At 40.6% G+C, this 68,611-nt stretch overlaps 3 protein-coding genes across 7 annotated transcripts; 1 reads left to right on the forward strand and 2 right to left on the reverse strand.

Moving 5' to 3' along the window:
- Positions 1 to 7,688: 7,688 nt before the first annotated feature.
- Positions 7,689 to 20,178, reverse strand: asb1 (ankyrin repeat and SOCS box containing 1). The gene is made up of 5 exons (XM_034694489.1): positions 19,917 to 20,178; positions 18,955 to 19,093; positions 15,083 to 15,385; positions 12,658 to 13,040; positions 7,689 to 8,935 (listed from the first exon to the last, which is right to left on the reverse strand). The coding sequence occupies exons 1-5, from the start codon at positions 20,011 to 20,013 to the stop codon at positions 8,805 to 8,807; spliced, it is 1,053 nt and encodes a 350-aa protein (XP_034550380.1). The 5' UTR covers positions 20,014 to 20,178; the 3' UTR covers positions 7,689 to 8,804.
- A 6,376-nt stretch (positions 20,179 to 26,554) lies between these two features.
- On the reverse strand, positions 26,555 to 49,184 carry traf3ip1 (TNF receptor-associated factor 3 interacting protein 1). 4 transcript variants are annotated; one of them, XM_034693758.1, is made up of 16 exons: positions 48,922 to 49,183; positions 45,813 to 45,881; positions 43,332 to 43,493; positions 41,056 to 41,184; positions 40,426 to 40,860; positions 40,274 to 40,345; positions 39,821 to 39,844; positions 38,629 to 38,704; positions 38,419 to 38,439; positions 37,453 to 37,534; positions 36,436 to 36,522; positions 36,097 to 36,232; positions 35,972 to 36,008; positions 35,274 to 35,350; positions 28,179 to 28,396; positions 26,555 to 27,504 (listed from the first exon to the last, which is right to left on the reverse strand). In XM_034693758.1, exons 1-16 carry the CDS (start codon positions 49,042 to 49,044, stop codon positions 27,339 to 27,341), a joined length of 1,914 nt encoding a protein of 637 aa, XP_034549649.1. In that variant the 5' UTR covers positions 49,045 to 49,183; the 3' UTR covers positions 26,555 to 27,338. The 4 variants fall into 4 exon arrangements, with proteins under 4 accessions (XP_034549649.1, XP_034549651.1, XP_034549652.1 ...); XM_034693760.1 differs by lacking the exons at positions 26,555 to 27,504; positions 28,179 to 28,396 and adding an exon at positions 30,405 to 30,537 and having other exon boundaries at positions 48,922 to 49,184; XM_034693761.1 differs by lacking the exons at positions 26,555 to 27,504; positions 28,179 to 28,396 and adding an exon at positions 30,574 to 30,640 and having other exon boundaries at positions 48,922 to 49,184.
- Positions 49,185 to 51,329: 2,145 nt separating this feature from the next.
- agr1 (anterior gradient 1) lies at positions 51,330 to 55,236 on the forward strand. Of its 2 annotated transcripts, none has more exons than XM_034694315.1 (8): positions 51,330 to 51,530; positions 52,095 to 52,225; positions 52,364 to 52,427; positions 52,884 to 52,936; positions 53,640 to 53,716; positions 54,162 to 54,225; positions 54,637 to 54,720; positions 55,059 to 55,236. In XM_034694315.1, the coding sequence occupies exons 2-8, from the start codon at positions 52,129 to 52,131 to the stop codon at positions 55,112 to 55,114; spliced, it is 495 nt and encodes a 164-aa protein (XP_034550206.1). In that variant the 5' UTR covers positions 51,330 to 51,530; positions 52,095 to 52,128; the 3' UTR covers positions 55,115 to 55,236. The 2 variants fall into 2 exon arrangements, with proteins under 2 accessions (XP_034550206.1, XP_034550207.1); XM_034694316.1 differs by lacking the exon at positions 51,330 to 51,530 and adding an exon at positions 51,852 to 51,967.
- Positions 55,237 to 68,611: the final 13,375 nt, after the last annotated feature.

A 68,611-nucleotide genomic window follows, 5' to 3' on the forward strand; every position in this document is an offset into this window, starting at 1 on the left:
GAATCACTCCTGGGCTGACCGTTACTGTAGACGCTTGTGTTGCTTGAAAAAAAAGATGGAATGTCCAGACGATGCGGTCCAAAAATAAAGAATGGAGTTTTATTTGTGATTTGATTTCCAACTGATCAAAGAAAAGAAACTGCCACACCACTAGGCTGCAGCCCCTTGCTCTTAAGCCCTCAGACCTGCAGGATCAGAATCATTAGTGAACACCACACACCGCCTTTAGATATTACCAAAATATATTTCAACATATAGATATAGATATAAACTAAGGAATTTGCTCCTACAGTCACTACTGGGAACATTATTTGATAGATGACATTGGTATCTAACAGAACATTGAAAGAGGTTCATTGTACTCTGACAATGCAAATGTATGAAGTGATTCTATATTGGAAGCACTATATGATAGGAGATATTAGTCTTTGAGATACAGTCATTTTTTCAGCCGTGCTGTCGGGCTGTAATTGTATGTAATAGTACATCAGATCTACTTTCAACATGTACGTGTTTAAGGTACAATGCTAAGTAGCCTTGTCTAAGAGGTCTAACTTCTGGAATGTTGACCATATTAGTTTGACCATAGACATACTGTATATATGTAGATGCCACATTGACTGGCTGAGCTTTCCAAATATACGCAACACATGTTTAGTAGAAGTCTCCACAGCCTGGACATTAACTTTTAAAAACTCCTTCACTGCTTAAACAGTGATAAACACCAGGACACCTGTTAAACATACTGAGACTCATCCTTCTAAAAGTCCTGTGTTTTAATTTCACATACAGCAGCTGTCTCATAAAAAGGTCAGTATAAATAAAGTCATCTTAGATGTGAATCACTTTGATGTGTTTAGTGTTAATTCTAACAGTCCATTCATCCTGTATTTGAAAGAGTGGGCATTTAAAGGTCACAGATCAGCGATATGAAAAAGAGAGAGGGGAAACAGAAACAGAACGCATGAACAGGCTGATAATATGCAATTAGAATGATGAAGTATTTGGAGCAGGTGATGGATACAGGTGATCAAACTAACAAGAGTCAATAGATCTGTATGGAAGTAGACTAACACTGGGTGAGTAATGTGATCAGAATGAGTAAAGTGATTAGACAGTAATATGTTTAGCATATAGCAGTAAAATACTGCACGTTTCTTGTACATTAAATGATATTTAATACAATTAAAAAATGTCTATAATTTCAGTAATGTAGTTTATCATTCCACTGCTAAAAGCAGACTCACTTCCAGCTGCAGTATTTTATTCATTTGATAAACAGACTTTGTACCTTCTTTTTCTCTAAACAATCGTAATGTTTAGTCTTTTCATTCATTTGAATTCTTAATTGTAAAAAGGGTTGATCAAAATGAGTTAAATGTAATGGAACATTTATGTTTTGTCATAATACTCAGTCTTCACATCTACTTTTATTTGTTTACACGGCAGACCCAACACATTCAATATGGTGAACACGCTGACGTATCGGAGCAGCGGGAAAGCACAGCCAATGCAGCTTCTACATATATTTGTCTATGAGTTTGACATATTAGCATGCTAACTGTTGCTAATCGCTACTAACTACAGCTAAAGCTGCAAGGAAAAGCATTGCTATTGAACAAATTGAATGTCAAACAAAGGTGTTGGAAAGGGAGAAACATGTAGTGGGTAAAAGTTCTTGATGAAAGTCAGGGGATGTTTTATCAAGGTAACGTGTAGCTGCTCCTTGTTTCACTGCCATCAAGTCAAAAATCTAGAGTCTGCTCCACAGCTAGGGTTGCCACCTTGGATTTGTGAAAGAAAGGGACACTTGACCAATTGTTAGGGGCAGAGGGCTCAGCCACTATAACCAGTTCAGACTGACTAAATGAACTTCAAATTCAGACACAGGACACTGGTAAGCTCTGCTGCTGCAATCTTGACTTCTTCTGGTGAACGTTTTTTTGGTCATAAAAGTTCAATGGCTGCCTGTTTTTGTTTGTTTGATACCACAGCTTGATGTTTCTTTATTTTTGCGTGGATTTCCGATGTGTTTTTCCCTTCAGATTTTACAGAGATTTTCGCCGGACACAAAATGCATGTGGTGGAAGAATAGTCTCCCTGGATCGACCGTACCCATTCAGACTCTGACCTTGTCGACCAGTCAGGTTTCTAACAAGTATATGTTTTTTTCCGTGCTGGTGACTTGCATGTATTTGCTACATCTCCTTCCTCGTCAGTCGTCTCTCCTCCCATTTCAAACGGAGACGCCAAAAGTTGGTGAAAATTATTTTATTTTCCCTGGACAGCTGGTGAAAAAAGAGAACAATTCTGGGACGGGTGGCAAGTCTATCCACAGCAGAGGTGGGGGACTAATTACCAGAACAACCCTGAAATCCTGTACGCCATCCAGCTAGCATGGCTATCATGTAAACGGCAAGAACAGACTGTTTTCAAACAGCAAATATCTTAGCGTTATGTTACACTTACCAGCTGCTTGATTAGGTGTTGAACCAGCACATTTTTCATCAAACTCTCATTGCACACTTGAGGTGCTGATGATGCCTCAGAAAGCCAAGTAGGTACGTTAAGTAAAGTTTAAAGCAGGTCACCAAGAAAACATAGCAGTATAATCATAACAGGTCTGTTTTCAACACCAGGCTCATAGCTCATTCCCCATCAGCACTGTTAATGAGTGAACATGGAGAATATTTGTTTCATGCAATACGCCATTTTTCTGTCAGAGAAAACGTTACTGACTAAATTCTTCTTACAAATTTCAACAGCTTCATTGTTCTGGAAAGGCAGACCATGCAGGAGAAGCTGTAGCACACACACGAAACATCTCTCAAATGAGAGGGAACTAATTAAGCGTGCTGTGAGAGCCAAGTTACAGACTGTGACAGTAATTACAGAAGCAATCACTTCACATCCTTCCTGCCTCTTTGCCACATTTCATGACTACCGGCTCCTTTGGAAAACAGTCAAATTACGACTCATTAAGCCCCTCTGAGGTTTTCAATTAAAACACACTTTATAAGTGAACATTCTTCCAATATTTTCAACCATGTACTACTTAATTATGTCAGTAAAGGGAAGGAATTCCCTCCGTGTGTGTGCTTCAAACAAGGATTCAGACGTTTATAGAGCAAGCACTACCTTACTGGAGGCTTCCGGACATGCAGTTGTGAGCTACATGTTCTGGGTTACATGTTCTGGGTTACAGTATGACACTAAAGTGAAAAATGATCAGTATTTCTTGAAACCTTCATCAGCACACCCAGGCCTTCCTGTTCAATTGATCTGGCATGAGCAAACGGAAAAGGCTGCTTTTCTGGGACGGCTAAATGACAAACTGACTTTCATGTATTTCTGTGAGTCACATTAGACTCTGTTCTGTTTTATAATTCCAATGCTTGCTCTGTGTGGTATAAAAAAGAAGAAGTTTGAGCGGGGTTAATCTGGTATTGGACTGGGTCAGACTACCTGAATGTGTGCGTGTGTGTGGGTGTGTGTGGGTGTGTGTGTGTGTGGCAGCAGTAAACACATAGCGATGTGGTCATTGGAGGAAACTTAGAGTTCCGGAGTGCCTGAGGAATGAGATCATTGAAATTAAAGTGCGCAGCAATTATCAAATGGTGCAAGTGCAGGAGAGCCGGCCGCCTGATAAAGAGTCAGACACAAAGTGAATGTGGTAGAACTACTTAACAACTTGCAGGTGACTCTTCACATAAACAAACATGAATTGGACTCTCTTTAACACAAACAGGGTCTACTAACCCTGTATCCCTGTGCACGCACACTCCTGTGGTGCTTTATATAAAAACACCAAATCCATGGAAACAACCTTTAATCCACGTCTAAAAGCTGCGGTCTCCTCATGAAGTGAGCTGCGCTTTATTTTACATCCCTTTGCACGCTTGTCCCGGGTTGAAGCGGAACACTGTGGTGATATTAGCAAAGGCTGCTGAGATTTTGATTGCAGCTTGCGGTGCAAATAAACTCGGGAATGAACAACACCATTCAGCTTTTCCAGACTCCCAGTGACTTTCAGAAGAAATAAACCTTTTACCATCTCTGTTTCTCTTTTGTTGCAAAGAAAACCACATTTAAATACTGCTAATGCTGATCATGATTTGAGGTTTTTATGGGTAAAGCTGTGACCAATAAAATTGAATTTCCTGTTTCGCTTATACAAAAGAGGAGTGCGTGTGTTGTGTCCTCATTATCATTTTTCCTCTCTGCAGTGGTATCTTCTTTAAGAATAAAACTTGTTAAATAAAATATATATAATAACTCTTTCATAGATGTACCCATGGTGAACGTAGCGGGGTTCTTTCTTGAATAAATTGTCAAATAAAATAAGTTTGACTTGAAAGAGAAGTCTTTCGCAATGGAAACTCCCCACAGGAAGATAGTGGTTCACCAAACTGTCCAAGCCCTGCTTCCCTCTGCACTGATGCAAACGGGCCTGTTCTCTGTCTGTGTGTGAGCTCTGTTAATGAAAGACTGGCCTTAATGAGTTCTGAAAGGATGAGGCTCTCGGGGACACATGCCGAGGGCCGCAGCTGAAGCATCTGTGGCAAACTCAAAAGAGGCCGACGGAGGATAAATGGAGGAACGTCAAAAAAAGGGAACTGTGAGGAAAAGGATGATAAAAGATAGACAAAGGAAAAGATGGCAAAGAAGTAGAGAAAGAGTGGAAGGGAGGGAGAGATAAGTGATGATAGCAACATGTCTGCCATGCTTGAAAGGAAGACAGTGCCATCTAGGGACCTTCTGTGACATTTGTGCACAAGCATGCACACAAAGCAGTCACTGTCAAGCTTTTGTTGTTACATAATCATCATATATTTTCAAGCGGTGAATAAAAAGGCGTCAGTAATTAGTTCAGCAAGGAACTTAACAGTCCAATACTAACACCAATCATTTTCCAGAGCCTTCTATGGTCTAAAAAGAGAAGAATTATTTGAAACATGTTTGCAGGATATCTTTAAACACTCCTACGATCGTGTCAGTAAGAAACACAATCCATCTGATCAAGTGTTTGCCAGAGTTTCTTGGACTGAGAGTCCTCCTCTCCCTTGGCCCTCATGCTCCCTGCTGCTTCCACTTCGGGGTTCCCAGGCTCTACATTTTCCACGGGGCCACTTGGATTTCTATCAAACTGTGGGTTTCTCAAAAATCATGACATCTTGACATATTTGTCTGCTTCACAACAATAATAAATTACCCGGCCCGGAGTTACATCCCTATTGTATTAAACTGAACTCCCTCTGGATGTTAGCACAAGTTACAAGACAACAAGGAGAGCCGGACAACAAGAGGAGATATGAAGGCAAAAAATAAATGTGTGATCGGTTTGTTGTGCAACACATAACAAATTTACAAGGGCTGTTTTCAAACCGCCTACTATACTATCACTACGTACTGATTTGGCCAAAAATCACTATGAAGAATGTGAACAAGAGCAAAATATGCAGTATGCCAAAACTCCCCGGGTGTCTACTGATCCGGGAAAATGTCACAGTATGCATCGGTCTCCCTCGCGTGCGGTTTCCCACAATGCACAGCACTCATTACACTTTTTATTTTTTCTTCTTTTTTGACGAGGGGAACTCAGTTTTCTATGTGCTGTGAAAATTATTGAATTCCATATAAACCACTTCTTAACTTTTTAAATCATAAGTGATGCTTAAGAAGCAGTTTATCTATCAGCTTGGTCGTTGTTTACTTCTGCTTTCTGAAACTGGAAATCCAGTGACGTCTGGCTCAGCATACTGCAGAACAGATCCAACAGAACAGTCATACTACAGACTAAATTCAAACGTAGTATGTAGTAGGCTGTACCTACTGTCTACTACATTAGTAGGTAGTGTGTAGCAGGCCGTTTGGAAAACAGCCAAGGTGTCATATCAAGTGGACTCCACTGGGTTTGGGGTTCCGACCGCAAGGTTGAGGATCAGTGATTTGGAGAAACTGGTCCTCTTTTAAATAATTTCCTGGAAGGTTCCTGATCTCAGGATCCATGAACTCTTCTTGAATAGTGTTCAGTGGTTGAGTGGAGTCTGCTCTTCTTCTCCTCTGGACTCAGATCTAAATTTCCACAGCCACATCAAACTACATCAATAACTGCTTCTGCTTTTTACCATTTAAGACACACAAAGTCAAAGCATGGCCTTGAAAGGCTTAAACATGCCTCCACTTCCAGCAGATTGGATTTCTGCAGTGGTCTGCTCATGCAGGGCTCACTCGGACAACTCAAAGTTTAAACTTACAACATGCCTTTAAGACTATCTATTTCAAAACTCTATTTCTATTTTTTTTAAATGATTATAAATGTCCTTAAAGCTGCTGTTTGTAGTCACAGAGTAAATATCTGTTCAGAGAGAGGGACTTTGAATGTCAACACTATCCCTCCCAACCAGATTTCCTGTTCGCCCCCCTACACAGATCGAGGTGTGCAGTCATGATAGTGCCAGACTCATAACAAATCGGAGGACGTAGTAGGGGCCACCCCTTAACCAATCAGGACAGGGGATTGGAGATTAGCTATGAGAGCTATGATTGGTCCGTCATAACGGGAACAAGGGGAATGATAACATTGATTGATACAAAGGCATTGGAAAACGCAGAGATTTCACCATAACCTCAAATTAGTCCACTTACCGATGAGTACAGATGGGCATTATGACCTTTTCTCCAAACCCAGCAGAGAAAAAGTAACTTTTTTTTACACCATTCCTACCAACAGCAGCTTTAAGCTCTATCGTTATTATTTTCAACCACACAGCTCATCTGCACTTTTGTTTTGAATGAATTTGAATGAACTATTGACTGAATTTAGATATTTTACTCCTGCTCTTTTTAACTCTACCTCTGGGTTTTTAATTGGTTTTATTACTCTTGCCTCTGTGTATGAAAAGTGCTATACATACAGTATAGAGCTGCCTTTCTTGCCTTGCCTTCACTGTAGCTCATTTATTAAGACATTTCAAAACTCATTTTGGAAACAGAAAAAAGCTCTGTTGGTATTTCACCATAACTCAGGAATAAACTATTTTCAGCTTTACTGGCAAAAAGAAGTGAATAATCCCAGGCTGTCAACTTGTTAGATCATACTGACAACACCTGGCATCTCCTCCCTGAGTTATTGTTTCATGAAATGTCTCATCAAAACCCTGAAATATTGTTCTAGGCAGATGATCAAAACTGGAATATCTGTTTAGATTATGTTGAAGCTTGCTAATCTTAAAAGTGTATAATGTGTTTTAATTTCTTCTTCTGTTCTCTGACATTGAATAGACTTGACACGCTCTGACCCCTGGGCTGTATGAATTCATGGTGTCATGTAAGCCCATACTAGAACTTCCCTTTAGAGGTTTTAACTTGGAGTGTGCTGAAACGTTGCTGGATCAAAATCTCACATCATTGCCTTGATACTGAGAGAGTGGTGATTTTCTTTCATTATCCTTAACCAAACCTTAACTGCAGAGATTCTGTCAGTGATACTGCCTCAGGTCATCTGGACAAGAACCAATCTTGGAAGGAGCTGTGAGGACAGGAAAAGAAATAACGCTCTTGTGGTCACTCTAACAGAACAGGAAGCGTGGAGAGAGATCTTACTTTTATAGAATTGCTCTGCTTCCTTGGAGATTGAAAGCCTTCCTGTGTAGTTTTAGATGATAAAAAACAGACAGCAGAGAAAGTAGAAGTATTGCATGTTTACTGTATGCACAGACGATGACATATGCAAATCCAAATTCACTGACATTTCATGTCACCAATAGAAATGTAGAGAAATGAAACAAAGCTCTGCAACAAACATGCACAGTAGACTTAGGTGCAGCCTATTCTAAATAAATGAATATACCTCACATATCATCATCACTATAAATATGTTTCCATGACAGAAAGAGCTTTCTTAAATACGCTTGGGCAGCACATGTTTCTTACAAAGTCTTCTCTACGGGTTTTGATGGTTACACTTACACAGGCCATAATAATAAGATCCAGAATGTAAACCTGTTCTGCTGTATGTGTTTCAGAAAGTATCCAGGACCTTAAGGTGCTCAATTCAAGGTTTGCTATATATTTTTTTACTCTAACTGAATTGTATTTATTTATCAGGTCTGATTCTTCTCTGAGGCTAGTTTAAATCCAATATTAAGGCATACGGCTCAAAATAATCAACCACCATCCCGGCACGAAACGTGAACAAGGAACACCCGTCTTGGTAGCTTGCGAACACACATTATGGCATTTCAGTGCCGGTCAGTTTAAAGTGCTTAATGCTTTAAATGAAGCAGAAATAGGAAGCTAATACATTTTCATTTAGGCCATCCAGTCTTTTTTATCCTAAACTTCAGAACACAGGGTTCCTGCACATTTTACCAGTCACACTGATTAAAGTTGGTGAAAGGCTTACAATCCAAGTTTACAGAAACCAGACCAGTGAGTGAGTAAATGAGCTAGTTCTAAGTCCTTGTATTACTCAGTATCATAACAGGATATACTGGACATCAAATGTTTGAGTCATTGCTTCAAACTAAATGATATTATGGCTTTTAAGCTGAAGGTGCTACATGAAGCAGGACCAGGACATTAACCAGGCAAACATCTACAAGCACACAAAGTTTCTATGGGTAATGACTTTCTAAGGAGACCCTGATGACACAGCTGTTCAAAATGTTTGGAAAATAATATCAATCATCTCTATTTCAAGAAAATTATTATTAAAATAAGAATAAAAAAAGTTCTATCCTGGGTGGTTTTGAAGGTTTGGATCAGAGGGGCTCAGTAGACGAAGAAAAGGTGGATGGTTGTCAGTTCTGGTGGAGTAGGAAGTTCTTGATGGGTTGTGGGAGTGGTAATGAGGTTATGTGGTTTAAACGGCTTTTGCCCAGCGTTCTGCGGATCCTGATGCGACACAGGTGTGTGAGCCTTCGTGGGTTTTCTGAGAAGGAAGCAGAGGTGGACCTGATTAGTAAAGCAGAAGCCTTCTACAGACTCAGGTCAATCAAACATGATTACATGGTACGATCCAGGTAACACTTTGTCTTGTGAGTCATGTTTTTAGTCATGGCAGCCTCCTCATTTTTACTTTATCAACTCAACTCAAACTTTATTTATAGAGCACGTTCAAAACAACCGGAGTTGACCAAAGTGCTGTACAGATCAGAAGCAGCACAAATGAGAAAAAAAAAAAACAATGCCAAAGATACAATACTAAGATACATAAACACAGTGCAAATATATAATAAAATAAGATAGAATAATTTATTTTTTATTTTTTTTCTATTACACAAAATTATAATACAACAACACAACTCTGACTGGACAAGGTCTAAACAAACAAACAAATATACGTACAAACAAATAAACTTGATAACCTACAACAGGACAAGACATGGGAGCAAGGGGTGGAGCGTAAATATTGTTCAGTGTATAGATAAAGAAAATTGAAAAATAAATAAATAAATAAAATGTGTACATTCATGTTCATTCAAGAATTCATGGGGTTTAAAACTCAGGTCAAGTATTAATAGGAGCCATCAAGGTCTTTTATCCATCACTGATAAAATAAAATTCAAAGAGCCTCTGTGGCCACTGCCTGGATCTACAAGTGCTGATGCTGCTTGCTCCATAGATATCAGTTCTAAATAATCTTTAACCAGCTGTCTGTATCAAAACATTTTGCCTTTCTTACCTTCCAATTCATTCAAATTGTCCGTTTTACAGATTGAAATGCTAACGTGATCAAGTGTTGTAATTCTCTGGATGTTATTCCATCTATCGTGTTTCCCAGTAGGGCCACTGTAGGACATAATGATATATTGACATCAAATATTTTGCACAAAAAAATCTTTAACATCAATCCAGAACCTTTGGATCTCTGGGCAATGCCAAAGTTGATGCATTAGTGTTCCCGTCATCCCACAGCCATGCCAGCACAGATCTGAAACATGACAATTCATTTTCTTCAGTTTTTGTGGGGTGATGTATGACCTCCACAGAATCTTCATTTGGATTAACTTGTATCTAACACATTTTGACAAATAGTTTGAACGTCTCAGAATTGCTTCCCATTGCTCTGCTTTGAGGGGAACGCCCAGATCTTTCTCCCATTGAGATAACACAGGTGCATGACAGCCAAAACGAATGTGGCACTTTAATTTATATAGTTTAGAAACAGTTCCTTTGCCAGTGGCTGCATCTCTTCATTGATTATCAGTAGTTTTATTATTACCTAGGGTAATGTTTTTAAATTTGTATTTATGTAAAATAGATTGAAGCTGCAAGTACTGAAAAAGGTCTGAATTATTTAAACCATTATCTGTCTGAAATTCATGAAAGTCTATTATATTTCCATCTTTTAATAACTGACCTAGTTGTCCATATAGGACCTAGTTGTCCATATAGGACAAGAGGGCAAGGACAGACCACTAGTTCTGAGATGTTTGTGTAACAGTTTAATGACTTCTATTGAGAAGAGAATTAAGGGATTTTTAATTTCATTGTCATGTTTCAGATAGTACCATAAGGAGGCAAGAGAAACATGCTTAGCCTTTTTCAATACAATCTTTTGCTCCAGCCATCTCCAGCTGCCTGTAGAATAGAAAAGATAGAATAAAATTAATTAAAATCTAATTAAGATTTTTCCAGATGTCCACTCAACCTTGATTAAAAGCCAGGGAGAAGAGGTGAGTCTTTAGAGATGATTTAAAAACCTCAATTGATTCCTCAGAGCAGATCTGCCAGGGCAGGTTGTTCCAGAGCCGAGGGCAGCCGCCACAAAGGCTTGTTCACCTTTGGTTTTAACCTTCGTTTTGGGAGTGACCAATAACAACTGACCAGACGATCTCAATGTCCTGGCAGGGTCATGATACTGGAGAAGCTCAGTCAGGTACTGGGGGGCTAGGCCATTAAGAGCTTTAAAGACAAACAATACAATTTTAAACTCTATTCTAAAAGCAACCGGGAGCCAGTGCAGCAAAGCTAGGACAGGGGATATGTGGTCACGCTTGCGTTTGCCAGTGAGGAGACGGGCAGCTGCAGGCGGTGCAGGAGTGAGTGGTCCAGGCCAAAATATACTGAGTTGTAGTCATCCAGTCGTGTGTTAATAAAAGCATGGATTACAGTCTCAAGATCTCTATATGGCAGGTACCCCTTTACTTTCCATAAAATCCTCAAATGATAAAAGCTGTGAGATGTAAGAAAATAATCTAGAAGCATGAACAGAGTGGAGGACCCAAAAGAAGACTCCAGCAAAGGAGCAGGTCAGTTTGCAGAGTTTACAGAAAAAAACTGTACAAAACAAAACCTCTCTTGTAGCTCAGTGAAGCACAAACTCTATGACTGAGAGTCTAAACCTGTACTAAAACTATTGCTGGTAAAGACAGCCTGCTTCTAGCCTATATAACGTCCTGATCAGTGATCTGCCTCAGCTTTAAACTCAGTGGGAGTCTGATGATGTCTGAGCACACAGGTGTGCTGCTCCTGTGTCCTCTGGGAGGGGGGAGAAGACAAAACTAAAATACAGCAGGCAATTTAATCTCATAAGAAATCAACATAAATGAGATTAACAGAGTCAAACACTCCCGGAGGAGGGATTGTGATTTTTGTGTTTTAGTGTTGAGAATTGAGTCAGTTGCAAAAATGCAATCAGAAAAACAAAATAAAAACCTGTTAAAGGTGACATTTTATGCTCTTTTTCATCAAAATATATTGGTCTAAGAGGTCCCCAAAACATGTCTTTGAAGTTTATTGCTCAAAAAAACACTTTGAAATCAGATTCTGGTCTGCCTGTATACCTCTCTTTTTCAGCCCTGCTCAGAACAGGCTGTTTTGTGTGTCTGTGCCTTTAAATGAGAATGAGCTCTCTGACCACGCCCCCTCAGGAGTGGGTGTGGCCTCGGCTCTCCAGAGTTGATCTAATGTTTACATGTTGGCTGAATATACACGGCTGCTCACAGACCCGCGTTACTTCAACCCTCTGAATCTGATCCAGAATCTGATCCTGATGGAGAGGCGCCTGCAGCAGGACCTTTCTGAACCATTGGTCACAGATTTAGTGTTTCTTGTTGTTTTATTTATCAGTATGTTGACGTGTGTCTTGGTACACAGCTACTAACATGTAGCTATGTAGCTATGCTAACTAGCGCTAGCACTTATCCATGATAAATAAAAATCATCCACTAGATCTTCAAATCTGTAGACGTGGGGAGTCAAACCGACCTTTGTGTTTATTAAGGCAGCCTACAACTAGCATGCCTCCCTCCTAAGCTCCTTGTTAGCACACATGTGTGCAGGGAATGAAAAACAGAGGAGGGGTTGAGTTGTATTTTATACAGTCTATGGGCTGAACAAGCTCCGAACTCTGACTCCGTGACAGACCGGATATTGTTGTGACGTAACAAAAACACTGAAACACTGAAAACTGAAACGGCTCGTTTCACACACATTTAGGTAGAAAACCATTAAAAAGTTGATTTTGCATGATATGTCACCTTTAAGAAACATCACAAGTGTCTTTATTTGTGAACTGTTCTCAGTCTTTGAATGTGTACTACTTTCTTCCTCTCTAATAGTTAACTGTGGGGAAACGTCCTTGAACAATGAGTGATCAGTAAAACCTTGGTTCTCATTAATGCCTGCATATTTGCAGGTATTACTCACTCCTCGCTTCCAGGAAGACCTGTAGTGCCTCTGGATCCACCTTCCTCCGATTAGGAGCCTCCAGCTCTGACTCATCCCAGGGCACCAGTGCCGGATTGGCCCCGTGGTCCAGCAGCAGGTGGATGAAGGCCACCTCACACCCATGTCTCAACACAGCATCCAGCAGGCAGGAGGCCAGGCCGCGGGTCAGAGCCTCGTGGCACACTGGCCCCGTGTAGTTGAAGTCGGGTTGAGCTCCAGCCTGGAGCAGCAGCCGGAAACCAGGGAGGTGATGATAGGCAGCACTGATGTAGAGAGGACACACCACGAGGGTGTTGAGGGTGCGGGCGCTTAAGAGGAGCCGGGGACCCAGCTGGTGGTCCATGTCTACATCAGCGTGGAACCTGGAAGGACACATGGATACACATACGGCTGTTTGAGCGACATTGATGCTCTTAATAAATAAATATATTTATTTACAGCACAGACAGAAACAAACAAGGTATGTGTTTAGTTATAACTGCTGCATTCTGAATCTTTTTAAATATATAGATTTTGTTCTCTTGTCAAGTTCCTCTTTAATATGAATGGAGGTCTCTGGGCTGCTGTTGGTCACCGGTGGGGAGCCTGGGACAAAAGATTTGTTTTTTGTAGCATTAGAAAAACAAACAAAGAAGCTGTTTGTGTAAAAACATCCAAACTGTTCCCTAGAGTGATAATACATTAAGTTTCACTAATGCAAACCCAGGGAGGATACACTGCCAAAACAAAAACAAAAACAAAATGCTGCAAAGTGCTCCGCTCATGGTGGATTAAGACCAGTTAATACAGTCCTGCCTGTAAACTGGGTCTTTGTTAATAATATAACATGGAAGGTCTAGACCTGCTCTGTTTGTAAAAGCTTCTTAAAATAACATTGGTTGTGATTTGGCACAATATAAAGAAAGATTGATTGATTGATTGATTGATTGATTGATTGATTGATTGATTGATTGATTGATTGATTGATTGATTGAATACCCAAATTGTTAAACAAAACAAAGACATGGGCTGATTTGACAAGGGGAGAACTCAACACATCAGCACTTGAGACTGAACCTCTCCTGACCTTTGCTTCCCTCCACTGGCTTCCAATTCGCTTCAGAATTGATTTTAAGGTTTTGCTTTTTGTTTTTAAAGCTCTGGATGGTCTGGCCCCTCCCCATATAACTGACCTTCTGAGCCCCTACAAAACCTCTAGGCCTCTGAGGTCCTCTAAAACGGGTCTCCTGGCAGTTCTCTGGTCAAAATATAAACTGAAGGGCGACCACGCTTTTTGTGTAAAGGCCCTGCATCTTTGGAACAGCCTGCCCCCCTCAATCAGGGCCGGCCCCTCTGTTGACTCTTTTAAAGGTGACATATCATGCAAAATTGACTTTTTAATGGTTCTCTACCTGAAATATGTTTCCCTGGCATGTCTACAAACCCCCCGAGAATGAAAAAAATCCATTCTGCCCCTGTTCTGATTTCTCCACCTTTCTGTAAATGTGTGTGAAACGAGCCGTTTCAGACTTCCTTGTTTTTGTTACGTAACAACAATATCCAGTCTGTCACGGAGTCAGAGCTCATGAAATAATACTGAATCCCCCCTCCGTTTTTCATTCCCTGCACCAATGTGTGCTAACAAGGAGCTTAGGAGGGAGGCATGCTAGTTGTAGGCTGTCTTAATAAACACAAAGGTCGGTTTTACTCCCCACGTCTGCAGATTTGAAGATCTAGTGGATGATTTTTATTTTTCATGGAAAAGTGCTAGCGCTAATTAGCATAGCCACATAGCTACATGTTCATAGCTGTAGCTGTAGCTGTGTACCAAGACACACGTCGACATACTGATAAATAAAACAACAAGAAACACAGAATCTGTGACCAATGGTTCAGAAAGGTCCTGCTGCAGGCACCTCTCCGTCAGGATCAGATTCTGGATCAGATTCAGAGGGTTGAAGTAATGCTATCTGTGAGCAGCCGTATATATTCAGCCAACATGTAAACATTAGATCAATGTGCTGGACAGCCGAGGCACATCCACTTCCTGAGGGGGCGTGGTCAGAGAGAAAACAGAGTGTTCTGAGGAGGGCTGAAGAAGAGGGTTTTTCAGACATGCCAAAATCTGATTTCAAAGTGTTTTTTTGAGCATAAACTTTAAAACATGTTTTGGGGACCTCTTAGACCAATATATATTGATGAAAAAAGCGTGATATGTCCCCTTTAAGACTTGAATAGGTTTCAATTCCCAATGCTGTGCTTTCCTTGTTGTTTGTTTGTCTCTTTTTCAAAGACTTGTTTGGTTTGGTCTCCCATTGTGTTTTTTATTTTATTTATTGATTTAATCTTTTTGATGTATTGTACAGCACTTTGGTCAGCTTGTGCTGTGTTTTTAAATGTGCTTTATAAATAAGTTTGACCTCACCTTATAAGTTCCTGCAGTATGTCCAGCCGCCCCACCCGTGAGGCATGGTACAGTGGAGTGCTGCGGTGGTGGCGACTTCCATTGGGATCAGCTCCTGCTTCGAGGAGGATCCTGACACAGTCCAGGTGACCGTTAACCACGGCTACGTAGAGGGCCGTTTGACCTTTCACATCAACCAGGTCCACCTCCGCTCCCTGTGCGATCAGGTAAGCAACGCAGGCTGCGTGTCCGGCCGTGGCTGCGATCCGCAGAGGGGTACAGGGCAGACAGCCACAGCACCATACAGACTTCTCATTGATGCGCCTAGAGGGAGAGAGGAGAGTGGTTATTAATTCCAACATTAGAGCCAACACTTCAGACTTCCCTATGATGTGCTTATGAAGTGCAATATAGTAAAACTCCAAAAAAAGACAAGTGCAGCCTGCCCACAGAGAAGGGTCAGCATGGAAAGAGCTGGCTGACAAGAGGAGAGACTCTGCTTCCAATGAGTCACACACAGGAGAGAGTCAGAGCTGCACTTCATTATATCAAGCCCCTGAAACCAGGCTCAAAGAGAGGAGTTCTTCTCCTGAAACATAAATACACAACCTGAATCTGAATACATGACAGACAGAACTCTCATATTTACTAAAAGAAACACCCACATGTGAGATTATGACAGAAAAATGATCACTGCCGATATGAATAGCCGACAACCTACAGAGCCTTGAAGACACATGCTCACACCTACAGGTATGCATACACAAATAGCAACAACATAAGCAGATATTGGCACAGAGAACATCACCAACTATGAACCCACAGTCAATACACACAAAAACACACACTAAAAAAAACATTCAACAGTCTTTCATATACACAAGCATAAAACAATGACTTATACCTTTTCCTTCGTATGTTTATTCATTATTGTCTCAACTCAACTCAACTCAACTTTATTTATAAAGCACTTTAAAACGACCACAGCCGGAACAAAGTGCTGTACATAAATAGACGAACAACGCAGGCATAAAAACAATTAAAACACAGGATAATAAAACAATAAAAACAATAAAACAATAAATAAAAACAAGCCATAAAACACGAAAACAGGAGCACAGTCTCATGCAGGGTTGAAAGCCAAGGAATAAAAATTGGTTTTAAGATGAGTTTATCTTTTTTTTCATTTTTGCATTTACTTAAAGCTTCTGTGAGGAATCTCTGTTCGTGTTAATTTTGGCGCCCCCTGTGGACAAAGTGATACCTCAAATCCTGTGCTGATTTTGTCCCGTCATGTAAGTGGTGCTTTCTGATTATAAATCTCCTTCTGCTGCGTTTTAACCATAGACTGTATATGGACGTAGTATCAGTGACGTCCCCCATCTGTTTCTGAAGCGCTTTTTTGAGGCCAATCGTCGGCAAGAGCCATATTGCTGCTGTCGAGTGATTGTGACGTAAAGAGGCGGGCTTTGAGCCTCCTAGCCAACAGCTACAGTGTTCCCGCCTGTCAATCAAGTCAGCTGTGCCTCTCATTGGAAGACTCATTATCTTGGTATCTTAGAAATTGCCGTGTTAGAAAAAGAATCGACCCTACATACAGTGTGTGCTGATCAAGAAATGAGCTATCCTGACTACACTCGTTTTTTGAACCAGGCTGTAAACATGTTTATTTCTGCTGTAAAGATCGTCTTCTTTGAATTGGTGTGTATGTGGTTTCTGGTACTTCCAGAGCCAGCCTCAAGTGGATCCTCGATGAACTGCAGTTTTTAGCACTTCTGCATTGGACTCATATTTTTAGACCGGAGGTTGCCGCTTGGTTTTAACTGTCAAATGTATTATTTGGGATGTTCCAAAGTGACTAAGTTGCTGTTCGTTTAAACAGAAATTGAAATTAAAATCCTGACTAGTCTAAAGGTCTGTCAAGTCAACATTGAGCACAATTTACTTAACACGGCGTGACACAGGATCACAGAGTCTGCAGGTAAATGATGTCAACAGATTTGCTAAATGTTGCTTATGTTAGCAGAGCTAGCAGCAACAGCCTTCGGTCCTCCCTGCACATTAACATGTTTTTGCTCTGGTGGAGTTAACCAGTCACAGCTAAATCAAATGTGTAGTTGACTAAACGTGCACATCCCTAGGTATTACTGCATTATAAGTCTCCGTACCTGTATGCTCAAAACCCAACATGAAGTGGAGTGTGTTACTACCACTGCGGCCACTGACTGTAAACCAGGAAGCACACATTTATAAAAGGACGGTGGTAAAGGCACTGTGAGGCAATGAGGATGAAGTATCCAGCATGTGGAGTGTGTTAAATACTACAGGACTGTTTTGCGGTGGAGAAGTGGAAGGACATATTCTGTACAACATGTCTCTCTCTCAGGCTGTCACTCAGCAAACCCACCACACATACCCCCTTAGCACTGAAACCACAAACCACTTACTGCCACACAAGAACACTCTGGACACAAGCTTCCAGTTCTGGAGTAACATGAAGGATAGAGTGACCAAGAAAGAACAAAGAATATTGTATAGGCCAGTAACAACTAAACAGAATACTTCATTAAAAAAAGTCTTTGTCAGAAGTATGGTTATACTGCTGACAGTGTCTTTGAGCAGAACAAATACATTTCTTTCCAAGATAGTTCAATAGTAAACAGTACATGGACTGTAATCATATGGCCCTTTTCCAGTTTTGTTACCACTCAAAGTGCTTTTACTCTGCATGTCACATTCACATCACACTCACACACTGATGGCAGAGGCAGCTATGTAAAGTGCCCATCAGTATTAACCAATCCCACTCACATGCATTCACACACTGATACTGATGATACCACAGGGAGTTTAACATCCAGCCCAGGGACACTTCAGCATGTGGATCACACCACAACCTCCCAACTGAGAGACAACTGACTCTACCACTGAGCCACAGATACCACCTCAATATGTGATAAGCCCCACACATACACCTGGCTGCAGTTGTTATCATATGTGCAAAAGAAATAGAATTATGATATATACAGTAAACTTCAAATACAACTCTGAGTCCTGCCACATCCAGAAATACTCAGAAGATACTGCGATTGTGGCGTGTATCCGGAATGGACAGGAATCTGAATACAGGGATCTGACAAAAGCCTTCAGTGACTGGGGTCACAAAAACTGCCTCCTACTGAACACCTCAAAGACAAAGGAAATGATAGATTTCTGAAGATCCAGGCTCTGCAACATTCAAGGGGAGGACATCGAGGTGTTGCCAACCTACAAATATCTAGGTGTACACCTGGACAACAAGTTTGACTGGTCCCTTAACAAAGATGCACTCTACAGGAAGGGGCAGAGCCACCTCTTTTTCTTAAGGAGGCTCAGATGCTTAGATATCTGCAGTAAGATGCTGCAGATGTTTTATCAGTCTGTGGTGGAAAGTGTGTTCTTCTATGCTGCAGTCTGCTGGGGAAGCAGTATAAAACACAAGGATGCGAGGCGACTGGACAAACTAGTGAGAAGAGCTGGCACTGTGATTGGAACCAGGTTGGACTCACTGGAGGCTGTGGTGGAGAGATGCACACAGAAGAAGCTAGAGGTCTAAATGACACAGATCATCCACTTCACAACTTCTCTGTGGACCAGAGAAACAGTGGCAGTGGACGGCTCATCTCTCTTCGCTGCAGGACTGAGAGATACAGAAAATCATTCATCCCTGCAGACATTAGGCTTCATAACTCTCTAGCCAATAGGAGATGAGCTGACAGACACCTGGATTACTAACTTTTATGTGATTTTATAATTTTATCTGCAAGACACCTGAATTTCCCCCTTTGGGGATTAATAAAGTACATTCTTTTCTATTCTATTCTATTATTATTAGTATCATCATTTCCTCCCACCGCATGAAGCCGTCCTCCTGCAGCAGGTTCCTCAGGGTATCCAGGTCTCCAACATAGGCAGCGTTGTGGAGCCGCATGTCATCCTGCTCCAGGGGTTTGTCGCAGAACTGCTCCTGGAGCCATTCCTTCAGGTTACGGCCTGGTGAGGACATACAGATACTTAACTGTAGTAGGTTGGCTTATTATAGAAGTGAAAAATCATTGTACTTGGAGTAGTTGTGCAGTCTAGAGAGAAACATTATAGTATGTTTTTAATAAACCAATTGATGCATAATTGATCATTTCAGCTCTCTCAGCTCAGATCTTGAAATGATTTGGTGATTTACTGTACAGATGGAATATGAGAATCCAGCAGTAGAGAGTTGCTTCTCTGTCAGTATATTATTATCTTACATATCTGGGGTCCCTGAATGTTGGATGAAACTGAAATACTTGTTATTAAATGACCCCTTCTGTTTCTGATGAGCCATATTGAGACTCACAAAGTTAGTTCACAGTAACAAAAGCACCATGAAGTTAATAAGAGACTGCTCTAAAACTGTTTAATATGACATCAAACACTACTTACTCTAATGCGATGATTGCAAGGCAGTGTTTTAATTACATTTCATTGGAGAAGTGCATGTTATGCAACTTTTACAAGAGTAAAACGGAATATGGGTTCTTATGGTGGACTCCTATACATTATCTTATGATTCATAGGCTATGGCAAAAAGAATACGCAGTGTGAGTCATTATTTTACACATCTGTAATTCTAGACACACTGTACTCATTAACTATAACCAGCCACACCTTATAGAATCACCCTCAATAACACTTCTATTATTGTCATACTTGCCCCTGGTACTCTGCTTGTTATTGTATCCACTGTTCTCTTATACACAGAGAACATAGAAGCTCTATGTTCCCCTGACAGGTCTGATGAATCATTGTTGTCCTCTGTTCATTCAGCCCTGGTTACCTGCAGCAGTGGCACTTGGCAGATCAGACACAGTGATGAGCGGAGGGACACTGACACTGGGCGGCTCGTCGACTTCAGCCTCTTGACCGTCGGCCATGATCCTGAAATGTCACACGGTCAAACCAAAAGCAGCACTGTGGAGGTAGGAATACTCTGTTCTCTCAAACGTGCTGTAAAAGAGGCATCAAAATAAACCAACGTGACTGTGTTGATGACTCTGCTCAGTCCTCTGCGCTACTTCCTGCCTACGCTCAGCTGGACGGATTTAAAGGGGAAGCGTCCCTTTAAACGCCTGACAAGTGGAACATCTGACTGTGGCAAAGGACACATACATTAAACATAAATGTTTCATAAATTGATCAACATAAAAATGGAAAGCTCTCTATTTCAATGTAGTAAAATAAATACATTCATAAAGAACAGTTATTGAAGTAAATGTCAAAACTGAAGCTTGGGTTGGTCGTCAGATTCAGATCCACTTTTTGTTATACTGGTTAAAATGATCTTTATGTCCCGATGGTAATCAATACATAATGTGTTCTTAAAAAAGAGGTAAAAAAAAAGCTGCTATCTACAGCCGGAGTAAACCTGGGAAAACACCAACCAATCCCTGCCATCAGGAGCCAAATGATGAAACCAATCAAATCCCGTCCTGCCGTTCTGCCCGCCTCCTGCAGAGCGTACATTTCATGTTTGTTTGTGTTTTTAACTTTCACTATGAGAATGTTTTGGTGTTTTCTCACCGCTGACTGAGACATGAGTTGATGTAGTGCAAAACACAAACCATGTGCTGAGGACCGGTTTTGAACTACCAACCCTAGCTTTTAATTCTTCAGAAACCAAAACTAAACTTATGCAAGCTCATGACTAAAATAGTTAAAGCTAATTTAAATCCAGGCTTTACACTTGATTTTTTACAGCAGCTATATAATGAATTCAATACATAGATATATTTCAATCTCTGGCACTTTTCAGCTTACTTACTTTTAGATAATATTTACGTTTCAATGTCTTTTTAGATGTATTGTCATGCTCCTGTTGAGCAATTCAAATTGCATTGAGTCTGAAAGGTAGCCTGCTTTTACCTGTCTTGCTTTGCATTTACTGTATTAGAGTACTGTGGTTGTTGAGAAGTATTGTAGCCTACAGAACCTGTAAGTGGGCATGCAGCCACACTTTGTTTCCCTGTGATCAGGGGCGTCGTAGTGGGGGAAAAGTGGTCCTGAAATAAAATGTGTTTTCTACTACACTTTTCCTTTGTTTTGGTATAACTGCAATAAGATAACTAAAATTATCTGAATAAATAAACAAACATTCAGAATTCCTTTCTGGAAAAAAGGGGAGTCTCTTCCTGTCGACTAGACTGATCGGCTCCGTGAGATGTGCGTCTCATGCCTAAAGTTGGGAATTGTCATATTTTCATATAGCATCAGGTGTGGCTGAATCTGATTGAAAGTAAGCTGTATGTTTTTAGAGTTTTATTGTACTTCATGAGGTTAGATTATACCAAATAATGCCCCCTTGTTATTATTCAACAAGTCACTTGGCTTCAACTAATCTTGTTTAAAGAGGTGGACAGTCTGAAGATTCAATATTGTGCAGTGACATTTAGAGAAATTGTAAAAAATAAAAAAATATATTGATATGTAGCTTATATTTTAGTCAGTTAACCAGGATAGTTTTAAGCATATATTTGTGTTTAAAGGTGACATATTACGCTCTTTTTCTGCAAAATATATTGGTGTAAGACAGGGGTGTCCAAACGTTTTTCAAAGAGGGCCACATATGTTGTTGTCAGAATACCTCAGGGTTAGTGACTCCTACTGAGACTTTGGAATCCTAAAATTTATAGATGAAATCTCTATTATATAACAATACTTATTTTTTTTCTCAATAAATCAGTAGCTAGGTAGTCCTCAGTTCTCAACAAGCCATGTAAACATTAGCAAACGTTATCTTCTTCTGGAGGAAAATGCGTTTCATTAGGGTCGGGCAATGCAGGGAAAAAATATTGTATCATTATTTTCCTATGGCAGGATCACGATCTGGATTTCATCACACTTCTTTTTCATGTTGTTATCAAGACTTTTCTGACCAGCAGATGACATTTTGAGAACAAAATAATTATTTTCCTGAGTTCTGAACTATTTTTATGCACCAAATTTTGCCTTTTCTGTACAATTTCATAATTTTGATTTTGTCTTGTGTCCTCTTTTGTGTCTTCTGAACTTTTAGAGTTTATCAAGAACATTTATCAGATTTCACATCATGATAAAAACATTCATTTGAAAACCTGTCAGCTTTAAGAGTTCTTGTGTTTCTTCTTTATTGCCATCTTGCAGAATCCCCTGTGCTTTGGCTTTTATACAAGTAGTCCATATGAAGTTTTTTGAGAAGTTTCTGGATTGACTTTAGTTTTGATTCAGCGCTTGAAAGAAACTGCCAATGTTCAGATGATTCAGAAAGTGGTTAATTTCTTTGCTATAAATAACACAATTTAAGATGGAAGCTTGGGCCATAAATAAATGGACCTTGGGCCGCAATTGGCCCCCAGGCCGTACTTTGGACATGACTGGTCTAAGAGGTCCCCAAAACATGTCTTTAAAGTTTATGCTCAAAAAAACACTTTGAAATCAGGTTTTGGTCTGCCTGAAAAGCCCTCTTCTTCAGCCCTGCTCAGAACACTCTGTTTTCTCTCTGACCACGCCCCCTCAGGAAGTGGATGTGGCCTCGGCTCTCCAGCACGTTGATCTAATGTTTACATGTTGGCTGAATATACACGGCTGCTCAGAGATCGCGTTACTTCAACCCTCTGAATCTGATCCAGAATCTGATCCTGACGGAGAGGCGCCTGCAGCAGGACCTTTCTGAGGGATTGGTCACAGATTTAGTGTTTCTTATTGTTTTATTTGTCAGCATGTCGACGTGTGTCTTGGTACACAGCTACGAACATGTAGCTATGTGGCTATGCTAACTAGTGCTAGCACTTATCCATGAAAAATAAAAATCATCCACTGGATCTTCAAATCTGCAGACGTGGGGAGTAAAACCGACCTTTGTGTTTATTAAGACAGCCTACAACTAGCATGCCTCCCTCCTAAGCTCCTTGTTAGCACACGTGTGCAGGGAATGAAAAACAGAGGAAGGGTTCAGTATTATTTTATACAGTCTATGGGCTGAACAAGGTCCGAGCTCTGATTTCCGTTAAAGACCGGATATTGTTGTGACGTAACAAAAACACTGAAAACTGAAACGGCTTGTTTCAGCACACATTTACAGAAAGGTGTAGAAATCAGAACAGGGGCAGAATGGATTTTTTTCATTCTCGGGGGGTTTGTAGACATGCCAGGGACACATATTTCAGGTAGAGAACCATTAAAAAGTCGATTTTGCATGATATGTCACCTTTAATGAAAATACACCAGTATTATAGCAGCAATGTTATGTTTTGTAGGGTTGGCTGTGGTGATGGGGCCAACTGAGATATATTTTCAGGGGGCCCAGAATTCCTGGCAACGCCCCTGCCTGTGAAAACTGGGTTTAAAAGCCTCAGCCAAGTGACACAGATTGGATGTTTCTGCACAACCTACACAAGGCCTAAATATTACTTTCAGCAGCTGGTCACATGTGCAATATGTAGTCTGAGAAACTACAAAATGTGTACCCTAAAACAAAGTCAACATTTTTTTTTCTCACTTTGAATACTTTGTAACCAACACCAGGGAGGCATGCAGCCACAGCTCTGTGCTGTCTGATTACTGATATACCTTTTGACACTGAGGCCCTGGTGCTGCTCTAAAAATAAATGGACCAGCCAACAGTTCCTTGTGTCCCCATAAGTAGACTATACTCTGAAAAGAAAAGTCTGTTAGGGGCTTCTCTGAGATTCTCAGGAATGCTACTGTTTATTAAAAAGGATCCAGTTAACATAAATTAGTTATCATTTTGAGTTATAGACTATAATTTGTAGCCCAATGATGTAGCCAAACTCAAAGTCAAACTCTTGGGACACATAGGCAGCACAGTTAGCTGATTACAACACTTAACCAACCATTAAATGGGGTTTTAATGAGAGCAGATTGAATTCAAGTGAGATCAGAGAGGGTTTTTGACCACTCAGAAGCCAGCCTGTATAAGATTAAAGTTACTGAAAGCCATTGGGCTCCCTGTTCGGCCCAGCACAAGGGGGGTAGGGACAAAATGTTGGACAAAAAGTAAAAAGTTCTGTCTCTCATTAGTAGCATGATTCATTGTAAAATTTAAAGGGCCAAATCAGCACAGGCTTTTTAGAGTCAGTCATGGCTTAAGTCACTTTAGCTTTGAGGCACCTTGGAGTTAGAAGAGAAAAGGTGTACAATGCAGCTGTCCTTCATGTGGAGCAGTTTGAGCAGTTTTTAATCCACCTGTTGAGCATGGGGCCAGTTCTTTGCTGAAGCAGGTGTCCATGCCTTCTGAAAGGGGCTTCAGCTGGATCATTCACCTGCATCACAAGTTCTCTGTCCAAATCTTGCTTTACAATGGTTAAAGCAGCTTCCTAATGTGCTTTGTGTGTGGTTACAGCTGCTTGCAAAGAGACATTTTGCTGCTAATTTTATTCAAGGGTCTCATGAATTAAGTTAAATGTTTCATTCTGTCATGTCTGGGTGGCTTTAGACGAGTGAGACTCCTTGGGGTTGTGACTTTGCTGTACCAGATGCCACAAAAGTTCTTAAAAACTCCTCAATAAGAAAAGCCAGGGTCAATCATGTTTATATCATAATGGGAGCAACACAGACCTCTCATCAAGTTTCAATTATAAGGCGTTTAGACTGGGGCTGCTTTCAACAATCACTACTGTTCATTCTGAAAAACAAACAAAAGACAATAATTATTGAAATGTAACTTTTATTTCACTCCACTACAAAATTATATAATTATTTGAACTATGATACAATCTTCACATGTACAGTATGTACAGTTTAAAGAGAAACACAGGATATGATACAGTTTACAGTGTAAATAGTGCTGTCTTATGAGACATACTTACAAACAGGTTCTCTCTATAAGGACTTTTGCTTATACGCTTTTGAAATCTTTTAAACTTGTAGGGTACCGTTTACATTTACATTTGATGGACTAAACATAATACTGACATGAAACATGGAGCAAAGATTAAATAAGAGTACATGTTGACTGTTAAATGTTCAAAGCAAGTGTTGCTCAAAAACATTGGAAATGAAAAGCCTCTTTTTCAGACATACTTATCAAACAATTCCACTTAAAGACAGTCAGAAGCTGTACATTTCTGCCATTTGTCCCATTAGATTTACTGGTTCTATCTGCATTCATGTTTTAACCTTGTCAAAAACAAATGAGCTGTTTGACAACTCAGTGGTCTTACAATGCAGTGGAAGAGGAAAACCATTTTTGGGCACAACATGTGTGATTTGGAGGTCTATGAATATCACATCTGGAGATCTATACTAGCTTTGTTTCAACTTCCAATGAATCAAAAATATTTGAATAAGGAATGGATTAACTTCATCGATCCAACCAGGATTATATGGCAAGTGTGTCTTGATGAGTCCCTGCAAACATTGGCAGTCATCGTTTTCTGGGACACAAATCTGCAGAGGAACTTACAGAGGTAGTGACTGCATTTCTAAAAGTACTCATTTCAACTGATACATCAAGACTGCTACTTAAATATAGTGACTGCATGTTTCATATATTCAATCCACACATGGACAACAGAGAGATGAATCTATTAGGGAAACAGTGTCAATCATTCTTTCAGATTAACATTTCCACTCTCCAATCTCTCCGACCAATAACTGTAGTTATCAGCGAAGTATTGCTTCATGTTATCATACAAGCTACAGGTGTATAGCACATTCTTTAAAGCCAAAGCCAATGAAAATGTCAAATTGTTTCTTGGAGGTCAGGAACTCGCAGTTTGTGTCGATTCTGACGCCCTCTGTAGGCAGAGCAGTCTTTGCTGATAGTGTCCTGTACATGTGTAATCAGTGTTTCTTGTCAAAAAATCTCATCTTGCTCTCTTTCAAGAGTCAAATGTTTCACTCATGGAGCATCTTAAATGAAGAAAATATAAGCTAAAAAAAAACAAAGTCTGTATCAGCAGCATGCAGTTAACCATGGTCTGACACTTAACCCCTGCTAGTGGTTTCAGACTGTAAAATAACTGTAAAGAAATAGTCACTCTTTTGTCTTTTGTTGTTTGCTTTTTAGGCCAAAGAGACGTCAATATTTATTTCAATGTTTGTTTCATGACCAGCTGAAAACTCCTCACAGGATCTAAAGTCTAGAGTTCATGTTGAACACAAAGAGTTTTCATCCAACCCAACAGTTTGACTGATGCTACCGTACAAATTTAGAGGCCGTCGTTATGACAACTACTTTCTCTAGGGGGTATACACCCTTACTTTTCTTTGACAGTACCATATTTTATGTTATTGTACCTACATATATAATTCATACAATAAGAAAGGAGGTTTAAGACATCGAACATGTGCTCTGTTGCAATCACTAGGCCACATCAACTGTACCACCGAGCTGGGTGTCAAAGAAAAACCAACGAACAGCTAGCATAGAGATGTTTTACCACTCATCAAATGTAAGTAGCCTTAAAGAAATAGAAATTTGATGTGCAAAGTTTTAATCATGTCCGATACATTTCTATCTGTCAGACCACCAGGACCCAAAAAATAAGCCCACGATTTCAAATGTTAATCTTACCATTCCTGTCATCAACCAGCTGAGTGTGACACTGTTAGCATGTGAGGGAGCTTAATAATAGTTGTGGAGCTAGTCCATCGGATCATAGCACATGCATTAGTCATCATGGACAATCATAAAGCCTGCTCAGTACTCCAATTTAACTTCATGAATACAGCACTCAATGATTCCAGAGCCTTTTGAATAAGAAGTGAGGCAATTAAAACAAATGATATAAACTTCCTTTAGATTAACAAGTAAAACCGAGACGGTGGTTGTAACATTTGGTCCAGTGGATGCTGGGCGTACAGCAAAATAGACCTTCATGTAGTCATTTTTTTATGAACTGACACAGTATTAAATAGAACTATCTAGTTTAACATTCAAGTGAGGGGCTGCTCACCGGCTCATTCCACAAAGGCACCATTACAGAAAAGGAAGGGTTAAAGTAAGTGTGCGGAGCAGGAAGGTATTTTTTCATTTCTCATTCATGACTGATGCTAGATAGGGATCAACATCACTTGAATGAGCATGTCTGATATGTTTTGGAGTCCACCTCTAACAAAACCCCTAAAAGTGCTGTGTTTGGTCCCATCGTCTCTGACAACAAATGTTCTTTGATTTATTACGGATGAGAAACCGTTCACTCCTAAATCTTCAGTGCATTTTTTATAAGCTTTTCTTTTGTCAGAGACCTTGTTTCTCACTTCAGGTTTTGGAAGAGAAGTTGATTCCAGTCACCATTTTTTGGATCTTCTCTTCATTTTTCAGTATGTTGGCTTTCACAGCACAGATCTTGTCCTGCTGGTCCTTGATCAGCTGATCCAGCTCAGAGAGTTCTGCCTTTAGAGGCTCCACTGCCCTGTCTGTCGAGCTGCAGCAGAAACAAGCATGGAAGAACAAACATATTACCACAATAGCAGACGCCTCAGGATTGCATTGGGAATTAAGTATTAGAATACCACACTTGCAAGCTCTCTGATCTGTCTCATAGGTTTCTATTAAAGTCAATGTGTTAACTTCCACTGGATCCGCTCCGTTGTGTTCCGGCTGCGTCTCTGATCCAGCAGGTCAGAGCCCTCAGGATCAGATACACAAGACTTCTATTTTTGCCGGATACCGGAGCACGACGCATCAATCTCAACAGAGCAGATGGAGCGGGACAGGAAGTCAGGTTTCACCAAAACAAAATGAAAACATCCGGTTCATTTTCAGAATAAAACACTCTGTGTTATCATTAGATCCTTTTTAACTTAACTATGACAACAAAATGTCATTCAGAGTGGAGCCAGGCCTGGAGTCAACAGGTCAGAGGTTTTCAGAGGACCAGAAAGACAACATGGATGAGGAGGAGGAGGAGGGGAATCCTTGATTCAGTGATTACTGCGGGAAAACCTCGGTCACATGACTCCAGCTGTCTGGCGGTCCTGCTCTGTGCTGCGTTCCAAAAAATGCAACTGTTGGGTGTTGATGAACGAGAGAGCACGGAGCCGGACCGGACACGGATCTGGTGGAAGTCCCGTGTTAATGTTTAAAAGCCAAACTCACCTTTGCTCTTGCAGCAAGGCCTGCACGTGTTCTTTGTTCTCCCGCCGCCAGGTGTTCAGCTCAGCCTGCATGGCGTCCATGTCCTCCTGTATGTAGTCCATGATCTTACCCAGAGGCAGGGTGCTCCTGCACACTGTCTGGATGGATGAGCGGAGCCGCTCTATCTCCCGCGACACCAGGTCCCGCTCTTTCTTCCGAGCTGCTTCAGACACCACGTTCTGAAGCGGATGCAGAGACAACAACAGGTGAGCTGTTGACATTTTTAAAGGAATATCATTTGAAGAGTGAACATGCTGGTATTCAAGGAATGCTTCATTTAATTATACTGGGCGGTTCTTCTTGATCAAAGTCTTAACAGGCCAGGATATAAACTAACATGTTTTCGTATGACCTGCTTGATTAAAACTAAACACTGTGTCTTCCAGCTGTATGAAAACACATAACAATCAATGGAGTGTCCCCAGACCAAAACATAATAAACTCTCTTTAGGAATTCTACCTTAACCAGCAAAGTCTCAGAACCAGAGCAAGGCTGCATTTAGTGGTGTAGGATTTCAAGGCTAAAAATGTTAGCCAGGAATTCTACCAACCTAGCTGTGTATATAAAGATCAAACATGCGGCTGAATTGTGTTGGATAAAGTCGGGGGACTGGTTGGTGAAGGCCTCCAGTGTATGGTGTGCGGTTGGAGGGGGGTTAGTATATCCAAATTACACTCAGTCCCTCGATGGTGAGAAGGAGGCGAAGGTATCAGGGCAGGACCTCCCTTGGCAGGCAGCAAACCCAAGGATGTTTACTCAGCTGGACCACGCAAGGCCTCTGAGTGTGTGTAATGCAAAGCACTCAGTGCGGCAACCCTAAAGCACCATACACACACGCGAGCTAAGCAGAGGTTCAGGCGAAGCATACAGTCGACACACACAGCCCCCACCTGCCTTCTTGGCCTTGTTTATTTTAGTAACAGGCTGTGGCAGTGGGGTTATTTTACCACAGTATTGAGTAACAACTACTACACTTATGCCTCCTTTCAAGTTCAACTTCTGGCCCGATTTATTCTATTTGGCTCCACAGATGGGAGCACCTGCCTTCATGAGGCGGCGGGACTCATATTTGTGACAGTGTGTAAACTAAATGACAGCTTCCTCTTCAAAACACACAGTCTGTCATACAGCCCGCTCGGGTAGCTGGCCACATATGGTTGCACAGCTGGTGCATATATCATTTGCTTTATCGAGACATCTCTTAAAACAAACCAAACAGCTGAGGAATTACAAATTTGAAAAGGAAGCTTGAGAAGACAAGACCACACTGCAGAAATGACATCAAGAGTCATTGTTTCCCATCATTGCTTTTCAGGAAGCAGGCGCAGATTTGTGACAGCCTCAGACCCTGTTACTTATTTGTGGCAGTCCAGAAGTGAAGAAAGAGATGCTTTGGAGCAGAGGTCCCCTGACAAGGTGGGTGGCTTTCCACTGGGCGCTCTGAACCCTGCAGCTAGACAAACACTCTCCGGCTCATTCAGCCTGCCTGGCTGTGGTTTGGTCTGCACTGCCCAGACGGGACCCATGGCTTCAGTCTATTTGCCGTCCTCCTTGCTACCACAGCCCCCCCCCCCTCCCTTCCTCCCTCCCTCTTTCTCTGTTGGAAAATAAAAAACTTGGCGTGAAAACATGACCCTTTGTTCGTGTGCACTCTGTCCGGGTGCATATAAATCACAGCTTTATGGAGGTCCCTGTCGTGGTCTACAAGACCCGTGTGCTCCTAGTTTTCCTTTTTCCTCACCCCGATCACAGAACAATATTTAGACGTGGTGACCGCGGAGGAGCAAGAGGTGAAAGAGGAGGAAGGGGGGCAGGTTTTTATTATCTCAGACAATAATGAAAGCCCAGGGCCTGGGGCAATGGGGAAGACATAGCCTCTAGCTACAGCAAAGAAAAGTGCAGGTGGACTAAGAGATACCTACAGTGTCAAGTTTAACCTTTTCTAGTTAAAGTATATCCAAAAAATCTGAATTGCACTAGTCTTATATTCTTCTTGGGCAGCAACCACGTTGTCGAGTTAAAATCTTTCAACTTCACTCTAAATTCTCTGCCAGGGCCTTCAATGGAGAGACAAATGTGGGGACAGAATTAAGTTCTTGTGGGCGTATTGAAACCCTGAAGGGTACACCACAATGTTAAATTCATCCAGTCATCTAATCAGCTTAATTAGGAAATGCGTGCAAAAATGTGATTTATGGACTGTTTATTAGGATTTTCTGAGGCAAGAGGAAAACATTCTTCAAAGAATCTTCTGACATGAAAAATGGGGAGCAGTCACAGAACCTGTCAGCGGCAGAGAAACCTCCAGGGCATCATTAGCTGGGAAAATAATAATTTAGACACTAGTTGACAGGATGACGGCAAGAAATCAGCATCAGCTTCACTCATTTATTCGCTCATTACTGCGCCATAATCAGATTCCCTTTGGACAAACAGAAGAAGGAGAGACAAATATACACGCTCTGTTACAGCTTCTTCACTCACAATCAAAATGAATCAATTTAAGATTTAGTTAAAAGTTAAAGTTTCCACTGCTGAAGACTTTAAGTCTGCTTGAGTTGCATAATTCATCATGAAAATATACAAATATGAAGACACAGGGTTTGTCAAAGGTTGTATAGATCATTGAAGACTTCATTAAGCAGCAATGAAATGTCTTGGAACTATTCTTTTGGCTACTGGTGTCCATTTAAAGACAATGATGCACATCCTGATGGTTTTCACAATGTGTCCCTGAGAGGTGAGCCAGACAGTGAAGCATAGGATGAGAACTGGCTCTGGAAAATGTTTATGAGTGTCCTTTCTATCTTTCCATAGACGGCCATTTAAAAGTTGAGCGAGATCATAAAAATAGCTCGGAGTCAGTGAGGTGGAGAGGAAAGCTCATGGTAACTGAGGTTACAGGATGTTGTTGTAAGGTCACTGTTGCCCCTTGGGGAGACAACTGAGATCAGGACCTGGGGGCTATGGTGAAAACTTCCCAAGAGACCACTCACTATGCTTTGGTTAAAATTTAAAACTGCACCTTAAACTAGGGATGGGCATTTCAAGCCAAAATACTATTCGATAATCACGAGCATCTATTCGCAGACTAGATGCGAATAGATGCACACACGCACACACAGTAGATATGACATCTGCGTATAGTCTGATTGTTTTATGGAGGGTGAAGTGGGGTTTGATAACACACTGTGGGTGCTTTGGGTGGGCACTTTTCTAAACCTGACCAAATTCTTTCACAAGTCAAAACGACCCCTTCAGAAGTGATATGACTAATGGAATGCCACAGGGCCATTTCCTTGTGTTTCTACAGAAAGCGCTGGATGTTTATGAAGACACAGAGGTCTGCAGAGAGGAGTATTTATTTTCTTGACAATTCTGCAGAGAGTATTCTGGCCCTTCTCCTCCGTGACTCTCACTCAACAGCCATCCATTTGTATGCCACAGGGTTTATTTATACATTACAAGCCTTCATCAAGGCTAATTTGATGGGGGTAAAGAAAAGGGGGGAAACGAGTACACAAAAAAATCTTATGAAAACGCAGCTGCTGCAAGGGGCAGATCCTGTCTAAATAAAAAGAGAAGTATCTTGGAATAATATACAATACCGCCAAGGGGTCATGAGTGGGGTCATCCCCATAAATATACAGCAAATTCTTCAGTCACACACACTGTGGAAGGACATGGCAAAATACAATCATTGGACTGTTTGAGAGTTACTGCTGTTTACATCAGTTCAGTTATGGGGAAGCTGAGTACTGGCATTAACAATAGCAAAAACTAATTTAGTAATGTCAAAGGACATAAATAAAATATGGAGATGATGTAACAAACAGAGTGGATTTTAATAAAATACACAAACTGGTCATGAAGCCAGTGTTAGTCAATTGAACATGACTTAAAATCAGGGCGGCTTGTGACTCATTCAGACGCTGTGTTTTCATAAACTTTGGTGTTTAAGAAAATGAATTGGTACAGCTGAAATTTCCAACCTGTCATACCACATAGAACGAGGAAGCTCAATATTTACATTTTTTACCCTGCGTGTTTTGCCGTGATTACGAGTTAAAAAAGGACGCCATTAAGCTGACCTCTGCACCCTTTCATGTCTGGAAGGAAGTCATTACAGTTCTTTATACAGCTGACGAGGCCAGGCCAATAATGACGGAGGGCTGGACTGAGGAGTGCAGGAATACCTGCTTAAAGCTTCCCATAAAGAGCATACAGGATACCCTGAAATGAAGGTTTGGATCCCTTGAAAACTGAGAAGGCTGCATTAAGATAATTGGGATAAACTCTACAAGGCTGGGCTCGTGTTACTTAAAGAACTCTAATTCTTTAGATGTTGTACAGGTGTGTTTTTGTTTTTGTCTGATTGGCTGGTGTTTTTGAGATTCACCATTTTTAAGATACAGTTGAGGCCAAAATGATTACCCCCCTTGTGAAATCAGATAAAACCCTTGATTCCTCCATGAAAATGACAGTGTTAACGGTGTTTATAGTTTATTTGTTTCCAAAATAACAAAGTCAAAATATTCACTAAGTTTGACTTGGATATTTTATTGATACAATGAATTGAAACAAGAAAAGGTAAAAATGACACGTCCAAAATTATTAGCCCCCTGGCCCTAAGTAGTCAATAGTTTACCCTTTCTGAGCCACACCTGACAACAACCTCTTCCAGTAGTTCTCTACAAGGTTGGCACATGTCCCTTGAGGGATTTTGTCCCATTCTTCCAATGCAAACTGTTCCAGTTGGTCCAAAGTACATGCTTTGTGAGCATGGACATTCACTTTGAGCACCGCCACAGATTCTCCACAGTATTTAGATCTTGACTCTGTACAGGCCACTCCAGGACTTTGGTTTGGTGTCCTTTAAGAACTGTTGGACCAATTTTGACGTATGCTTCCGGTCATTGTCTTGTTGGAAGACCCAACGATAACCTAAGCCTAGACTAAGAACAGAGTTCTTCATATGAGCCCTCAAAATGTTAACATAACTTTATTTTTTCATGATGCCATGCGCCCAAACAAGACTCCCTGTGCCTGAGGCTGCACACAGCTCCACAGTACGATGCTCCCTCCACCATGTTTAACTGTGATGCTCCCTCCACCATGTTTAACTGTGACACTCCTCCAATGTTTAACTGTAGGAACGGTGTTCTTAGGGTTGAAGGACTCTCCCTTTCTTGGCCAAACATAATGAACATCCATGTGCCCAAACAGTTCCATCAGATCAAGGGATGGACTTCCAAAACTCATCTTTACCTTTCAAATGTTTACGGGCAAACCTCAGTCTGGCTCTGATGTGCCGCTCTTTGGGTAAAGGGGTTCTTCTGGGACGATGGTCCTGAAGCCCACTAAGATGAAGATCCCTCACAACTGTGCTCCTTCAAACATCAACTCCAGAGGAGGTCAGGTCAGCAACAATCATCTTGGCAGATGTCCGGGGCTTCTTGCTGACATCTTCAACTACTTTCCTCTCCAAAGTTCTTGAAATCTGTCGTTTTCTACCACACCCAGGTTTGTTTCTAACAGAGTTTGTCTCCTTGTACTTTGAAATGATGTGATGTACAGCTGTTCTAGACACTGTAAAACCCCTGGAAATGGCAGTATAGCCTTCCTCCTTATTACGAGCCTCCATTATCTTCTTTCTGAGCTCAAGACTGATTTCCTTTGTCTTTGGCATGGTTAGTATGAGTAGTCTCTCTCAATAACATGTTCAAGTACCCTGTTTGAAGTCCCTTAAGTAAATCTCAATGCTGTTTGAAAGCTCAGGTGTTGTTAGAAAACCAGCTGACTGCTCAGTGGGGTTTTGAAAGCAAAAATTCCCATGGGGGCTAATATTTTTGACCACCCCATTTTCACTATATTTGATATAAAGCTATCCTAAACATGTATTTTACATTCCAAAATCTACCAAAGCTACTAAAGAACACTGGTGAATGTTTGATTATATCAAGTTTTATCAATGATGCAAACATTTAAGGAAAGTGTTCCATTATTCCTGGGGGGCTAATTATTTTTGTATAAGTAGGGATTTACCTGTTAAACACACTTTACTGAATTCTGGGCCAAAAAAATCCCTGTCAAGTCAAATCAGTTTTCTAGCGGCAAAACTGACAGAACTTCAGGTGTGAGTTACAAGAGATGATGTCTGAGGCCCCAGTGAAGAGGGGATAGATCGGGGGCCTTTCTGCATGAGTGACAGTCCAAAACAGTTCATCCATCAGAGCCAGGGTGGTCAGCAAGGAAGGGATGCTGGGAGGGTATGCCTCAGTGCAGAGGACCACCCAAAGCAGACAGTGTACACCACCTCACACCACAGAGTACAGACCAAACTGTAAGATTCACACTGACTCACACTCCAAATAATGGTGGAAGATGGCTCTGTCTCTGGCTGATAAATAAGCTGACCAAAGGGAATGGATGAGCAACAGCACCGATGAGTCACCTTCAAAAAGAAGCCCTGTTTTGTCTCCAATAAAGTTCAAATTAAAGAGAAGGTGAGAAAAAAGAAGGAAATACACAAGAAAACGAGACGCCTGTGAGTGTTGCATTGCCAATGGAAAACTGTTACAGGCAAATACAGCAGTTTTTAAAACCTCAATGAATGAGAACTGGTTGAGCATTTTCTGTTCCCTGTTCCCACAGAAAAGGAGAGTGAGCATTAAGTGAAAAATGTAAGCATATCTTAGATTTTGAGACACTCCAGAAAACAACCTCATTTTGCTCCAGACATCTTGATGTGCATTTCCCTTGTGTGTGGTCTATACTTGCTTGTCTGGTCATTAGCCCTTTAGCTTCACTGAGGGGGAACATTTCTGTGGTTACAAGGCGGTGCAATTACACCTCTCCCCTCCATTTGTTTATATCTTTCTTTTGATAATAACCAGCATTGCACTAGGCATTTCACTGTGGTTAGCACGCTTGAGTTGGACAACAGATTCAGAAAAAAAGAAACAAAAATCAGCTGATGCCTGATAAAGACTCGGAGAGAACTAGGCCAACACTGCCCTCTACTGGAGATGGAAGAGAACTGAGAATAAACATACCTGTTCTTTGGATTTGGGGGAGGATGGTGATGATTCAAAGTCTTTTTTGGTTTCAAGTATCTTTTTCACAAGGCCACCTTAAAGGAGAGAAACAATGAGAGGAGAGGTGAGGGCAGGGTTTATGTTAGCCGGTTTCACGTGCAGTTGTCCGGCATATAGAGATATCATCGGCCAAAGTGTCCAAAAGTAAAAATGCCAAATACAAATAACCCTATTGCCTATAATTTAAACTGGGGTTTTTCCCTTTAAACTGCATGTGAAAAAGTGGACTAGTCTTATATTTGGAGTCTACACTTTTACATACCAACATTCGTTCATGACCGTGTCGTGAAGCAGCAGGTTTTTTTTTAGTGTCACCCAAACGCCACATGTCGCGTTTACTGATTGACAGCGGCACGGAGAAAACAGTTAGACCTGAATGCTCAAAAACATCAGGAGAACGCTTCAACACTGATGATGGACGAGCAAAAATTTGTGTAACCACAGCTCTTATGTCTGACAGTTATTCTATATGGCCGGATTTCTGGAATATCACCGTCCAAACTGGCCGACGTTAAAAAAGCCTACCGTAAACTTTGGGTGAGGGATCTGTTTTCTTTGACTTTCAGCAAGAAGAAAACAAGGACGACATTCTGGATTTTGCCGATTTAAAAATAAAGAAGAAGAAAAAAAGAAAACAAACATATAAGAAAATATACCGTGTTTGTCTTCACTGTTGAGTTCTTGGGCAGGATCCTGTAACAGAAAACAATAAATATAAATATATAACCAGGGTTTATTTCCCAAGTGGCAAATTGAGCAACTCACTGTTTGTGTCACTTACCGCGTCCATCTCAGGAACATCAGAGGGCAGTTGAGCCGCCTCCTCCACCACAAATTGCTCATCGTCATCCTCTTCATCCTCAGATAGCTTCTTCCCATCCATGATGACTGGTGCTGAGGGCTTGGCACTGGACAGCCTGAGAGACAGACAATGACAACACAGTTACAACACCATAGCAACGCAGGAATATATGGTTTGGTGATGTAGTAGTGATCCGTCTCTTCAGCTGACAGGGAATATTTGTTTTCAAAAAAGCACTTTATATAAAAATAAGATGTTTTTCTTGTTTCCAGGACAAATGAGTCTAATGATATCAGTGAATCAGTGTGATGGAGTCACCTCTCAGCTGGAGTCACATCAGTGGAGCTCTCTTGTCTCTTAACGCGAGGGGGAGCTGGACGAGCACTGCCGGGCCGTGGTATTCTCCTGTTGCATAACAAAGGATAATACATATCAATAAAATAATTGTAAACTTACTTTCTCTGTTTTAAATGAATTTTGACATGCTTTGTATTTTATTCTCAAGACAGCTTTTGCAAACTAAATTCTCACTGTAAAGCTAAGAATATTTATAACAGTAAATCTACATTAACCCAGCAGCATAGCCAATCAACTGAACAGAACTTTCATGACCACCACATCACTCCTGTCTCCACTGGCTACCGGTCAAACTCAGAATCAATTTCAAAATCCTCCTTTACACATTCAAGGCCATCCACAACCTCCCCCCCCCGTACCTGTCTGATCTCCTCCACATCGTCACCCTCTCTCGCTCCCTCAGGTCTTCCTCCTCCCTCCACCTCTCTGTGCCCCCTGCCCGTCTCAGCACCATGGGGAGCAGAGCTTTCAGTCGCTCTGCTCCCCAACTCTGGAACTCACTCCCACCAGACATCTGAAACTCTGACTCACTACCCCTCTTCAAATCAAAACTCAAAACCCATCTGTTTCAAACTGCATTCCCTGCTTAATTTCCACTGCTTCATTTTTAACTTGGTGTTACTTTGCTTGTTGTTTTTATTTATCTTATCATGTTGTTTTATTTATTGTGTTTTAATCTGTCTGTGAAGTGACCTTGAGTGTTTTGAAAGGCGCTTCTAAATAAAATGTATTATTATTATTATTATTATTATGAAGAGTCAAATTGCAAGCATGAAGTCAAATTTGTATTCTACATTAACTCATCTGGATCAGGCCTAGGAGCAAACACACTTTCAGAAGCAAAACTTCCATAGAAGGTTTTTTTTTTTCAATGGGAAGTGTTCTTTTTATAAGTCATGTGTAGCATTGGATTAGCACCCTGTATGGTTACCTCAGAAAATGCATTATAAGAAAGGGTTCAGTGTAGGTTGCACGGACCTTGAGGCAATATCTGATGAGGCACCGGCAGTGTCTCCATTTTCCAGTGGAACAGGTCTCTGGGATAACTGAGCATCTCCTTCTGTAAAAAGAAAACAATGGTTTGCTCTGAGCTCAACATATAGGTGCAAAAATCAAACCAGCCTCAGGATTGTGGAAACGGATGGACTGTTAGAATAAGCACATAACAGTGAGCCTGTATCTTGTTTTAATAGGTTAGTGTTGTGTTGTGTTAGCCATACAATCACAAACATCTTAATTATTATTATATCCATTAACAGCAGCTCCTGTTGTGTTGCACACCTGAGAGTGGAAGTGTATCTCTTTGTTTTTCCACTTCTAATTTCTCTTACTGGATCAAGAGTTTCTTTAAGGACATTTCTCTTCTGGGTGGAGTCAGGAGCAGTTGCTTTGTGATACTATACTAAATGAACAAACCTGATAGACTTGTTTGCATGTTTCTACAAAGAATACCATTGCCTTTCAACACAAAGCATGCCACACAATCACTTGAGGCCTCAATGTAGTGGCCACAAGTGGCTCATTCTTTATATTGAGTTCTCAAGTGATATAAAGTTTACTAAAGTCAAATTCCTTGTGTGTTCAAGCATACTTGGCGAATAAAGCTGATTCTGATTCTGATTCTGATTCTGATATTGCTAATATTTTTGCAATAACAATAGTTATTACAGTCAGAGAGCGGTTACTGCTTTTCTGCCTGTTTTCATTATAAAGATGTACTGCTGTTAGATAGAATAACTAGACATGACTTAATAGGTACATAATGGTTGAGAGCTAAATTTAATTCCTCTCTTTCTTAATATTGAAGCTGGCAAGAATGAATTCCAGTGCATTCAAAATGAAAGCCACAAACTCTGTCAGTATACGTTTTTTGTGTTTGCTGAAACCTTCGGTAATTCTTTTTCTATGCAGCTACAAAAGAACGATGAGGTAGAGACCACTTACCTCCTTCACTGTCAGACTCATCTGTTGGGTACAAAAAAAGAGAGAGCTATTGTTACTGTCCTTTCTGTGCTCTGCCCTATGAGGGTAGTTAAGTCAGTTAAAACCTCTGCTGTGAAGCTCTGTACCTCATAACTGCAGGTTATTTCCCATTGACATGGCAGATAAAAAAATAGGGTGTTGGAGAGAAAAAGAGTTGAAGGGAGGACTTACCTTGACTTCCAATCTTTGGTCTCCTCCTCTGCCCTTTAGCAGATGAAGGCCGAGGTATTCTAGCTGGACTATCAGACTGTTAGAAGATGACAAGAAGGTCAGAGATAAAACATTAGGACATTGAGGAGCCAATTTTGATAGATCACTTTTAAAAGTATTGTATTCATCTTTTATTGAGTCTATTTTAACTTTTGCGATGACCTCTTGGTTTGGTAACCTCAGCACTTCTAACAAAAACAGGCTGGGTTATATCGTCAAAGTCTGCCAAAAGATTGTTGCCACTAATCTTAATGATCTTGGCCATCTTGACCAATTGAGCGCCACTCAGAAGGCAAAGGCCATCCTCGAAGACCCTCACCACCCCCTTCATTCAGAGTTTAGACCTTTGGCAACAGGGAGGAGGTTCCCTTATACCAAGAGGGCCAGATCTAACAGCATTTGTGCCCTCAGCTGTTGGGTTTTTAAACAAGCTGTAGGGTTGCTGTTGCCATTCCACATAGGATTGTGGTACCTTTGGTCTCATATGCAGAAAAAATGATGTCATCCATGGAGTTATATTTATTATGTGTATTGCTTGTGTGTATATGATGTGTGTGGGAACTACTGTTGCACACCAAATTGCCCCTTGGGGACAATAAAGCTTTTCCAAATCCAAATTCAAATCTGTGTGCAACCATTCATATTTTTTATCCTGTTTCTTAGGTAAGCTTCAGTCACACTGAGGTATGATTAAGTGCTATCAAGCATACATTCACGGATGCACTCTTCCGTGTAAATTACAAAAGTTCTAACACAAGGAGAGGGAAGTTCAATAAACACTCCTGTCTAATTTCTCTAATGAATCAGTTACGGAATATGTGAGGTTAATCAATGACCAATACCGGGTGTGTCAAGGAGTAAAGTAACTCATCCAGGTAATTTGCCTTTCTATAACTTGCAACCCCGAAAGCGGTCTTTCTAGTATGACAGGTGGTGAATTGAAATATAGGAGTCTCTGGGGATTTAATAGCTTAAAATAGAAACTGTACTCTGTTTCTGAATATTGGAGGCTCAAATCCAATGGCTAACAGTATTCAAACAATGAGACTATTAGATTGTAATTTCATTGTTAGCCACTCAATGTTGTTGACTCAGTATTTGACAAGGAGAAAGAGTCATTGACTCACTACGATGATATTATATCAGAACTTACCTGGTTATCACCTTCTTCTATGGGCTGCAGAGGCAAAGAGAGCAACATTACACCCTGCACTTAACAGTCACATTCAAGAGGATAATAAAGGCAAGCTGAGTCTATTAAATACTACACCTCAAATAAGCACTGTGCTAAGCAGGCAACCACCCTGGCCTCAGGGGTAGGTAGGAATAACATCTCCACATTACATATATTAGTATACAAGTTTATATTTGACTCTGTACTGCTCCAGGTTGCTTAGGTTCCTTTTAAAAAAGGTCAAAACTTAGAGAATAAATCACAATTATATTTAAAATGTCAAGTTTAATTTAACAGGCAACATCGTTAGCATGTTTGCTAAAAAAAAAAAAAAAAAAAGAGTTGACCAATTTGACAGGTAGGCAATTCTGTCACCCTGATTAAAAAGATGGTCCATATTATTTGATTACTCTGCTTAATGATGACACTTACTGCTGGCACAGGTTTGGCTGTCTTGCTGGGCTCATCCATGCCGCCTTGTTGTGGCTCCTCTGACACTCTGACCTGAGCACAAAAGTTGAAAAAAGGTCAATAATTGAATCTGTTGCTATCATTGATGATCCGTGTAGGGTTAAGTAAAATACCTTGCTATTGTCGCTCTCTCCATTTTTGTTCCTCTCTTCCCCCTGTTTGTGCCGCTCTCTGTCCTTCTCCCGCTCTTTATCTCTGTCTCTCCGTTTGTCTTTGTCTCTTTCCTGATCTCTGTGAGAATCTCTATCTCTCCTCTTTTCTCTGTCTTTGTCTCTCTCCTTGTCTCGATCCCTCTCTCGGTCTTTCTCCTTGTCCCTGTCTTTCACTCGTCCTTTGTCTCTATCCCTGTCTCGATCCCGGTCACGGCTCTTGTCTTTGTCTCGATCTTTGCCTTGGTGGTCCGGTTCACTGCGGCGGTGCTTGTCGGAGCGTTCTCTGTCTCGGTGGGGTTCTTTCTCTCCATCTCTGCGTCGACCATCCTGCTCTTTGGGCTGGTCTGGGTCTTTCTGGTCCCGGCTCCCACTGCGCTCTGTAATCCTTTTCTTCTCCTGGAGTGTTTCAAACAAATACAAAGTGTGAGTACTGGATGGAAGTCATTGTTACACACTAGGAAACCCATCAATTGGTCATCCTTTCTTTTTTAACCCAGGCTTGTGCAACTTAGTGCTAACACAGACAGTAAATGAGTGACACTACACAGGATAAAACAATCTGTACCACAGTTTAACAATGAAGACCCTCACCTCTCTCTCAGGATGACGTTCACGTCCCTCCCTGTTCTCCTTGTCCTGGGACCTGGAGGTGCTGGCCTTGGTTTTAATGTCCACTTTTTCTCCTGCAAGCACTCGCTTCACTGCATCTTCACTTGACAACTGCAGATCAAATACAGGGGAGTCTTTCTATTTATGACAACAACTATAATATAGAACCATGATGATATATTAACTGTTTTCTAACTATTCAACAAAGAAGAAAACACATTGAACAGAGGAGTTTCCTTTAAAACAGAATACCTGGGTTCCAGTCATGATGGGAAGCATCTGTTCTTCTAAAGTTTTCAGATAAACACTAAAACTGTTACAGTTAGTGAAGGAGCTACTCTAAGTAGTATTCATCCTCTGTGGAGGGAGCAACTTTCTCAAGGACATTTTTGCCATTGCTGATTGTTTCGTGTTCTGGTGTAAATTTGTAATAGTTACATTAAAATAGGGACGCACTGAAATGAAAATTCTTGGCCGAAACTGAAATCCGAAAATGAGGAAACCAAGGCTGAAAACCGAAACACTGAAATAAATGATTATGCCAATTATTAGTACCATTGCATTCATGGCTCTGACTGTGTTCTCACCTCACTAACATCAAGGATCTCATTGAACATATCAGACAACGAGGGTGCATGCCCCTCATCTGGTTCAGAGTATCCAAGTAAGCATCCAAGTAATGATCTTTATAACACGGATCAAGTACAGTCGTGATGAAGTGCAGAGGATCTGAATAGATCTCAGTGAAACGTGTGCTGAGAGACTCTGAGAGTGTACTTTTCATTGTTTTCACTCCGTGGTCTGTCTCAACCTCTTTGCTTAGAAGACGCTTTAGTGCTGCAGTTAAAGGAAGAATGGCTGCAGACATGTTGGCCCTTATCCAGACAAGCGCATACTGGCCGTGGTTTTTGCTTGCATCGAGGCACCGAAATTTTCGGTGGACGAATTTTCAGTGCATCCCTACATTAAAACCTACTTGCTATCTCTATCCCAGCTGTGACCAGAAAGCAGACAGCAAAGACTTGCATAAAACATGAGGCACATAGATTTAAAGCACCAACACTGATTATATAGAATAAAATCAAACAGCAGTTTAGAGAGTAACTAACCCCCAGGCACCAGCTCATCTGTTTGCATTCCTCCTCCAGGGTTCAATTAAAGTATTTCAAGACCTCCCTGAGGTAGTAAGACTGCTCTGAAAAATGACACTCTGCTTTTTTATGTATGTTTATTTACTTTAACAAGAAAACATAAAAAATATCAACTATTAAATTATTTATTAATGATTAATTATTCATTTATAAATAAGACAAGATATTCCTTTACTCGTCCCACGACGGGAAAATTCAAGAGCTGGGGTTGGTAGTCAGATTTAGATCCACTTTTTGTTATACTAGTTAAAATTATCTTTATGTCCTGATGTCAATCAATACATAATGTGTTCTTAAAAAAGAGGTAAAAAAAGCTGCTATCTATCCATCCATCCATCTTCTTCCGCTTCTCTGGGTCCGGGTCGCGGGGGCAGCAGCCTCAGCAGGGAAGCCCAGACACTCCTCTCCCCGGCCACTTCCACCAGCTCTTCTGGGAGGATACCGAGGCACTCATTTTGGCCGCTTGAATTCGCAATCTCGTTCTTTTGGTCACTACCCACAGCTCGTGACCATAGCTGCTATCTACAGCCGGAGTAAACCTGGGAAAACACCAACCAATCCCTGCCATCAGGAGCCAAACGATGAAACCAATCAAATCCCGTCCTGCCGTTCTGCCCGCCTCCTGCAGAGCGTACATTTCATGTTTGTTTGTGTTTTTAACTTTCACTATGAGAATGTTTTGGTGTTTTCTTACCACTGAGTGAGACATGAGTTGACGTAGTGCAAAACACAAACCATGTGCTGAGGACCGGTTTTGAATCAGTCACCATCATATGGTCGTGAATCAGCGGCGCTCGTGCATGTGAGCGGGGGCGTCATTTTGGTCCGAAGGGAGGAGGGGAGAGTTTAGACAAAGTCATTCATGCTAGTTTTCCGTGACTACCAACCCTAGCTTTAAGACAGGATCACTAGTGTTTTTATGATATACCATTCAGCTCTTCAGCTCTTCAGCTCTTCAGCTCTGTGTGTGTGTGTGTGTGTGTGTGTGTGTGTGTGTGTGTGTGTGTGTGTGTGTGTGTGTGTGTGTGTGTGTGTGTGTGTGTGTGTGTGTGTGTGTGTGTGTGTGTGTGTGTGTGTGTGTTTGTGTGATCTCTCAGGAGTACAGACCTTATTGAGGCAACACTTGGCCATGGCCTGCAGCATCTCATTGGTTTTCTCTGGCTCATGGCCGGCTACGATACGTGCTGGTTTTGCTGCTAGGGGCTCACCGCTCACCAGCATCACCACATCTATTGCTTTCTGGAGGAAGACTATCTTTGAATCCTTATCCTGGATGGAAAAAAGATACTGTGGTGAACCGGAGAATTCACAGGGGATACAGGACACAGGATTTAGCTGTTAAAAGTAAAGGTGCTTCAATGGGAGTTAGTCTCCACAATCTAAAATGAATAATCCTTGAACTCTAATCCCTCTCCTCCTATTTTGACTTGCACTGTCGAAACCTTGAAGATAATGAGCAACAAATAATAAAAGTGACTACTGTTTTTATAGTGTGATGGCTTTCTGAGCATCAAAAAAAAAAATTTAGAGGTACATCATTCATTTAGTGTTGGATTTTGTTGATTTAATTTATCAGTACTTTGATTTTATTATTGCTAGGGTGTAAGTAAAACCGTCCCTGTTCCAAACCAATGACCCGGCTAAGCAGTGCTTCTAGTCTATCAGCCAGCTGCATCTGAGAAGTCTGCCAACTGTGTAACATAAGGACTTGTAGCCTGTGCAACCACCTGGCCCTTCTGTATAACATCTGATAATAAGGCTGGCCTTTCTATTGAGTAACATGGCCTCATACAGGTATACAATAAAGGAAATTAATGAAATACAAACACATTTGAAAAGAGTAGGCTCAATGCAACACATTATAGATTTGGATTAAGGTTTAGCTTTATTAAGCACGAGTAAGGATGATTGCTTGAATTTAGAGAGGGCTTGAAGTTGCTGATAATAGCTTTCATTTTGTGGTTGTTGTTTCTTTCTTTCACTTGGTTCCCCTGACTCAGTTTAACATAAGACATCCCTACTTAAATAATACATACCAGAACCAAACCAAGTAGTATCAAGAATAGTGCTGAGCGATATTGAAAATGATGTTATCACAATAAAATATTTAATATCAGTCGATATCGATAATTATCATGATAAATATCAAATCATTATTTTATTTAAATGTAAAGTCAGATTTTTGCTCCTGAGTGAAAGTTGAAGAAATCAGACAGTTTGTTAGTTTGTATCTGGATTTAGTTTCTGATGAACTTCTTGAATCCATCATTTCTGACGGTGCTAACAGGAAGCAGGTCTTTAATGGAAGATGAGATTTTTGTGAAGTTTTAGTTTGTAGATTCTTATTTTTCTCAGGTTGAGCTTATTTCAATAATTTGATTTAAATTTACAACAAATATCAAATTGTATTCTGTGTATCAGTTAATAGAGTATTGTTTTGAGTTGTGCTCTCCCCTTTAAGATTACTAAGGCAGAGTGATGTTGTTTCCCACAGTGCAGTGAATGCATCACGGTTATTCAGTGTTCAGTTGTCCTACGGTCGTGGTGGACATTAAATGTGTTCACAGCAGAAGTTGTCTCTGTGCTCTTCCTTTACCCACATCCTGAAAGTAGATTTAATGAAGTGTAAGAAGTTAATAGTTAACACAGAGTCGACACAGTGTCAGACTAACGACTCTGCTTTGAGCTGGGAGGTTTGGAGTTTTCTTCAGTGTTGCTGTCCCTCGTCTCAGCTGTGTTTACATTCAGCTCTGAATGTCTTTAAGCCCCGCCTACCTCTCTTCCTGCAACATGATTGGCTGTTCAATGCCGTCTTCTTCTTCTGTCTAATGTTGGGTGGCAACTAGCGTTTAAGGCTCATTAGCGCCCCCTCCATTTTAAGTGGGTGTAATTACATTTATTTACATCGAATTTTTATTGAACATATTTTATATTTATATCGAGAAAAATTATATCACGATAATTATCGTTATTGAATTATCGCCCAGCACTAATCAAGAACAAAGTATTCTACTGAATCAAACATTAGATTTCAAAATATGCTGATTCTACTACGTTGTCAACAATATGTTTTAAAAAGCACCTTTACTGTTTAATCAGCTTATCAAACTCTCTTGAAAGGCCTACAGCACAATGATATGAGAAAACAATATTTACTTCTAGATAAGATAACTAAACTTGAACACCATCTTATTCCAGTTTCCATTGTACAGCCTTCCATTTTCCTCACCAGCAGACTAAGCTCTAAAACCACAGACTTGAGTTCTGACACCTTGGCAGACACTCTTAGTTATGTTCTGCCAGATCCTCCCGCTCAGTGCGTCTTACAGTGTAAAGTTACCCCCGACACAAACACACTCAAACACATTTAGACACACACACACACACACAGACTCACTGATGTAACACACAGATCTTACACATATAACAGGCTTCGACTAAATTCATATTCAAGCACATTACCAAGACCAGTGAAAACAAGAAGACTGTTGGCAACCAGCAGCCTCATTAGTTGTTAGTAGTTGAAGGCCAGAGGGAACTAAATATAGCCAAACACTTCAACACAGTGTGCGGTGTATAAATACTTACCTTAACGTTATCAGACTTCAATTCATTTTCTCCGTACAGGCCTTTCATGAAGCCGGTGGCCTTGATAATCTGAAATAAAGGTTCAAACTCTGTGAGATTAATTTGCTTTTAATACCGTTTTGTACCTTAAACTTAAAAATACACACTGAAAACAACCAGCTTAACACAGCATCAGCTCTACAGTGGACAGCTTACATTCAACCCACACTACTGAAACGTCTCCATTTGATTTCCCTATATGCAGCATCAGTGCTTTATTCTGAAACCACATTCAAACTTGAGCTTTGCAGGTTTAGGTATGCATATGAATCACTATAGATTTGAGACTATCCTATTAATCAATCAAGCTTTACTTATATAGCACCTTTCACAAATCAAATTCAACCCAAAGTGCTTTACAGCAACTGAAAACAAGACAGAAGCAGAAATAAAATAATGGCAAGACAAAAAAAAAGCAAAAAAGGATAAAAAAAATTGTAATTAAAAATAAGTTAAAGCATCAAATTAATATTAAGCACATAAATAGTTAAAATAAATAAATAAGAAAGGGTCACAATAAGGGTTGAAAAATAAAATTAAGGCTAAAAATTAAAAAAAAGTAATGAAATTGTTCAACCCTACATCAAAGCCAGACTGAATCAATACGTTTTGAGTTGACATCTAAAAGTCTGAATATCTCCAGAATATTAAAGGAAAAAATAAAAAGTCAATGCAATGTTTCTAATTCATCATTACTTAGAATAACATTGTGGCCTTGTTAGTTCAGTACAAAATTCTTCAATATCTATGAGGGAATTTAAATTGTCTGCTAATTTGTGCCGGCAAACACAATACTAATCAGATGAAAGGAGTCACACATGCCAACACGCCTGACTTTATCAAATATACATGAACATACAGTGAAATGTTAGACTCCTCAACAGACGGAGAGTGAGAATGAGGTCTCACCTTGGGTTCGAAAGGTGAAACAGATTTTGCTGTGCTTAACACTGTGTGTCAAAGGGTTCTGTTATGTAATGACAATGAAGGGACATATAGTCAGTTAACATCTGTTTCATCATGTAGGTTTAAAACGGGTTTCTGGAAGTGTACTTTTCTCACTATTTACTATCTGATGGTGATTATGCTGCTGGCATTATAATGCTTAATATACTGTATTATAATTATCTTTGCCATATCATATTATGTTATATTACATTATTATTGTAACTACAACTCATGGTCATATTACATACCCATATATATTTTTATTTATTGCTTAATCTATCATTACCAACCATAATCACACCATGTCAACCTGTCACTACTGAAACATTTTCAATACTGCCTGTAATCACTGCTATTTAATCTAAATTCCATTGTAACATTGTATATATCTAAATTGTATTCCAGCTTTATTTATCTATTTTTATTTGTACTTATTACACTTTGTCCCCTCTTTTGTACTCAGCCCAATAAGAATTTAGACTTTATTGTCCCCTTGGGAAAATTATTTTCCACAGCACCCTCTGCGTTTCCACAGACATAGACAAAGACATTCAAGAAAAACATACATTGCTCAACTCTACTAAACAAACTATCAGCAGAGGCATCAACACTCAAACAGAGAAAGTAGTGTTATTCAGCGAGGCCTGTTGTTCAGGGTCCCTGTAACAGCAGGGATCAGGCTTTTGCTGAGGCGAGCCCTTCTGCACCTCAGTACCCTGTACCTGCGCCCTGAGGGGAGTGGGATGAGGTGGGTGTTTCGTGGATGTGTGATGTCCTATTCTATTGAGGTTGCGATGCATCTGAAGGCCCTGTTGTTTAAGTCTGTGAGGTTTGGTGTGGGGAGACCGATTATTTAAGTAGCTGTAGTAGTTATGCATGTGAGTTTGGCCTTGTTTTTAACAGATAACACGTTGAAGAAGCAGGTGGAACAGTACAGGAGGATGAAATGGATCATGCTTTGATTCAGCAGCAGGAGGAGACGGGAGAAATGAGGGGTATCTGACTGTTCCTGATCTGGGAATGACAGCTGCTATGTAAGGGATAATGTATGGTTAGCAGGCTGTTATTGGAAAAAGAATCCTGACAGGGTGAGACAAGACCCTGACGCGAAGCGGAGGGGTCTTATCCCGCTTATTTCCCGGCCACTAACTTCCAATACAAACACGTTGTCAGAAACATTGATTAAAGGTGATTTTATTGATTTAAATGATTTATGTTTACAGTTTTTTTGAAATAGTCCCAGTGATTCCTAGTCAGTGATTGTTCCATGGTGATGGATTCTTCTCTGCCTGTTAAATGTGTCTGAACTCTTTTCTGTGGATTGATTTGACATGACGTGTGATCAGTTTGTTTCTGGTGTTGCTCATGTTAGTGAAAGTTAATAACCCTGTCAAGGGGTTTTGATCAATCAGAATCAAGCTTCTTACACAACCAAAAGATCAGTAAGAAAGCCGGGTCATAAGGCTTGCTTGATCCTAACTCTTGAGAATTCAGGATATTGTACTGTAAAGTCCATCACTGACTCCCCTCAATGAAAAACAAAGTTTTAATTCAATCACCAATGTCTTTGACTTGTTTTGTTAGCAGCTCTAAAGACTACAAACACAAACCGTGATTATTATCACAAAGCCAAGTTGTGATACACTGGTCATTTGGTTATAATAGAACTGTCAGCTAACAATATAGAGTGATAGTTATGTAACAGTGAGCAGAATCTGTTTGTTGACTCTCCTGTGGGCTCAGGTCGTGCCTAGCAACTACACGACGCCATACACGATGCTAGTTAGCTCTAATTTAGTGGGCATGATTTCTTTTAACTGCTACAATGGAGTTAGCAGCTCCCTCTTTAGTTGACAGTTCTAGTGAAAGGTTGAGCTGCTCGATGAAACATATTAGTGACTCCCGGTGTGTTGTAGAGATGTAAAGATGCAGAATGTTCCTGCGAAGTTAATATTAGCTCACAGAGAGAGTTAGCTTAGTTCATGCTAACGCAGGCTATAAGCCAGCTAACCAGCTCTCCTCTGTGTGTTTAAACCACAGCTAGCGTTCAACGTGTCAGAGAGAGGGGTGGAGGAGATTTACATTGACAGTTTCATCAGTTTACCAGAGTTAACAGGCTCACCTCACTGAAGATGTCGTGTAAGTATCTGAAGGGCGGCTTGGTGAGCAGTTTCTCCGTGAGAGGAGGTTTCTTGATCACTTTGCCCAGAGTGTCCTGAGTCTTCTTCACCACGGACCCGTTCATGGCAGCAGAATAACCTCAGGGCCAGAGTTTCACTGCAGACTACAAAGACTGAGAGATGCAGAAATAAAGTAGGAGTCCCTCTCTGTCGTCTGGTTGCTATGTCAATATCCTGCAATCCCACAGTGCATCAGTCATGAGGACTGCGCCTGCGCGGGAGACTTAAGAGTCAAGCGCTTCTTGTGACCATAGCAACAACTAACAATGTGCAACAAAAAAGAGCTCAAGGGGTGAAGATAGATAGATAGATAGATAGATAGATAGATAGATAGATAGATAGATAGATAGATAGATAGATAGGTAGGTAGGTAGGTAGGTAGGTAGGTAGGTAGGTAGGTAGGTAGGTAGGTAGGTAGATAGATAGATAGATAGATAGATAGATAGATAGATAGATAGATAGATAGATAGATAGATAGATAGGTAGATAGGTAGGTAGGTAGGTAGGTAGGTAGGTAGGTAGATAGATAGATAGATAGATAGATAGATAGATAGATAGATAGATAGATAGATAGATGCAACAGTGACCAGGTTGATCCCTAGTGTGATGCTATCAGGGGTGAAGTGGTTCTCAAGCAGTTGGATGTAAAGTTTCTGCAGGATGGGGGGCATTGATAATATAAAGGCACAGAAGGCCTAAAGTTGTATGAAGACATGAATGTGATGACATGAATGAATAAAAGTAGTCACTAAATTGCAAGAGTTGAAGCACTATTGTACAGATGAAACTTTATTAATAAGCTATCAACACACACTTTTTCTACACAATTGCAAATGAATGTGTATCCATGAAGCCTGACCTTCATATTATAAGTTTGATGATGTTATGTCTGATGCAACCCCTTATGATATACAGTGGGTACGGAAAGCATTCAGACCCCTTCACTTTTTCTACATTTTATGTTACAGCCTTATTCCAAAATGGATTAAATTCATTTTTTCCCTTAACATTCTACACACAATACCCCATAATGAGAAAGTGAAAAATGTTTTGTAGAATTTTTTGCAAATTAATTAAAAATAAAACACTCAAATATCGCATGTGCATAAGTATTCAGACCCTTTGCTTTGAAACTCAAAATAGAGCCCAGGTGCATCCTGTTTCCTCTGATCATCCTTGAAATGTTTCTACAACCTGATTGGAGTCCACCTGTGGTAAATTCAATTGATTGGACGTGATTTAGAAAGACACACACCTATCTATATAAGATTCTACAGTTGACAGTGCACAAACCAAGACATAAAGTCAAAGGAATTATCTGTAGACCTCAAAGACAGGATTGTATTGAGGCACAGATCTGGAGAACAGCACAGACAAAATTTCTGCTGCATTGAAGATCCCAAAGAGCACAGTGGTATCCATCATACGTAAATGAAAGAAGTTGAAATCACCAGGACTCTCCCTAGAGCTGGCCGCCTGGCCAAAATGAGCGATCGGGGGAGAAGGGCCTTGGTCAGGGAGGTGACCAAGAACCCAACGGTCACTCTGACAGAGCTCCAGCATTCCTCTGTGGAGATGGGAGAACCTTCCAGAAGGACAACCATCTCTGCAGAACTGCACAGATCAGGTCTTTATGATAGAGTGGCCACTCCTCAGCACAAAGCACATGAAAGTTTGCCAATAGGCACCTAAAGGACTCTCAGACCATGAGAAACAACATTCTCTGGTCTGATGAAACCAAGATTGAACTCTTTGGCCTGAATGTCTGGAGGAAACCAGGCACCACTCATCATCTGGACATTACCGCCCCTACAGTTAAGCATGGTGGTGGCAGCATCATGCTGTAGGGATGTTTTTCAGCGGCAGGAACTGGGAGACTAGTCAGGACCAAGGGAAGGATGAACGCAGCAAAGTACAGAGAGATTCTTGATGAAAACCTACTCCAGAGCGCTCTGGACCTCAGACTGCAGCGAAGGCTCACCTTCCAACAGGACAACGATCCTAAGCACACAGCCAAGATAACAAAGAAGGGGTTTCAGGACAAGTCTCTGAATGTTCCTGAGTGACCCAGCCAGAGCCTGGACTTGAACCTGATTGAACATCTCTGGAAAGACCTGAAAATAGCTGTCCACCAAGGTCCCCATCCAACCTCATCAGGCTTGAGAGGATGTGCAAAGAAGAATGGGAGAAACTCCCCAAATGCAAGTGTGCTAAGCTTGTAGCATCATACCTGAGAAGACTGGAGGCTGTAATCACTGCCAAAGTTTCAACAGAGTATTTAGTCTGAGTCTGAATACTTATGTACATATGATATTTGAGTGTTTGAGTAAAAAGCTGATGTTCAATTGCAGAGAATTTTGTAGCCAATCCTTCAACCTGTATCACTGGACACACTGGATTTCAGTCTATGTCAGTGAGGGATTGGTTCTCTTTCTTTCAGGAACACAATTTAGATATACCTGTTTGGTGAGCTTGGCTTAAAGAAGAACACAGACAAAAGTTAAGTCACCAAGAGGAGTGAGCCACATGCCTGTTGCTTCTTGCTGTTAAGGTAAGACACTTATCCCTGCCCTACAGAAGGCAGAGATCCTTTAATTTTGCGTTATATTTTAACTACAATCTTTGGTTTTACCTTATAGGTAGATTACTGCAATGGTTTTAAAGCTAATTTCTAAAGATGTTATTTGTTTACAGAATTTGGGTTATAGCAAATGATTGTTGTTTGTTCAAAGCTGTAGGTACATCAATGCATTGACTTTTTGTTCAAGCATATTGCCTACAAGGATTTGAAATAGTGCAGTAGTTTAGTATTTCATTACAAAACACACATGAGGATATCTGAAGAATGATATCTCACAGGAGTAATGATCTGATGCTTTTAGTATACGTTTAATCTGAAGATGATGTTAAGGGATTCTATCTTTAGTTCTTCTTTTAAATCACTGCTGTCAGAATACTCCCTTTAAAAGGCCTTGTCAAACTTGTTAGGTGAGTCAGCAGCACAGAGAGCAGTAATGCAAGGTATCCTGAAAACTGGGCTCCAACAAAGCCCTGTGATTGTTAATCGTTGTCCAAACAAACATCTAACCAAATTTCACTGTGCTCCAATTGCCAGCTGTCACCGCAGTGCTCTCAGAGGACAGAAAGTGATGCTTCGCTGGGTCTTGTTCGTTTTGTTCTTTGGTATCTGTGCCGCTGCCGTAAAACAGAAGGCAAAGGTAACAAAGCCTCCGAACTTGTCGAGAGGTGGGTGATCCTTCGGATTTCAAACATGCATATAGCTGTAGTTATTACATCTCAACAATCCTGAAATCATAGCTGGAAGCTTGATCTTGTGTCACCAAACACAAAAATGATCCCACCTTTTGCTGGTTTGTCCTGCAGGATGGGGGGACGGCATTACCTGGGTGAAAAATTATGAGGAAGGACTGTCAAAGATGGTTAAAAGGTAAGACTGTACATTATGATAACAGCCTGGAACTGTTCTTGTTTCTTATTTCTATAAGGAAACGAGTTGCAATTTGTGCTCTTCATTGTGTGATGTAACCTGAAGGGTTGGGCGTAACAGATGGTATGCATGAATTATATCACCTGATGACACTGTGAGTAGGAAGCTAGCACTCACAGCTCCTAAAAATACGGCTTTCAAATGATCTTTTCCCAGCACACCACATGACTTTGACAAACAGTCTGTGGGATGAATATATGTGTGCCCTTATCATTGATGGAGTGATGAATGGTTTCAGTTCAGTAGAAAACTGAGAAAAAGCAAACATCTCCTCTGTTACTTTAGGGAATTAAATCCCCCTGGGATAATATTGCACAACCCTGCATTCACACCCATCATTGTGCTTATTGTGCTAAGGAATGTGTTCAATAGTTTCTCTGTGGTATTTTTACACAGTAAGAAGCCTCTGATGGTCATCCATCACAGGGAAGACTGCCCGCACAGTAAAGGTACTGTAGTAACTTTTGTTTTCTTACAGCTACAAATATTGAATGTAAAATAGGCACAGTCCCTCTAACCCAGGCGTGGGCTTGGCTTCATGGGGAACACAATGTGTGCGTTCCTTAATACCTGCTGAACAGGCACGGCAAAAGACGAGGGGGGATTTGCATTCATAAATCACACAGCTGGTTTCCTGAGAGTCAGCTCTGTGGAAGCCTCCACTGGTGTTTCTCGATGCCTAAACCTTACAGATCACCTACAGGGAAAAATGTGGCGCTCTCCTCTGAATCTGAGGGAAACTAAAGTATATTAAAGCCTAAAGATACCAGTAAACCATTTCAGTGTGAAAACCTTCTATAACTCAGACCCAACTATGCAATTTAAAGACTTTAAAATGTCTGATTTCATTCATTTCTATCTTATCTTATATCTTACTGCATAATCTTTGCTAAGAATAGCAGACATGTCTGAGGTCTCACCTGAAAAACTTGTCCCTAACTTGTAAAACAAAGTAAATGCATGCACCAGAATTTTGCAAACACAATCTAATCTGATAACTGAAATGACCAAATTAAAATCGTCTGCTTGCATATGTGTTCCTTAGAAACTATTCGGGGGGCAACTGCATGAGTTATTCAGGACCATCTGAAATATTACTATCATTGCTTTTTTTTTCTGTCATTTCAAACCTAAACAGACATATTTCCACAGAACTGAAGAAGGCCTTTCTTGCAAAAAGGTCCGTCCTGAAAATGGCCAAAGAGGATTTCATCATGCTCAACGTGGTGGTAGGAACATTGATCATATATTAAGAAACGTTATCCTAAGTCTTAAGGAATGGGGAAAAACTGAAATAATGGCACATGTTTGAAGATGAACCAAATCTTGATTAATAAACGCGGAAACGCTCGGTTCATTCTTAGAAATAAGAATTTGTACAGCATATGGTGTTCCTGCAGTTCAAGACGATGATGCTTAAACTTCCATTTTATCACCATTCATTGGTTTTAGAATGTAATATTTTCACTTTGTATGCATCATATTGGTTTGCATGCATAGTTCATTGTTAAAATGTAAGCTTGGTGTTGTAACAATAACAAGTCCAATCGCAGGTTTGAAATTATTTACAAGGAAGATTAGCCTTTAATAGTAACCTTTGATGGAATTATTTCGTAAAGACTTTCTTTATTCTAATAAATGAGTCACTTTCTCTCTCTTTTATTTTTTTAACAGGAAGAGATTCCAGACGTAAATATGGCCCCTGACGGCTACTATGTCCCCAGAATCCTCTTTGTTGGTAAATACTTCTACTGCCTATCCTTCAATAATACTTTCATCCACTCAAGGATAGCATTGCAGCTGAAATGACTTTTAGGATTCCAACATGACAGATGGCATGTCCTATACAATGCTAGTGTATAGTTCTGTATTGTTAATAGATTTGTGGGAAGTATCAGTGAAACTATAACAAACTAGGTTCCATCTCTCTCTCTCTCTCTCTCTCTCTCTCTCTCTCTCTCTCTCTCTCTCTCTCTCTCTCTCTCTCTCTCTCTCTCTCTCTCTTATTTTAACTTTTGTTTCTCACTGTTTTTTATTTTATATTTTCAAAATGTGTCTTTTACATTAACATGGGCTCTTAAAATGTACAAATAATTGGAGAGTCATGATCCCTCTCCTCAGCTAATAATGTGTGACATGTTTTCTGCAGATCCAACCAAGGTTGTGCGCAACGACATCATGGGAAAATACAGCGACTACCGCTTCAACTACAGGGCTGACGATATGGAGCTTTGTGAGTGACTCTCCTTTTTCTAACTACAGTTTGGGGGGATGACACACTGATTCCCCTCTTTTTTAAACGTTCTTATTCCTTGCTCACTAATATGACATGCAGGCAGCCTGGTCTTTGGTTTCAGCAGAAGCAAAACTGTGCTTTCAAAGAGTGTTAGTCCAACATATCATTTTATGCATTTTGAAGAACACGTTTTTAAAAGAGCATCAGTGGGTGGGTCATATATTTGGTAATCAGAGGAATAAATTGATAAATTGTGACTAAGTTATTAAAAACATTTTGAAAATGATCTTAATTGTGGTTTCTTTTTCTAATCCCTCCTCTCTCTCTTTCAACAGTGAAATTAAACATGATGAAAGCAAAACTCCCTCTGGACTTGCGCACTGAACTCTAAGTTGACTCCAACTGGCCACAGGTTTCTACCAATCCATCAGCCGTCCTGGACGCCCTGCTCAGTGATCAGCACAGAAATGTTTACATGTTGTTCAGAGCTCAATAAAACCAAGGTTTATTAACATAAGGTGTCTTCTTTTTTCTACATCATAATGAAGCTGATAAAGTCCTCGGATATCAAAGATTGCATGCATGCTCTTTGTTTGCAATTTCACACAGTGTGAATGCATTATACATGATAATTACCATGTGAATGATAGACATTTGGCACAAGAGTCAAACAAGAAAGGGTGTGGCCTGTCGGACAAGACAAACAAGACAGGACCAAGTGGACAAGACCAGAACACACAGCAGACGAATGAAAAAGAGAGGGTAAATGTAGAAAGTAAAATAAAATGGAAAGGATCAAATACAGCACATTGTGATTTGCTGTAGCTTTGTTAGCACATACACAAGAAGGAGAAGAAAAAACATACTAATATTTATGAATAATAAAACCAACTGAGATAAAAAAAAAAACCCAAATACAATTCATAAATGACAACAATAAAGAAAGTATAAATATAGTAGATACATGGTTAGCTATAACATCTCTTTTTAACTCACCAACAATGATTTATTTTAAAGTAAGTTCTGTTTTCTATGAGTCAATAATAAGTGAAGAAAGTCTACAACCTCAGTCAGTACAGACTGTAAATTGGAATGATAACATGTCACATTAGTTTGTTTTAACCACTAGAGGGCAGCATAATATTGATGCCAAAATTCCTACTGCACTTTGCACTGAAATCATCCGACTAGTAAGTATATTCATGTCACTTTGGATAGTCCTTAGGTTTGATTACATCATATAGGTAATGATAAGGTAATGATGTTAAGTTTATGATATTTTTAGCAGAAGCACATAAAATACACTTTCTGTCATTACACACATTTTTCTCAGGAACCATGCTGTAATCTCTCATTGTGGAGACATTTTATCAACATTGTATTTGTTTATTTAATTTACCTTTATTTTACCAGGTGAAAAATGTTTGAGAACCAGCTCTCATTTACAAACATGACCTGGCCAAGAGGCGCCAAAAGGAACACATACACATGTAAACTACAGTCACAAATAGACATATAAACATAAAATAGAGCAAAAGTGAACGAGTAAGAAGCAATGTGCCTGAGGTGTAAGAAAAGCATGTGTATATATAAGTATGCATGTAAGTAAAGTCCGAAGTGATCAGCAGGAGCAACAGTCAACTACAATCTGTAGTTGAAGCTTGAAGGTTGTTCATTTTATTTGATTTTTTATCTTTTTTTTTTTTACAAGATGAGATTCCATTTTTACAACCCCAAGATTCTCAGTCATTGTATTATTCTACATAATCAGACATTTCAGAAGACATAGATTCATTCTGATGGATTAAGGTGGGGTCAGACTGAGTCTTACCCTATCTTGGTGTTGGGTCTCTGTTCATAATTTGACATAGAGTGGTCTAGACCTCCTATGTTTGTAAAAGCGTCTTGAGGTAACGTTTGTTGTGATTTGGCGCTATACAAATAAAGATGGATTGATTGATTGATTGATTCTCAGGTTAAACCTCCGCTCCTCTTCCAAATTGTTTGTCCATAAAAACAGAAAAACAAAAACCTTTCATACAGCTAACAGGACAGGGTCATGCTGAAGTGCCACAAACAGCCCTGGTGCAGTTTTCTGCTGTCAGAGCCAGGATTAATGAGCTGGTTTTAATTGTTGTCCCACTGTGTGCATGTGTATCCACCTTTTGAAGTAAAAGTGTGCTGACTGATACACAGATCATATATCAGCAGGGGTGACTCCTCTGCAAACTTGCAACAGTGTCAGCATTAAACAAAAACCCTTATTAGAACTAATAAGATGCATCCTGAAACCTATTTATTTTGCGTTTCTTTGAATACAGCGTGGAGAAGGAAACAAAAAAGTGTAAATGGGTCAATCATTTTCCCTCCGAGTCGTTATATTTCTACTGGAGGAAACTGATCACTATGAAATGGTTAAATTATTCACACATGGCTGACTTTTTTAAAATTCTGCTGTCAGCGCAGACATCTGAGGCAATTGTGTTCCTGCTCTCCTCTCATGTTTCTCAGATTTCTGTCTTTCAGATGGACCCAAGATGATTCTGCAGGAACTCTGGAGATTTTTCCATCTGTTTCCCTCAACTGCTTCTCTCCAGAAATAGGTTTCATGGGCTTACACTCCTGGGTTATAACAAATGTGTTCTTACTCAGACTTCTCTCTACCCTGGGTCTAATAATTCCCTGTCTGGCTCATTGCAGAGATGTTTCAGTTCTCTGTGAAAAAAACTGCAACAAAAATGCTTTCATACACCTCACTCCTCCACAAATGACAAATGGTCATATTGCCGCAGGAATTTTGAGTACAACATGTTTGCCATTAAAAAAGTACAAACCCTCGGTCAATTTCCACCAAGTCTAAACTTCTGGTTACCTCTTAAATTCAAGGTTGTTGATTCACCTGCTGAAGGTCTCCTTTTACAATAAAATACTTACCCAGAGTTCCAATCTCCTGTTTTCAGTCGTAACCTTGAGCACAAGTTTTGTTGAAACTCGAGGGGACAGTGTGGGACTCTGGAGACACATTTCACAGAGGTTTTGCTGAAGTCACACACAGAGGGAAGGAGTCACGGAAGGACACACTATATTACTAAGGGCAAGAGGTAGGAGGTGATGCTTATTCTAATGATAAGTCTGACCGCTAACTTCAATATTAGATGAGCATGTGATGTTTGATCCTATATTTTATATTATCAAGGTTTTTTCTATCAAAAGATATTATCAACACAAATTATTTTGCAAACAACAACCACTCTCTTCCTCTTCGTCTTTCAACTGGCCACTCACTGAATATAAGATCCCGTATGGCCATAGTTTGTCTGTTCTGTGCTACTGTAGAAGCATGGCGGTGCAAGATAGCGGCCTCCGAGACAGGGGACCCGCTCTACAGAAATAAAAGCCTCATTGTAGTTGAACAAAATCGTAGCAATTTATATATTCAGTTGTTTATACACTAAGTAACTTATGAGTATTATGTTCCATTTCTAACAAGTCTGTTCTGCTGAATGTTGCTACATACTAAAATTAATCAATCAATCAATCAATCTTTATTTGTATAGCACCAAATTGCATTGCACCTCGCAGTATTTAGCTAGTTACAGTGGAGAGGACAAACTTCCTTTAACAGGGAGAAACCTCGAGCAGAACCAGACTCATGTTAGACAGCCATCTGCCTCGACGGAGTTGGGTCTGGAAAGAGGGATAGAGGAGAATAAGAGAGAGAGGGAGCGGTGATAGTGATGAGATGAATAGTAGGAGTTGTTGCTGCTGGAGTCCAGCACGTCCGTATCAGCTGGAGTCAGTAGCGTCCACAGCAAGAGGACGTCTACGACAGCTCAGAGGAACCTACGAGACAAGGGAGCTCAGGGACTCCAGAAAGGTCTATGGTTAGTAACTTTAATGGGACAGGGAGAGTTAAAGTAAGTGATGAGGGAAGGGGGTGAGATAGGATCCCAGTGTGTCAGCGTGCCAGTTCCCCCGGCAGTGTAAAGGCTGATTCATACTTCTGCGTCTCCCCTACACAGCAGGGGCTGACGCGGACATGAGCACCACTTACTTGTGCATCGGTGTGTCTGTGTCACGCAGCAATTCTCCTCTGATACTCTTGAGGGCAGTGTGGTCTCTCTGATAGCCGGTCGCATGCTTCCAGCCCCGCTACAATCTCTGTTAACATTTCCACAGAGATTCAGAGCATGTTATGTTAATCTACAGCTGATACATGTTGCTGTTTATCATACAGACATGATTACATGAAGAAGAGAGAGGAGGAGATGAAATACACGGCCAATGCGCGGCCGATGAGCAGGGATCCCGGAGGTGATATAAATGCAGGAAATACAAGCCACCGAGCCGACCAATCACAGGGCTTGTGGTCCACGTTGATTCTACGCGTAGTTACATTTTGGAGGAGGTGCACGTCAGCTACGTGTGTAGGCCTCGGCGTAGGTACAGGAGCTACGCGGACCCCCAGCGTAGGGTGCGCCGTCGATTCAACGCAGAAGTATAAATCAGCCTTAAGTCTAAGCCTATAGCAGCATAACTAAGAGCTGGTCCAAGCCTGATCCAGCTCTAACTATAAGCTTTATCAAAAAGGAAAGTTTGAAGACTACTCTTAAAAGTAGAGAGGGTGTCTGCCTCCAAAGGAGAGGGGCCTGATAACTGAAGGTTCTACCTCCCATACTACTTTTAGAGATTTTAGGTAGGACCAGCAGGCCTGCATGTTGGGAGCGTAGTGTTCTAGAGGGGTAATAGGGCACTCTGAGCTCTTTAAGATATGAAGGTGTCTGATCATTAAGAGCTTTGTAGGTCAGAAGAAGGATTTTAGATTCTAGTCTAGATTTTATGGGGAGTCAGTGTAGAGAAGCTAACACTGGAGAGATGTGCTCTCTCTTCCTGGTTCTGGTCAGTACTCCAGCTGCAGCGTTTTGGACTAGCTGAAGAGTCTTTGGAGACTTTGGAGTTAAAGTAATCTAACCTGGAGGTAACAAATGCATGGACTACACACTGCACCTTTAACATACAGTTATCCAATCACATGTGGCTTAGGTGGATTATTGGTGAAGTCAAAAACAGCACAGTTCACCAGTGACTGATGTAACATCAAAGTAAATGCTAAGCTAATTTGACGTGTTAGAGGTCCCCCCATCCTTTGGAGAAGAAGATAAACATATTTCAGCACCCAGCTGTGTTCAGTTGTTGATTCTGATTGGCTATCTCAAAGCAGATAGCTGCTATCAGGAAAAGACTCTTACCAGGGATGTGGCTCTGATTTTGGACTCTAGTGGAATGACTGTAATCACATAATGCAAGGACCGAAGTCTGGTTAATCTGGCACCAGTATTTTATGGTGGGAAATCCAACCATAATGCACATACGTTTCATGTTTGTTTGTGTTTTTAACTTTCACTATGAGAATGTTTTGGTGTTTTCTTACCGCTGAGTGAGACGGAGGGGTCAGACGGAGTCCTGAGGAAATGCTACATTCAAATTCATGCTAGTTTTTCGTGACTACCAACCCTAGCTTTAAGGACCAACCAATGGAGAAGAAAATGTCACAGTCTCTGACAGAGACAATGCAGATAAACTGAATAAGATACTTAGATCTATTTCCCTTGTTTTACTTCCTCATCTGATCAATCACATTGTTCATATTGTGACCCTGCTTACCATGCTCCAGTTCACTATAACACCCTGCTCACTGTACATTCTCCCCTACATGTTTTAGGTTGACTTCCAGTATGATATATTGCTCAGAAGCTGAAAGAAGGGGGTAGGTGCCCTTAACATACAGGTAAATCTGGCTAATGCTAGCAATAACTGGAAAACAGACTCAATTCCCACATGGTGTCAGGGGCTAACTGCTGATAGCTTTAACATTCAAAAGTTGTCCTCTCATGACTTTCCCTAAAAACAGAAACACCAAGGTGTAAATTGCAATACATAAACAAATTAGGAATACAAACATTTACTAAAATACTATTACTGAACATGCTATCAGGCACACATACACACACTCATACAATCTCAGCTCCAAGATTCTTCACTTTGACTTTGGCGGTGGGGCCATCTGTGACAAGGGCACTGGGCTATTAGTTGTCGTTTGCACACTGCTTGGACAATTTAGCTATTCAAATAGAGGCGCTTACAGGAAAACAGCTCCTTAATGAAGAGGTGGCCGAGTAATATGGCATAAATCTATTCTTTTATTCTTCCCATACACTCGTAAATACACACCGGCTGTACGCTTATAGAACCATTATGAACACCTATACGCATATGCAATCTTAAACACACTCTTGAGCACATAGTTTGATGCACAAACACACACACACACACACACACACACCTTTAAAGGGTAGACTGATATGAAACGTGCTTTGGAGGAAACTGGGAGCAATTTCGCCATGTAAATCAAAAAAAGGTCAAAATGCAAATGTCAGCTTTTCCCCGTCGTGCCTTTTAATTATTCTGTCAGGTTCAAAGAGTCTTCATCAGAAAGGAGCGTCTGTGACAAAGGAAGGCCTGAGCTCACAGATAAGCTCAATCTGCGTCTCCTCTTGACACTTTCCTCTCTATACTTAGCCTATCTGCACTCCTCTCACACACACAGCGACACTTAGCTTTACCTCAAAGTGAATTACAATGTATGAGTGTGAACACGGTGCCAAAGACATGGTTTAGTAATTACCAGCAGACTGCAGATATTGAGTCAATTAATTTAAACCTGAGGGTGTCGTCTTGTTAGCGGGCTTGGGAAACTCAGTGGATACAAGGTTCAGGTCCAGGATAGTTGGTTCAGATCTTATAGATATATAGAAAGTTTCAAATTAGATCTGACAGATTTTGTACCATTTGCAATCTATTTCATTCTAAGTAGTTTTGGAGTTACTAAGGCTTCTTTGTTTTTTCTTCTTAATCCAATGTTTCCAGATGAAGGCCACAGTGCAGCCAGGAAGCACTGTAGTTTTATTTTTCACTTTTTCCTTTGAACTAAACTTTTTGAACTCAACATCTTTGTAAAACGACTACCTTGGATTTCCTTTTTATCATTTATTTTTCTGAATTCCTTCATTCCCTCAATGCAGTCACTACAAAGAGTCAAAAGCCGCTGAGAGGCTGAGGTTGGGCCTAGCAAAGTGTCTGATGCGCTAAAAGCAAAAATCACTGAAATACAAAAAAGTAAGTTTAACCTTTTATTAACGAAAAAAGATATCAACTCATGATAAAGTGCACAAGCAGATGATCACTGTGATCAAAAGAAAATAGCAAAAATAAGCAGTCAACAAAAAGTACAGAGACCCAGCGCAGCCCCTCTCTTCCACCTCCAAACAAGAGAAAACAGGTGGATTAGATAAACAGAATAACCCCGCCCCTAACACATGACCCGTAAATAACCAAATTAACTGACCCCACAATAAACCATATCATAAACAAACAATAAAAATAACACACCACCCAAAAAAAATATACAAACAATAACCTACCCTAAACCCCAAAATAAGATACTATTTGGGGGCGGCAGTAGCTCAGTCCATAGGGACTTGGCTTGGGAACCAAAGGGTCACCGGTTCGAGGACCGAAGTTCTCTGACATCTCTCCCAAAGTGCATGTCCACTGCATGTTTGTGTGTGCATTATTGTATGTATATACCAAAAAGCTGTGTGTGTAGCATGACTGAAAAAAAAAAAAATTTGAATTTCCCCCTGGGGATTAATAAAGTACATTTCTTCTTCTTCTTCTTCTAAACCCCTGAATCCTTCATGGCTCCTACACTCAATGTTGTTAGCACCATCAATAGAAGAAATCCAAGGCAAACAGCAGCACTCTTCAACAAGTAATTTATAATACAAAGAAGAGAAGAATCTTCCCTCTTTATGAAGTAACTCCAACAGCAACAAGAGAAAAACTTAATCACAATCCTTTGTGTCAGGAACAGAATAACTGGGCCTGAATGTGCTGGTTTACCTTCACTCCATGTATGACCTTGCTCATAAGCTAGCCTATAAAACTTCCCTTTCTCTTGTGGTTATGGAATGTTTCCAAATCTGTATTTATTAAAGTGTACTGCCTGTTCACTGAATAGAAAACTAAAAATGTTTTCAGCTGTGGAAATGCTGTTTCATGTTGTTCTGATGGTGGGGACCTCAGGCCCCGAATCTGCTGCTGCCTGTCCCACTGCAGCTCATTACTGCATGTTCTTCTGTCACTCCATCTGTGTGTCTTTGGTTCTCATTTTGCATGCACTCTACCTTATTTGGAAAGAATACATCTTAATATTTTACTTTTGTTGTTCTTTATGGATTATACAAGAAGCATTTGAATTTTCTACAAGGTGCTCCATCCCTATACGTATCATCAGGGCCGTGTCCAGACTTTGTTGACTGGGGTGGCCTGACTGGGGTAATGACTTATGCAGGGTTAGCACAAAGTATGTGAAGGCAAACATGCTCATAAATAGTATGTTTTTACCAGTGGCGGCTGGCCAATAGAGGGTGCTAGGGCGCCACCCCACAACCCACCACATTACCAGACATAGAAAAATGTAATTAAAATGAAATAATAAAATAATATTCTGAACTATATGTATATATATTTTTAGATGAGCAAGATAAATATTATAGTTAATGATGAGTAAAGTTGTTACGTTCATCTGTGTTGTCTGATTGGTGACGTGTTTTAGACTCTGGTTAAAAGTTGTACATTCACAGGAGCACCTCTTCAATACAAGAGATAGGACCATGTATGGGCGCACCTTCCCTGCGCCCAGAGCTGAATGCAGCTGGATTTACATACCACCACCCTCCAACCATGGGGCCAACGTCACAGCTGTCTGTCATAAAGTGCGGCCGATCGACAGGTCGAGCCGGTCGAGCCGTGGGAGTTGGAGACGATCGAACAGAGATTCAGAATGGAGAAAGAGAAATGAAATAATTCAGTGAAATCACTTCAGACATCACCTTTAGAGAGGAGAACGTACCAGGAGAAGCTCAACGTGAAAAAGTGCGGACTTGATCAGCCCAACATCACAATTAATCAGCAGTCCAAAGACAGAGGGAGACAATACACCCGGTCTTTTTAAACCAGGACCTGGTTTAGCAACAAGGCTTTATTAACTGCATGTAGTGAGGCTAATGCTTTATTCTGCTTTCCCTGCCTCCTTTTTCAAACGTCAGGATCTGACCCAGCATGGATTAAGACAGGTATTACTGATTTGAAGCACTTTTCAGAAAAGACAAAGAAGCATGAACAAACTGGGATCCACATGGAAAATGAACTGTGACCAGTCATGTTTGGAAAAAGAAACATTTCATGTCAGCTTGATGAAGGCTACAGGATAGGGATCCGTAAGCACAATGAGGAGGTTGACAAAAACAGCCACATCCTATCTAAAATAATAGTCTGGGTTAAGTTCTGGGGTGTGTACATGTTTGCTTGCTATTTTGGAGTTATAGCCCCCCCTGGAGAAAACTCCACCAGCCGCCACTGGTATTTACCCTTTCTATTTCCAACAATCATATTTACTTTAACTTCATACATTAAAGGCCCTGTGAGGAGTTTTGAACTGGTTGAGAAACAGACTGAAAATGATACTGATGCCTCTTTATGACCTTCAATAGCAAAGAAGTCCATCAGCAGCAACACTGACACCTTCTCTGTTGTAATTTTTAATGCCTGAAACCGCCCTGGGGGGGGGGGGGGGGGGTAGGTGCCAGACCAGATGATGGACATCTTGCTTCAGAAACAGCCTTTATTTGACTGTTTTCATGGAAAATAATCACATTGCCTGATAAAGTTGACTTTTGAACACAACAGGATGAGGCTTTTGTTGAAAACACTACTTTTGCATGTATAGGACAAGAGATAAGAGGTATCACTTTGTCCACAGGGGGGGGGCACCAGAATTGATACAAAACAAATGTTCCTCACAGCACCTTTAAGGGCCTGATTCACAGGAAGTTCTCCTTCAGTCTGTCTTTCGTTGGGCACCCACGCAGGGTTGTGTCAGACTGAATGAGATCTCCAGAAAGTAAACTGGACACGAATCCGTCATAAATCAACTGCACAATAAACGGTAAATGGACTTGTACTTATATAGCGCTTTTCTAGTCTTTCTGACCACTCAAGGCGCTTTTACACTACTTGTCACATTCACCCATTCATACCCATTCACTCTCTGATGGTAGAGGCTGATATGTAGTGAGGGACCATCAGTGTTAGCTAATCTCATTAATTCACATTCACACACCTCTGAACAATTTGGGGTTCAGTGTCTTGCTCAAGGACACTTCTGCATGTGGGAGCTGGAGCTGGGATCGAACGATTGATAGACGACCGACTCTACCCACTGCGCCACAGCCGCCTAAGTAGTGCCCCTTCCCAGTTCAGCTCACCATCTTTATGTTGACAGAGCTGAACTCCATCAGGATGAGATTTCACAGTGAAACTCTGCGCAGAAGACAATAGAAGTTTGACAATCAGACACAGAATAGGAGCAAACTGTACAAAGCTGCAAAATCTTGAAGATTGTTTTTGTAATTGAATATCAGTAGGGCAGTATGCTTTGTGAATTGGAGCTGAAGACAGAGCAGATAGAGGCAAGGCAAGGCAGCTTTATTTGTATAGCGCATTTCATACACAAGGGCAACTCAATGTGCTTTACATTAAAACATTAAAAGCACTGGAAACATTCAGACAAGCATAAAAGAGCACAATTAAAAAGACAAATATAATGAAACAGAAAAGAAAAGGACAATTAGAAATATATTAAGAATTACATACATTTTTTTATTTAAAGCAAGATAAAATAAGTTAAGATAGGAAGGCAGTGGTAAATAAAAAGGTCTTAGTCTTTGATTTAAAAGAGGTGAGAGTTGGAGCAGACCTGCAGCTTTCAGGGAATGTGTTCCAGATATGTGGTGCATAATGACTAATAGCTGCTTCACCATGTTTCCTTCTGACTCTTGGGACTGAAAGCAGACCAGGACCTGATGACCTCAGAGACCCAGATGGTTCATACAGTAGCAGCAGATCAGCAATGTATTTTGGGCCTAAACCATTCAGGTCTTTATAAACCATCACCAGGATTTTAAAGTCTATTCTCTGACAGACAGGAAGCCAGTGTAGGGATCCTCCTGCTGCAGACGTTCTGGACTCCAGCTGATACGGACGTGCTGGACTCCAGCGGCAACAGCTTCTACTACTCGTCTCATCACTATCACCTCTCTCTCTCTTATTCTCCTCTATCCCTCTGTCAAGACCCAACTCAGTCGAGGCAGATGTCTGTCTAACATGAGTCTGGTTCTGCTCGAGGTTTCTGCCTGTTAAAGGAAGTTTGTCCTCTCCGCTGTAACTAGCTACATACTGCGATGTGCAATGCTCATGATGGATTAAGGTGGGGTCAGACTGAGTCTTATCCTGTCTTGGTGTTGGGTCTCTGTTCATAATTTGACATAGAGTGGTCTAGACCTGCTCTGTTTGTAAAAGCGTCTTCAGATAACATTTGTTGTGATTTGGCGCTACACAAATAAAGATTGATTGATTGATTGATTTATAAGAACTGGAGTGATGTGGTCTACTGTTTTGGTCCTTGTTAGGACTCGAGCAGCACGATACTGTATGAGCTGCAGTTGTCTGATGGACTTTTTAGGGAGTCCTGTAAAGACCCCGTTACTGTAGTCTAGTCTGCTAAAGATAAATGCATGGAGGAGTTTTTCTGCATCCTGCTGAGACATGAGTCCTTTAACCCTTGATACATTCTTAAGGTGATAGTAGGCTGACTTTGTAATGGTCTTAATGTGGCTGCTGAAATTAAGGTCTGAGTCTAAGACTACACCAAGGTTTCTGGCTTGGTTTGAACATTTCATCATTGCAGATTGAAGCAGAGCAGTAACCTTTGACCTTTCTTCCTTGGCTCCAAAAACAATCATTTCAGTTTTTTCTTTGTTTAACTGAAGAAAATTCTTTGGGGAAAACATACCCAATTCTTTCTGCTATTAGCAGCTACAAGCAATTCTTAGTGAATCTCTCCCAGAATATTTAGTATTATTAAGTATACACGAAGCAACAATGTTACATTTGTGTATAATTTTAACCTTTAAAAGCATATAGACAAACACAACAAAGTGGCAAATTGTTTTTGCCTAATTATTCAGGACCTAAAGAAGAAGCTTGTCTAAAGTAAAAACTGAAAGCATTAACAAAATGAAATGAGCTATATTGAAATGCAACTATTAGCAGCCTTTTACAACACAGCACAAACTGTTGATTTTAAAAGTCCCACCTCTGAAAGGGGAATTAACCAAACGTAGTTGAAGATTTTGGGAGGTACATGGTGAAGCAGATATTAAGTGGTCCCATACAACCCCTGTCCACCCCTTGGTGGCAGTTTATGAATAAAGTTCTTTGGGATCAGGGGTTGTTGAGTTGTTCATACTTATCTGTGATCTTTCTAGGTACACACTTAAACCCAGAGCCTCTTCTCGTCTCTTTGCCTTCAACTCGGTGACAATGGACTGGATGCTATCAAACACACACACACACACACACACACACACACACACACACACACACACACACACACACACAGAGAGAGAGAGAGAGAGAGAGATACAAGGTCACAGAGGTACTCTATCCAGTGAATAACAGGACACTGCAGCAAGCCAAACTGGAGAGTGGTCCTGCCATGTGATTTGCCACATACATCAACTCTGCTGAGCAGAAAATTGAAATGGAAATGTGGGCCTTGAAAGAGTGTGGCTCCCATTTAGCCCTGGACCACAGCTAATGATATGTCATTTCTCTCAGGGGCACGAGCCGCTGCCCTCCCTCTAACACTCTCATCCTGCACCGGGGGACCCAGCAGATTCACCATCCTCCACTGCACTCTGTCCATTTACATGTGCAAGTTTTTGTTCAGTTTTGGTCTCGTGCATGATTTCTTATTTACTTTAATTCTAGCGAGATAATTTTGTTTGCAGTGAAGCTGTCAGAAAGCTGTCAGGAAGCCTCTGGTTAAATGTGCGAAGGCTTTAAATATTTAGAGAAAAATTCTCTTTAAAAGATGTTTGACAGCTTGCAGCATGACAGACTGCTCATGAGAGCACAGCTGACTGCATTTATCATTTGCTGGGTTCATTTTTGTTAAAATTAACTTTTAACTTTGTTAACTTATATTGAGAATAATTCTAATTTAAGGCAAAGTTTAACTTATCAAAAAAATATATGTTTTTCAGTGGTTTTCACAAGTTCGCTCAATTGGCTGTGAGATTCCACCAGCACAAAGTTACAAGCCAATTGGATATCTGACTCTTAAACCTCATGTGTCTTTAGTGCACATGGCCCCGCTGTAAACAGTGCATTGCGTTAAATGCAGCCCTTGTAGCCTGATAGAGATGGTTGTATGAATGTTTATGTAAACAGCAGGGCGGCTGTTAAAACTCAGCAGATGTGTGCTGAATTATTGAAGAGTAGAGACTTTCTGACATGTTTTGGTCTTCTCCTTTTATTACAGTTTGAATCTGCTTTTTCATGAGCTTTCATCATGTCAATGAGTTTGCAGTGCAGGGGCTGAGAGTTTAAAGCAAAGTGTGATGTGTGATTCATTATTGATCTGATGACAGGATCTGCAGGGAGAGAAACAGACACAAACATGCTCGCACTGCTCTTTAGAAAATGTTCTGCACTGACTCCATGCTCTCAGCTGATCAGTATGCTAAACAATGATTGGCCAGGTCACATTTTAGTGAGTGTACTTAAATAAAATGCAAAGGGTTCAAACTTCCTCTCACAGAAAGTACATTTGAAGGTCTTGGTGTGGAATAGTAGAGAGTGAAACAAACAGAACTTGAATATAATGAGAGCACACTCACCATCCCACAGACAGAGAACGTGA

Source organism: Notolabrus celidotus, chromosome 10, assembly GCF_009762535.1.
Source record: "Notolabrus celidotus isolate fNotCel1 chromosome 10, fNotCel1.pri, whole genome shotgun sequence".
NCBI classification, from domain to species: domain Eukaryota; kingdom Metazoa; phylum Chordata; class Actinopteri; order Labriformes; family Labridae; genus Notolabrus; species Notolabrus celidotus.

What these genes read in the sequence shown, in the direction of transcription:
- asb1 (XM_034694489.1), bottom strand. Translation starts at nt 20,013, where the DNA reads ATGGCCGACGGTCAAGAGGCTGAAGTCGACGAGCCGCCCAGTGTCAGT. An exon ending in GCCAAGTGCCACTGCTGCAG is followed by an intron (nt 19,094 to 19,916) that starts GTAACCAGGGCT and finishes TGTCCTCACCAG; the next exon opens with GCCGTAACCTGAAGGAATGG. An exon ending in CAGGAGGACGGCTTCATGCG is followed by an intron (nt 15,386 to 18,954) that starts GTGGGAGGAAAT and finishes CTCTCCCTCTAG; the next exon opens with GCGCATCAATGAGAAGTCTG.
- agr1 (XM_034694315.1), top strand. Translation starts at nt 52,129, where the DNA reads ATGCTTCGCTGGGTCTTGTTCGTTTTGTTCTTTGGTATCTGTGCCGCT. An exon ending in TCATCATGCTCAACGTGGTG is followed by an intron (nt 53,717 to 54,161) that starts GTAGGAACATTG and finishes TTTTTTTAACAG; the next exon opens with GAAGAGATTCCAGACGTAAA. An exon ending in CCCCAGAATCCTCTTTGTTG is followed by an intron (nt 54,226 to 54,636) that starts GTAAATACTTCT and finishes TGTTTTCTGCAG; the next exon opens with ATCCAACCAAGGTTGTGCGC.
- traf3ip1 (XM_034693758.1), bottom strand. Translation starts at nt 49,044, where the DNA reads ATGAACGGGTCCGTGGTGAAGAAGACTCAGGACACTCTGGGCAAAGTG. An exon ending in AACGTCATCCTGAGAGAGAG is followed by an intron (nt 40,861 to 41,055) that starts GTGAGGGTCTTC and finishes GAAACACTCCAG; the next exon opens with GAGAAGAAAAGGATTACAGA. An exon ending in CAACAGTGAAGACAAACACG is followed by an intron (nt 35,351 to 35,971) that starts GTATATTTTCTT and finishes CTCTCCTTTAAG; the next exon opens with GTGGCCTTGTGAAAAAGATA.